Here is a 72,089-nt window from a genome sequence, read left to right as displayed (position 1 = left end):
CCCTACTTTATGCGATATTCAGTAAGGGACCGATTTGGATCCAAGAGTTTAATGCTATTGTTAGAATTTATTCTTAATACTTTTCTCGTAGTTGCGGATGCTTGTGAGGGGGTTAATCATAAGTAGGAGGTTTTTTCAAGTAATAACAACACCTAAGCACTGGTCCACCCACATATCAAATTATCAAAGTAGCGAACACAAATCGAACCAACATGATAAAAGTGACTAGATGAAATTCCCGTGTACCCTCAAGAACGCTTTGCTTATCATAAGAACCGTTTTGGTCTGTCCTTTGCCTCAAATGGATTGGACTACCTTGCTGCACTTTTGTTACTATTGTCGTTACTTGCTCGTTACAAATTATCTTGCTATCAAACTACTAGCTACTTACAATTTCAGTGCTTGCAGAGAATACCTTGCAGAAAACCACTTGTCATTTCCTTTTGCTCCTCGTTGGGTTCGACACTCTTACTTATAGAAAGGAATACGATTGATCCCATATACTTGTGGGTCATCAAGGCTCTTTTCTGGCATTTATGCCGGGGAGTGAGGCGCTCTTGGTAAGTGGAACTTGGTAAGGAAAAATTATTACTACCTGCTTAAATTTATTGTCACTTGTTACGATGGAGAACAATCCTTTGAGGGGTTTGTTCGGGGTATCTTCACCTCGACCGGAACCACAATTAGTTGCCCCTCAACCCACCGCACCTACTGAAAATATTGAATATGAAATTCCTTTAGGTCTGATAGAACAACTTCTAGCTAATGCTTATGCAGGAGATGGAACCGAACATCCTGATATGCACTTGATACATGTGGATGAAATTTATGGATTGTTTAAGCTTGCAGGTTTACCCAGAGATGAAGCTAAGAATAAGGTTTTCCCTTTATCTTTGAAGGGAAAGGCATTGGCATGGTATAGGCTATGCGATGATATTGGATCTTGGAATTGGAATCGATTGAAATTGAAGTTTCACCAAAAAAAATATCCTATGCATCTAGTTCATCGTGATCGGAATTATATATACAATTTTTGGCCTCGTGAAGGAGAAAGTATCGCTCTAGCTTGGGGGCGGCTTAAGTCAATGTTATATTCATGCCCCAATCATGAGCTCCCGAGAGAAATTATTATTCAGAATTTTTATGCTCGGCTTTCTCATAATGATCGATCCATGCTTGATACTTCTTGTGTCGGTTCCTTTATGATGAAGACTATTGAATTCTGGTGGGGTATTTTAGAAAGAATTAAATGCAACTCTTAAGATTGGGAACTTGACGAAGGTAAAGAGTCAGATATTAAGCTTAAGTTTGATTGTGTTAAATCTTTTATGAATACCGATGCTTTTCAAAAGTTTAGCACTAAATATGGACTTGACTCTGAGATAGTAGCCTCTTTCGGGGAATCTTTTGCTACTCATGTTGATCTCCCTAAGGAGAAATGGTTTAAATATCACCCACCTATTAAATAAGAAATTAAAGAACCGGTAATAGCTAAAGAAGAAACTATCATCTACAATGTTGATCCAGTTGTTCCTACTGCTTATATTGGGAAACCACCTTTCCCAGTTAAGATAAAAGAACATGCTAAAGTTTCAACTGTGGTCCATAGAAGTAATATCAAAGCACCTAAACCCCCTGAGCAAATCATAGTAGAACCTAGTGTTGCTATGGTTAAGGATCTCCTGGTCGATAATATTGATGGGCATGTTATTGACTTCAATGGTGAAGCTGCTAGAATTGTCAAACCCGATGGGAAAGATAAACATTGACCATGGTTGGCACGCCTGTTGTCTCAATTAAAATAGGAGATCATTGTTATCATGGTTTATGTGACATAGGTGCTAGTGTGAGTGCTATTCCTTTTACCTTATATCAAGAAATTATGAATGACATAACACCCGCTGAAATAGAAGATATAGATGTTACTATTAAACTTGCTAATAGAGACACCATCAAACCACTTGGGATTGTTCGAGATGTTGAAGTCTTGTGTGGGAAAACAAAATACCCCATTGATTTTTTAGTACTTGGTTCCCCACAAGATGAATTTTGCCCCTTTATCTTTGGTAGACCTTTCTTGAACACCATTAATGCTCAAATAGATTGTGAGAAACAAACTGTCGGTGTTAGCTTTGGTGATGAGTCTCATGAGTTCAATATTTCCAGGTTTAGTAGAAAACCTCATAACAAAGAATTGCCTTGTAAGGATGAAATTATTGGTCTTTCTTCTATTGTTGTACTGCCTACTGATCCTTTAGAGCAATATCTGCTAGACCATGAAAATGATTTGCATATGCATGAAAGAAATGAAATAGATAAAATCTTATTCGAACAACAACCTCTACTTAAGCACAATTTGCCTATTGAAACTCTAGGAGGTCCTCCTTCACCTAAAGGTGATCCGGTGTTCGAATTAAAAGAATTGCCAAACACTTTGAAATATGCTTATCTCGATGAGAAGAAGATATAAACTGTTATTATTAGTGCTAACCTTCCAGAACATGAAGAAGAAAGATTATTGAAAGTTCTAAGAAAGCACCGAGCTGCTATTGGATATACTCTTGATGATTTAAAGGGCATTAGTCCCACTCTATGTCAGCACAAGATTAATATGGAACCTGATGCTAAACTCGTTGTTGATCACCAACGTTGGTTAAATCCGAAGATGAAAGAAGTGGTAAGAACAGAAATTTTAAAATTTCTGGAAGCAGGTATAATCGGTTGGGGAACGTAGTAATTTCAAACAATTTCCTACGCACACGCAAGATCATGGTGATGCATAGCAATGAGAGGGGAGAGTGTCGTCCACGTACCCTCATAGACTGTTAAGCGGAAGCGTTATAACAACGCGGTTGATGTAGTCGTACGTCTTCACGATCGATCGATCCTCAGTACCGAACGTACGTCACCTCCGCGCCCAGCACACGTTCAGCTCGGTGACGTCCCGCAATCTCACGATCTAGTAGAGCTCGAGGGAGAGTTTCGGCAGCACGAGGGCGTGGTGACGATGTTGATGAAGCTACAGTCGGAGGGCTTCGCCTAAGCACAACTACGATATGACCGAGGTGGATTATGGTGAAGGGGGGCACCGCACACGGCTGGGAGAGATCAATGATCAACTTGTGTGTCCTAGGGTGCCCCCTGCCCCCGTATATAAAGGAGAAAGGGGGGAGGGAGCCGGCCAAGGAGGAGGGCGCGCCAAGGGGGGAGTCCTACTCCCACCGGGAGTAGGACTCCTCCTTTCCTAGTAGGAGTAGGAGAAGGGGGAAGGAGGAGGTGGAGAGAAGGAAGGAGAGGGGGCCGCCGCCCCCTTCCCTTGTCCAATTCGGACTGGGGCAAAGGGGCTGCACGCCACCTCCTGGCTGCCCTCTCTCTTCTCCACTAAGGCCCAATAGGCCCATTACATCCCCCGGGGGGTTCCGGTAACCCCCCGGTACTCTGGTAAAATCCCGATTTCACCCGGAACTCTTCCGATGTCCAAATGTAGGCTTCCAATATATCAATCTTTATGTCTCGACCATTTCGAGACTCCTCGTCATGTCCGTGATCATATCTGGGACTTCGAACTATCTTCGGTACATCAAAACATATAAACTCATAATACCGCTCGTCACAGAACTTTAAGCGTGCGGACCCTACGGGTTCGAGAACTATGTAGACATGACCGAGACACATCTCCGGTCAATAACCAATAGCGGAACCTGGATGCTCATATTGGTTCATACATATTCTACGGAGATCTTTATCGGTCAAACCGCATAACAACATACGTTGTTCCCTTTGTCATCGATATGTTACTTGACCGAGATTTGATCGTCGGTATCTCAATACCTAGATCAATCTCGTTACCGGCAAGTCTCTTTACTTGTTCCGTAGTGCATCATCCCGCAACTAGCTCATTAGTCACATTGCTTGCAAGTCTTATAATGATGTGCATTACCGAGAGGGCCCAAAGATACCTCTCCGACAATCGGAGTGACAAGTTCTAATATCGCTCTATGCCAACTCAACAAGTACCATCGGAGACACCTGTAGAGCACCTTTATAATCACCCAGTTAGGTTGTGATGTTTGGTAGCACACAAAGTGTTCCTCCAGTAATCGGGAGTTGCATAATCTCATAGTCATAGGAACATGTATAAGTCATGAAGAAAGTAATAGCAGTAAACTAAATGATCAAGTGCTAAGCTAATGGAATGGGTCAAGTCAATCACATCACTCTCCTAATTATGTGATCCCATTAATCAAATGACAACTGATGTCTATGGCTAGGAAACTCAACCATCTTTGATTAACGAGCTAGTCAAGTAGAGGCATACTAGTGACACTATGTTTTTCTATGTATTCACACATGTATTATGTTTCCGGTTAATACAATTCTAGCATGAATAATAAACATTTATCATGATATGAGGAAATAAATAATAACTTTATGATTGCCTCTAGGGCATATTTCCTTCAGTCTCCCACTTGCACTAGAGTCAATAATCTAGATTATACAGTAATGATTCTAACACCCATGGAGTCTTGGTGTTGATCATGTTTTGCTTGTGGAAGAGCCTTAGTCAACAGGTCTGCAACATTCAGATCCGTATGTATTTTGCAAATCTCTATGTCTCCCACCTAGACTTGATCCCGGATGGAATTGTAGCGTCTCTTGATGTGCTTAGTTCTCTTGTGAAATCTGGATTCCTTTGCCAAAACAATTGCACCAGTATTATCACAAAAAAATTCATTGGACCCGATGCACTAGGTATGACACCTAGATCGGATATGAACTCCTTCATCCAGACTCCTTCATTTGCTGCTTCTGAAGCAGCTATGTACTCCGCTTCACACGTAGATCCCGCCACAACGCTTTGTTTAGAACTGCACCAACTGACAGTTCCACCGGTCAATGTAAACACGTATCCGATTTGCCATTTAGAATTGTCTGGGTCAGTGTCAAAGCTTGCATCGACGTAATCATTTACGACGAGCTCTTTGTCACCTCCATAAACGAGAAACATATCCTTAGTCCTTTTCAGGTATTTCAGAATGTTCTTGACCGCTATCCAGTGATCCATTCCTGGATTACTTTGGTACCTCCCTGCTAAGCTAATAGCAAGGCACACATCAGGTCTGGTACACAACAGTGCATACATGATAGAGCCTATGGCTGAAGCATAGGGAACACTTTTCATTTTCTCTCTATCTTCTGCAGTGGTCGGGCATTGAGTCTGACTCAACTTCACACCTTGTGACACAGGCAAGCACCCTTTTTTTGCTTGATCCATTTTGAACTTTTTCAAAACTTTGTCATGGTATGTGCTTTGTGAAAGTCCAATTAAGCGTCTTGATCTATCTCTATAGATTTTGATGCCCAATATGTAAGCAGCTTCATCGAGGTCTTTCATTGAAAAACTCTTATTCAAGTATCCTTTTATGCTATCCAGAAATTCTATATCATTTTCAATTAGCAATATGTCATCCACATATAATATTAGAAATGCTACAGAGCTCCCACTCACTTTCTTGTAAATACATGCTTCTCCAAAGTCTGTATAAAACCATATGCTTTGATCACACTATCAAAACGTTTATACCAACTCCGAGAGGCTTGCACCAGTCCATAAATGGATCGCTAGAGCTTGCACACTTTGTTAGCTCCCTTTGGATCGACAAAACCTTCCGGTTGCATCATATACAACTCTTCTTCCAGAAATCCATTCAGGAATGCAGTTTTGACATCCATTTGCCAAATTTCATAATCATAAAATGCGGCAATTGCTAACATGATTCGGACAGACTTAAGCATCGGTACGGGTGAGAAAGTCTCATCGTAGTAAACTCCTTGAACTTGTCGAAAACCTTTCACAACAAGTCGAGCTTTGTAAACAGTAACATTACTATCAGCGCCAGTCTTCTTCTTGAAGATCCATTTATTCTCTATGGCCTGCCAATCATCGGGCAAGTCAACCAAAGTCCACACTTTGTTCTCATACATGGATCCCATCTTAGATTTCATGGCCTCAAGCCATTTTGCGGAATCTGGGCTCACCATCGCTTCTTCATAGTTCGTAGGTTCGCCTTGGTCAAGTAACATGACCTCCAGAACAGGATTACCGCACCACTCTGGTGCAGAACTTACTCTGGTTGACCGAGGTTCGGTAGTAACTTGATCTGAAGTTTCATGATCAATATCATTAGCTTCTTCACTGATTGGTGTAGGTGTCACAGAAACCGGTTTCTGTGATGAACTACTTTTCAATAAGGGAACAGGTACAATTACCTCATCAAGTTCTACTTTCCTCCCACTCACTTCTTTGGGTATACTATGAAGACACATTTCTCTGATTGGGGTTTGAACTTATCAGGTTGAAGCTTTTTCACATAAGCATCGCAGCCCCAAACTTTAAGAAACGACAACTTTGGTTTCGTGCCAAACCACAGTTCATAAGGCGTCGTCTCAACGGATTTCGATGGTGCCCTATTTAACGTGAATGCAGACATCTCTAAAGCATAACCCCAAAACGATAGCGGTAAATCAGTAAGAGACATCATAGATCGCACCATATCTAGTAAAGTACGATTACAATGTTCGGACACACCATTTCGCTATGGTGTTCCGCGTGGCGTGAGTTGCAAAACTAGTCCGCATTGTTTCAAATGTAGACCAAACTTGTAACTCAAATATTCTCCTCCACGATCAGATCGTAGAAACTTTATTTTCTTGTTACGATGATTTTCCACTTCACTCTGAAATTCTTTGAACTTTTCAAATGTTTCAGACTTATGTTTCATTAAGTAGATATACCCATATCTGCTCAAATCATCTGTGAATGTGAGAAAATAATGATACCCGCCGCGAGCCTCAATATTCATTGGACCACATACATCAGTATGTATGATTTCCAACAAATCTGTTGCTCGCTCCATTGTTCTAGAGAACGACATTTTAGTCATCTTGCCCATGAGGCATGGTTCGCAAGTACCAAGTGATTCATAATCAAGTGATTCCAAAAGTCCATCGGTATGGAGTTTCTTCATGCGCTTTACACCAATATGACCTAAACGGCAGTGCCACAAATAAGTTGCACTATCATTATCAACTCTGCGTCTTTTGCCTTCAATATTATGAATATGTGTAACACTACTATCGAGATTTAATAAAAATAGACCACTCTTCAAGGGTGCATGACCATAAAAGATATTACTCATATAAATAGAACAACCATTATTCTCTGATTTAAATGAATATCCGTCTCGCATCAAACAAGATCCAGATATAATGTTCATGCTTAACGTTGGCACCAAATAACGATTATTCAGGTCTAAACTAATCACGAAGGTAGATGTAGAGGTAGTGTAGGATCAAAAGTATGTCTAGAGGGGGGTGATTAGACTACTTGACCAAATAAAAATCTAGCCTTTTCCTAATTTTAGTTCTTGGCAGATTTTAGCAACTTAGCACAAGTCAAGCAATCAACCTACACATGCAATTCTAAGAGTATAGCAGCGGAATGTAAAACAATTGCATATGAAGGTAAAGGGGGGAGTTTGAGGGAGCAAACACAATGTTGACACGGAGATTTTTTATCCGTGGTTCCGATAGGTGGTGCTATCGTACATCCACGTTGATAGAGACTTCAGCCCACGAAGGGTAACGGTTGCGCGAGTCCACAGAGGGCTCCACCCACGAAGGGTCCACGAAGAAGCAACCTTGTCTATCCCACCATGGCCATCGCCCACGAAGGACTTGCCTCACTAGGGTAGATCTTCACGAAGTAGGCGATCTCCTTGCCCTTACAAACTCCTTGGTTCAACTCCACAATCTTGACGGAGGCTCCCAAGTAACACCTAGCCAATCTAGGAGACACCACTCTCCAAGAAGTAACAAATGGTGTGTTGATGATGAACTCCTTGCTCTTGTGCTTCAAATGATAGTCTCCCCAACACTCAACTCTCTCTCTCTCTCTCATAGGATTGGGTTTGGTGGAAAGAAGATTTGAGTGGAAAACAACTTGGGGAAGGCTAGAGATCAAGATTTATGTGGTTGGAATGAGATATCTTGACCTCAACACAAGTGTAGGTGGTTCTCTCTCAGAAAATATGTATTGGAAGTGTAGGCATGTTCTGATGGCTCTCTCCACGAATGAAGAGTGGGTGGAGGGGTATTTATAGCCTCCACACAAAATCTAACCGTTACACACAAATCACCAAACTCGGTGGGACCAATTCAGAGAACTCGGTCAGATCGACTTGGTTCATAATGTGACCATTAGGCATTTCGGTGGGACCGACATGTCAACTCGGTGGGATCGATATCATTAGGGTTAGGGCATAACGTAATCTCGGTGAGACCGATTACACAAACTCGGTGAGACCAATTTTGGTAATAGTCAAGCAGAGAGTTGGTCAGGCAAACTCGGTGGGACCGATCGCTCATCTCGATTTGACCGAAATGTTATGAAAGGGAAACAGAGAGTTTGCATTTCAATCTCGGTGGGACCTATTCTCTCATCTCGGTTGGACCGAAATGTTACGAAAGGGAAACAGAGAGTTTGCATTGCAATCTCGGTGGGACCGATCGCTCATCTCGGTTTGACCGAAATATTACGAAGAGAAACAGAGAGATTGCAATCCCATCTCGGTGAGACCGAGAGCCCTATCGGTGAGACCGAAAAGACTAGGGTTTCTGGCAGTGGCTATGTCAACTGAACTCGGTGGCTCCGGATAGAAAGAATCGGTGGGGCCGAGTTGGACTTTTAGGTTTGGGACATATGTGGATATGAGAAAGTAGTGGAGGGTTTTGGAGCATATCACTAAGCATTTTGAGCAAGAACATCATTAAGCAACACCTCATCCCTTCTTAATAGTATTGGCTTTTCCTATAGACTGAATGTGATCTTGGATCACTAAAATAGAAAATGTAGAGTCTTGTGCTTTGAGCTTAAGCCAATCTTTTTTCCTTAGCATTTTGAAGGGCCCACATTTTAATCCATGCCATGCCAACCATTGAGCTTTCCTGAAATATTCATCTTCGAATAGCATTAGCTCAATGAGCTATATGTTGTTAGGAATTACCAAAACTACAATTAGTTCAATGAGCTATATATTGTTAGGAATAGCATTAGCTCAATGTAACGAGTAATTTTTTTGATTTGCATTTCATTTTCGGCCATTGAAATGTTTTCCATTGCTTATTTATTTAATTGAAGGACATTTTGAACCACAATTAGACACTTTAATTGATACCCAACTTTCATAATTGCTCCTACTAGTTGGATTAATATTTTGTCTATATCTTCATTGTTGATTCTTTATTGGCTTCTCGAGCTTGCACACTGCTTTCTTCTTCTGTTCCAACGAATTCGATATTGCATCGCATCTAGTCTCATCTCTAGTCTCTACTCTAGCAGGGAGTGCACGAACATCTATCAACTAATATATCGATTTAATCTTCTTTCTAATATCAAAACTTGCATCCATCCTACATAATTTTGAGCAAACAATGAGCTACAAATCGCACCGAGTCCCATGAATAACCAAATCAAAACTCGCACTCACCCTATCTTTTTTGCACTTGAAGAACACACATCCGGGTGTTCCAACGTGGTCGAAACTCCACGCACCACCTTTAGCGGGTACTCGTCGCACTTTATGACTGGCAACGGGGAGCCGACGAGCTGTTGGGCCAGTGCCGAGCCAGGCCGACGGCTGAGCGTGTCTTTTTTGGTGAACCCCCAACGAGTGGGATTCAAGCGGCTAGAGGAGGAGGCCATACCTGTATGCGGCGCAGAGGCGTTGTCAGGGTTGTGCGGTTCGTTATCCGGCCAATCAATGACAAATGCGTTGTCACCGACGGACGGATGTGTCAAATGCCACAACGGCAGCGGCCGCCGTAGATCTGTCGATTCTATGCTGGTGACGACGCGAGACAGACTCAAATCCGGGTGGGCGAGGACCGAGGTGGGGCATACGGAGCGTCCACGGTGGCGGGTGGTGGCCGGCGAGGGCGGGAAGGATGGCGCCGGCGTAAATGCGGCGTGGGAGTGGGGTGGGTGAGGCAATGGGGGAGGAGATTTTTTTTCTTTCAAGCGGTAGTGGAGCGAGTAAATACAGACGCCGATAGAAGACAGAGTCAAAATTATCCTTCTGTATTCGGCCTAAGACACTTTAAGATGCTCATGTAGCAAAATGCTTTGCAAATGTACATGTCGCGCTAGGTCGGATTAGCAAAACAATTCAGACATAAAGACTTTGTGCTGGCTTTGTGCATGCCTGTGGCTCTCAGTCTCAGGCGAGATGATCTCGAGCCAGACTAATCATTTATGTCCGCTTTTATCGCATTGTGCGTACTTGAGCTTCTCTGTTTTTTCTTTTTCTTTTTGCGGAGGAGCTTCTCTGTGTTGTGAATAATAATCTAGAAGTACGTACTACTCCGGTGTTGTGAATAATAATCTAGGAGTACTATTTTCTAGTGGCCGTAGTAGTAGGAGTAGTGCTGACTGCTGAGATGATAAAATATGCATCTGGACTAGGCCGAGCTCTGTGCTCACGCCGGTCGAGGCGAGCGCCGTTGGCTGGCCTCTGCACTGCACTGCAGGCCTGGACGACGACCAGGCCCTTCACGTAGCTAGCCACGCTTGAGACGACCAGACAGACGGTGGAGAGGCGGGAAAAAGAAAATAACCTCCCGCCAAGACAGATTCAACGGGACGCACGCTTTCTGATGTACTACTAGTACTCCCATACGGCGTAAGAGCAACTTCAACGGGGCGACCTATTTCGTCTTCGTACGTTTGTTTGGGTCTATATGGACAAGTGACGGTTCAACGCGTCGATCCAAACTTAAATCTTGTTCGTCAGGCGTCCGCGTCAATTCATTTCCGGCTCAAAATTGTGCCTGGAATCAGGGCCGGCCCTGAGGGGGGCAAGGGGGCGGCCGCCCCGGCCCCCAAAATACAGGGGCCCCCGTCAGGTACTTACGTTTTTCTGAGACATGAGTAGCCCATGTACGTATCGCTATGCAAGGCAAGCACGATGGCAGGCAGGTAGCACCGGCCCAAGAGACACGAATCCACAACCCTTTTAATCCGCAATTTTCTTTCACATTGTGAGTTCGCGTTTTGGCTATTTACTACTGCTAGATCCCTCCCCATCGCGAGGCGCAGGCGCTGGAGGCTGTACCGAATCGGCGCCGCCGCCAGGTGCTAGGGCTGACTGCCGTTCTGCCGCAGTACCCGTATGCTGAGGAACTCCATTCTCTGCTATCACTAGGCGCTGAACGCATACGTGCATCGCCGAGCGGCTTCCGCCAGACGCCAGCCACATCGCATCCCGCCGAGCACCAGATCAACAATTACCGATGCCGATCCAATTGATTGAAGGTATTTAATACAATTATTTTTTATTTCCTGTACGTATATAGCTAGTCAAGCAATTTACTTTTGCATATGATGCATAGCTTTCACTACTCAATCTTTGATGCGTTTTTTATTTTTCAGCACTGTGTGTTATGAGGAAATTGATTGTTTATAATTAAGTTTGTTGCAGTTTGATTCTACCTGAGGTTGCTCTAATCTTGATAAAATGTTAGTCTGTGACTAGTTTACGGAAAAATGATTTATGATGTGAAAAGGAGGATTAGGACAGATGGGTTATCACGTGGTCCTGACAATATACGTTAGCAAAAAGAAAAGAAAATGAAGCAACATATGGCTGACTTAACAGAATCACAAATAGGAATTATTAGATCAAATTTTCAAGGTAATACATGCGTTGAACAATTCCATAAAAGCTTACAGCTTTTTCACTATTTCTTCTTGAACCAGATGCAAAATACTTTCGTCAAGTTTAATTAGGAGAAGAGAGTTTCGTGTTACAGTGACACCCCTTATTACATCAAAGGTATTACTCTCCTGGTACGAGTGTCCCTAATTTCTTAGCCCCCACGGCCACCCAAAAGCAAAGCTTTCTTAGTGTTGTAGAGGAGTACCGTTGGTGGCGCACACTTGTTAAGAAATATGTGGGCATTACTCTCATTCGAAATGGTTCATGATGTGAGCCTGGTGAGTGAGGCCATGGATTTTTTCCATTATTGATAAATTAGTTGATATGAATATTATTTTGGATGCATCTAAGTGTTTATCGGTAATGTGAATATTACATATATATAGATTATTATTGTTATTATGATTATAGTAAGGGCCCTCGAGTTTTAGCTTCGCCCCGGGCCCCCAAATTCTCAGAACCGACCCTGCCTGGAATGCGTCGGCGCGGACGCGCCACACGTCTTCTCGTCGTCCGCCGCGTCCCCACCTGGCGGCCGTGCAACTACGACGGTCAACATTATTTATGACGACCGCCGATCTTGGGCCTACGAGTCAGCGACGGCGATTGTCCTTCTTTAAGCTGGGCGTGCGGCGGGGCCGTCCTCATCTACTACCACTCGCCCCCGTCCCCATCTGGCCACCCCTGCCCCACGCCGGAGCAGCGCACCGAACCGCACTACACTGTCGACTCGCCCAACTGAGCTTGATGGTTTGCCTTCGAGCACGAGGAGGCAAGGCGACGCGGCGTCGACCGCAACATGCCGCCGCCCCCGCTCGTCGTCCGCGACGATGACCAGGAGGCCGAGGCCGCCTAACAGGCGGCCATTAAGGAGAGCGGGGAGGAGAAGCGGTGGAGGGAGGCGGATGAGGCGGCTTTCCAGACTGCCATGGCGGAGGCCATGGCCCTCTCCGCGGTGGGCGACTGCGTCGTGCCGCCGGTGAACCCGTAGTCCCCGCCCAAAGCCGAGCCGGAGGAGTCAGCCTACCTCGAGCGCTACTCCTGGACCGGAGGGGTGCGCGAGTGGGTCAGCGCTCCGCCGATCTGGCTCGGAGTGACGAAGAAGCAGGAGGCGCCCTACCTCGACCACTAGCGTCGCGTTCGGCTGGCCGAGGAGCGCCGGGAGGGCGAGCGCCTGCAGATGCTCGAGCGCGAGACCGAAGAGGAGGTGCGCCAGGCCCAGGCAACGGCGGCGCAGCCCGACATCGCCGCCCTCTGGAACACGGCATTCCCCTTGGCCGGCCCTGCGCTGACGCTGATCGACCTCACCGGCCCCGATGCAGACGCCGCCGCCGCCGAGGACGCCTAGGGCAGCGCGTCGTCTAGTTTTTAGTGTTTTTATATTAATTAATATAATGTGGACTTTTGCCGGCCTTCGTGACCGGCTTTTATGTTTAATTAAATGCATGTATTTATTTTTAAAATATTTTTTGGCGCGCCGATTAAATGGATCGGACCAGCGTTACGCGCTCTCGCCGACCCAAACACAGCGCCAGACGTTTGTGTCCGCCGGGCCAACCCAAACGGACAAACAAAGGACAAAAGCGCCGTCCGTTTGGATCGACCCGTTGGAGTTGCTCTAATGTGTTGTCCATTTTACACAAAAAACCGAAATTTTAAACAAAAGGGCACACTCCGTCCTTGTGGAGGCCAAAGAGAGCGAGCTGTGAATGATGTGCCAGCTCCACTTTTCGTCCTCTCCTTCTCCGGAGGTGCAGACTGCAGAGCAGACCACGGTGCCGTGCAATTAAGGTAGTAGTAGACATCACATGCCCGTATAGGCGTATAGGCTAGTACTCCTTCCGTTCTAAAACTTATACGTACTAACTTTACGGCAAGTGAAAGAGAGACGAGAGAGGCCACGACGAACCAACGGACACTTGCTTTGGCGCCTCGAGCCCCGTGTGTGCAACGGTCAGAACGCGCCGCGCTCGCGTTGATTTGGGCGATTTTTCCATCGACGAGATAGTTGCCCAGCCATACCACCCGTCTCGAATGGTCTTTTTCTTTAAAGTGCTTATATTCAAATCATAAATAATACTACAAAGTCTTTAACTCGTATAAACACACCTAACACACACACGTACTGAACCAGAAAAACATAGACCACCATAACACAACTAGTAAAACTCGAATATCTTCATAGCTCTCTGTCAGCATTCCTAAACCTTGCGAGAAGACTCCCACAACGCTGAAATATGCAACTGTACACAAACAGGTTATCATTTTCAACCATGGCATAATCGTTGTCACGCTGCTCCCTTTTTTCTATGCTCTCGTGTCGAAAAGGCAAGGATACACTTATGCATCCAACACACCCGCACCAGTCTTCGCCATTTGTGGCTCTAAGTACCGTTATATGTGTCCATTCCAGATGGAATAGAATTAGGACCCGGTTCCGACGCCACGGCCAAGCAAACCATATGGGCAAAGCAAGACATCATCCAGCAACAACACAAAGAAGTAGGAAGAACAACAACAACAAAAATCATACCGGCGAGGAGGAAGAAGAATCTTTGTCTCTACACAACCACCACCCATTTGAGGACCAACCCCCCCACATGCCGGTCGACCTCCAGACACCATAGCCCGCGACCTCGATAAGATCCGGGGATCCCCACCCCGCTGACTCCTAGACGAAGGCAAGAGCCCCGCCTGACCGCGAACGGAGCCCGAGCAAATTTGTTCAGACGCGTCGTCGCGACGACCTCGACAGTGACTCTCTCAACCCTAACCCTACTGAGAGCATCTGACGCGCAAATCCGAGGTTCCCCGTTCCTCTTGCTGCCGGAGCAGCCAGTGAAGGAAGAGGAAACCAGCAGCAGCGACACGCAAAGGTACCCGTCGTCTCGTGTTCACGTGGCTAACCCTAACCCCGCGTGTTTTAACCTCCCGGGGCACTAGGTCTTTTCATGTATGGTTCGGTGTGTGACGCATAGTTTTTGATGCAGTACTAGATTACTAGGAGTGGCGGAGCCAGGTTTATTACAAATGGGTATGCATATCTCAAAATTAGTATAATCCCGATTAATTAGAATGAACTAGCATGTTAAAAGAGAGAGACAAAATTAAAGATGTACATCCATTTTTCACAAAGAAAGAAGTTGCACACCCATTTTGTACTCCGTCCATGACCGATTGACTACTACTAGTCTCTAAATATATTAAGTTATTAAGCTTCCAAGTTGAAGCCCCGGGAGAGTTCGGGTATTTTTTTTCTTCAAATGAACCCGTCTGTGAGAGGGAAAATTATTCACTAATATATTAATAACTCTCAAGAATATATTAATAACACCGGATGCAACCGGTTAGAGGCCCAAAGGGGGAGACGTCAACCGGCCCCGCAAAGGCCGGAAAGACGCCACGAGCAGAATGACAACCCAGTTGCGTCGATCCCAACCTTAGTCTTTTATTTCATTTGAAACATTTTCAATTTTGCGTTCGTGATCACCCATTAGCTCGATCATGCAAAGTTATGAATAAAGGTGATTCTCGCACATCCTTTTCGCAACTTTCTTTTTCATATGAACATATTGACTCTCCCGCGGTAGGTTTTGAGGCGGAGTCTAAAGAGATCCTCCTATTTACCTGACTCGTGGGCTGCATCATAATGTTTGGGCCGGTTTAGGTGTTGCATCCGAAGATCCTTCAAACAACCTTGGGGGCTGCATCAAGGTACACCGACCTCCGTTGCAAAACAGCCAAATGCTTGAGCTCAGACAAAGCCGGCTTCCCTCTCTAGTACATGGCTTCCATCAACTCGCTCATGGGATGCAAAACAAAAGGTAGGTCATGTCTGCCTTCTCCATGGGCTATCCTTTATGTTGGGCTATGGGATTCTATCGTTCCTGGATTTGCCTGAGAATCCTATGCTCACCTTCTGCTACGAAGGACACCGTGAGGCTGGACAGGGAGACGAGGGGAGTGAGAAGTTGCATACTACAAATAGGTTTGGAGCTCATCCTCGATGGTGCTCGCGGTAGGGTAATGATGCCTGTGACAGAGGTTGGCGACCAACATTCACCACCACATCATCGATTTCTCTAGCCAAAGAGCGGCCTTTTTCATCCCTCCCGCGTTGGACGCCAAACGGAAGGCACATCGGGTTTTGGTTGGAATCTATGGCTTCCTTTACGGGTGAGCTTGGATGTTGGAGGCGAAGTGCGGGAGATCACGACAAACTTGAGTGGTTTCGTCCTCGATGTTGTCGTGGTTGAATTCGATCATGATGTGTGCTAAACCCAACTGTTTTTTTATGTATAGGGTCATCTTTGTAGAAGTTGGTAATATTATGTAATTTCTTTTGTTGGGGTCTTGATGTGAAATGTATTTCAAGGTCTATATAATATGTTCTGAGTGCTCCAAAACCCTTCTTTGCTCAAAAGGGAAGGGGATGAAATGAGAGATGATCGTTTCATTTTGTGCTAGCTAGTTGAGCAATCCATTCTCGGATATAAGAAACATGCAAGGGAACTTTTCTTTATTTTCGAGTCAAAGTGCTTATACAAATTTTAGATGATTTAATAAAGAATAAGTTTAGAATTAGGTGTCGAATTATAGAATTATATATTTATTAAATGCTCTATCAATTTAACTTTCAAAAAATACTTTTCATAATTAATTTTATATGGAAAATTATTTTGCCAAATCCCAATTTATATTTAAAAATAGTTTTTAGTAAGAATATTGAATTCATTTTATGTGGAAGATTACTAAGAATCTCAAAGGGTTTTTGCCTGGTCCAATAATACCCATACGGTAACATGGTATGACCCTTGAGTGAAAAATAGGGAATATGTTAATGCATGATCGGGCAAGCCAAACTATATATCATTAACATATTGAAATGTGTCAAGTAAAATCACTACACTTACAATAGTACAAAAACTCCACACGGGCCAAAAAGTCCTTAAGTGACGTGTTTGGATGCTAACTGCAGGGTAGTACGACCAGTGATGTACATAGAACTAAGAAGCAGCAATTTTTTTAAATAATGCATTTTTATTAATTTATACACAAATAATACGCCAAACTTTTATTTTCTAAAAATAATATGGCCTCGTCTCGCCGGAGGACGAGTGGACCCCGTCGGCCTACTGTTGGACGACTAGACCATGTCGGCCTATCGGAGGACGACAGGTGGCCGGTCTTCCATGTGGCACCCGACGATTGGCCCGACCACGTCGCACCGTCCCCCCTCGTCCCGGCATGGGATGTCGGTGCCCGGGGCCCAGCCGACACGGGCCTATCGTCCTCCCTCTGGACGATCGCCCACCTGTTGGACGACAGGGTGCCAGCCCCGCGCGCCGCCCCGCTTCTCTTCCTCCTCGTTCACTTATCATCCTCTTCCTCTGTTCTTTGTTGTTCTTCCTTTCTTCTCTTTCCCACCCAAAAACTAACCCATTTGTACATCAAATTGAGCCGTTTTTTCTTCTGATTTGCCGCCGTAGATACGTTGTAGATAGCCGGGGGAGGCAAGGGAGACCTCGATCTAGTGATGGGGTAGCTCGTGGTGGTCGTGGTGAGCATTTTGGTGGAGGTGGTGGTGAGCATATTGGTGGAGGTGGTGGATGTTCTGTTGGTGCTGGAGGTGGAGGTGAAGCTGCGGCACTGTGGTGGAGGTGAAGCTCCGGCTCCGGTGATTGAAGGCCGCCGTTCGTCGTCGTTGCTTCGCACACTTCAAGGGTATAATTTTACAGACATTTTCTCTTGTAGATGTTATTTGCTCCAGTAATATTTTGTATGCGAGGGACATATTCTACCTATCTATGCGACAGACATATATCTATCTATGTGTGCGAGAGATATATTCTACCTATGTATGCGAGAGACATATTTCTATTCATTCGCATTGTTAATCAAGTTACATTTCAGGAGAGACTACTAGAGATAATTAAGATACAAGTACATCAAAATTAAACAGTACGACTTAGCTTAGATAATACAACATACAAACTACATCATCATCCGTCGATGCAACACTCTTGCCCTTCGACGATGAGGCACTCTTGCCCTTCAACGATGCGGGTGTCTTGGCCTTGCTGCTCGGCATGAAGATATTGTCTTCATCTTCGCTTTCGTCATTCCATAAATAAGCATGCTCTGCTGCTGTCCTTGGAAAAGTTGCACTCTTATGATGTTGCTTCTTCCACCTTACATGCAACCTGAGAAGTTCTTTTTGTATCTCCTGAAAGGTCCTTGCAGGCCACCCGCACCTACTTAATGCATGGGCCAACTCATTCAGTATGGTGTCACTACTGATAAGTCCGTCCCATTGAACTATCATATTGTCTATCTTGAAATTGCTGGCTAACCTCAGAAGACATTTCGACATACCCGGGTGGAAACTATGATCGAAAGGATAATGGGACATCTTGACGAGACTACAATGCACTACTTACTAACCTTTTGTTGGAAATATGCCCTAGAGGCAATAATAAATTAGTTATTATTATATTTCCTTGTTCATGATAATAGTTTATTATCCATGCTAGAATTGTATTGAAAGGAAACTCAGATACATGTGTGGATACATAGACAACACCATGTCCCTAGTAAGCCTCTAGTTGACTAGCTCGTTGATCAATAGATGGTTACGGTTTCCTGACCATGGACATTGGATGTCGTTTGATAACGGGATCACATCATTAGAAGAATGATGTGATGGACAAGACCCAATCCTAAGCCTAGCACAAGATCGTGTAGTTCGTATGCTAAAGCTTTTCTAATGTCAAGTATCATTTCCTTAGACCATAAGATTGTGCCACTCCCGGATACCGTAGGAATGCTTTGGGTGTGCCAAACGTCACCACGTAATTGGGTGGCTATAAAGGTGCACTGCGGGTATCTCCGAAAGTGTCTGTTGGGTTGGCACGAATCGAGACTGGGATTTGTCACTCCATGTAACGGAGAGGTATCTCTGGGCCCACTCGGTAGGACATCATCATAATGTGCACAATGTGACCAAGGAGTTGATCATGGGATGATGTGTTACGGAATGAGTAAAGAGACTTGCCGGTAACGAGATTGAACGAGGTATCAGGATACCCACGATCGAATCTTGGGCAAGTATCGTACCGATAGACAAAGGAAATTGAATACGGGATTGATTGAATCCTCGACATCGTGGTTCATCCGATGAGATCATCGTGGAACATGTGGGAGCCAACATGGGTATCCAGATCCCGCTGTTGGTTATTGGCCGGAGAGTTGTCTCGGTCATGTCTGCATGGTTTCCGAACCCGTAGGGTCTACACACTTAAGCTTCGGTGACGCTAGAGTTGTAGAGATATTAGTGTGCGGTTAACCGAAAGTTGTTTAGAGTCCCGGATGAGATCCCGGACGTCACGAGGAGTTCCGGAATGGTCCGGAGGTAAAGATTTATATATAGGAAATCCAGTTTCGGCCACCGGGAGAGTTTCGGGAGTCATCGGTATTGTACCGGGACCACCGGAAGGGTCCCGGGGGTCCACCGGGTGGGGCCACCTATCCCGAAGGGCCCCATGGGCTGAAGGGGCATGGGAACCAGCCCCTGGTGGGCTGGTGCGCCCCCCCTTGTGCCTCCCATGCGCCTAGGGTGGAAACCCTAAGGGGTGGGGGCGCCTCCACTTGACTTGGAGGCCAAGCCACCCCTAGGGCTGCCGCCCCCTCCCTAGATGGGATCTACAAGGGGCTGGCGCCCCCCTAGGCCCCTATATATAGTGGAGGGGAGGGAGGGCAGCCGCACCTGAAGCCCTGGCGCCTCCCTCCCTCCCCTGACACCTCTTCCTCCCTGCTTGCGCTTGGCGAAGCCCTGCCGGGATCCCGCTACTTCCACCACCACGCCGTCGTGCTACTGGATCTCCATCAACTTCTCCTTCCCTTGCTGGATCAAGAAGGAGGAGACGTCTCTCCCAACCGTACGTGTGTTGAACGCGGAGGTGCCGTCCGTCTGGCGCTAGGATCATCGGTGATTTGGATCACGACGAGTACGACTCCATCAACCCCCGTTCTCTTGAACGCTTCCGCTCGCGATCTACAAGGGTATGTAGATGCACTCCCCTCTCCCTCGTTGCTAGATGACTCCATAGATTGATCTTGGTGATGCATAGAAAAATTTAAATTTCTGCTACGTTCCCCAACAGTGGTATCATGAGCTAGGTCTATGCGTAGTTTCTATGCACGAGTAGAACACAAGTTGTTGTGGGCGTCGATTTTGTCAATTTACTTGCCATTACTAGTCTTATCTTGATTCGGCGGCATCGTGGGATAAAGCGGCCCGGACCGACCTTACACGTACTCTTACGTGAGACAGGTTCCACCGACTGACATGCACTAGTTGTATAAGGTGGCTAGCGGGTGTCTGTCTCTCCCATTTTAGTCGGATCGGATTCGATGAAAAGGGTCCTTATGAAGGGTAAATAGAAATTAGCATATCACGTTGTGGTTTTGGCGTAGGTAAGAAACGTTCTTGCTAAGAAACCTATAGCAACCACGTAAAAAAATTGCAACAACAATTAGAGGACGTCTAACTTGTTTTTGCAGCATATGCCGTGTGATGTGATATGGCCAAAAGGATGTGATGAATGATATATGTGATGTATGAGATTGATCATGTTCTTGTAATAGGAATCACGACTTGCATGTCGATGAGTATGACAACCGGCAGGAGCCATAGGAGTTGTCTTAATTTATTTATGACCTGCGTGTCAACATAAGCGTCATGTAATTACTTTACTTTATTGCTAAACTGTTAGCCATAGTAGTAGAAGTAATAGATGACGAGACAACTTCATGAAGACACGATGATGAAGATCATGATGATGGAGATCATGGTGTCATGCCGGTGACGATGATGATCATGGCGCCCCGAAGATGGAGATCAAAAGGAGCAAAAATGATATTGGCCATATCATGTCACTATTTGATTGCATGTGATGTTTATCATGTTTTACATCTTATTTGCTTAGAACGGCGGTAGCTTAAATAAGATGATCCCTCGCAATAATTTCAAGAAAGTGTTCCCCCTAACTGTGCACCGTTGCGAAGGTTCGTTGTTTCGAAGCACCACGTGATGATCGGGTGTGATAGATTCTAACGTTCGAATACAACGTGTGTAAGCCAGATTTACACACGCAATACACTTAGGTTGACTTGACGAGCCTAGCATGTACAGACATGGCCTCGGAATACGGAAGACCGAAAGGTCGAACATGAGTCGTATAGAAGATACGATCAACATGAAGATGTTCACTGATGATGACTAGTCCGTCTCACGTGATAATCGGACACGGCCTAGTTGACTCGGATCATGTATCACTTAGATGACTAGAGAGATGTCTATCTGAGTGGGAGTTCATTAAATTATCAGATGAACTTAATTATCATGAACATAGTCAAAAGGACTTTTCAAATTATGTCGTAGCTTACGCTTTAGTTCTACTGTTTTAGATATGTTCCTAGAAAAAATTTAGTTGAAAGTTGATAGTAGCAATTATGCGGACTGGGTCCATAAACTGAGGATTGTCCTCATTGTTGCGCAGAAGGATTATGTCCTTAATGCACCACTCAGTGAGTTGAACCTCGAGCATCGGTTGTGGATGTTGCGAACATCTGACATACACGTTTTGATGACTACATGATAGTTCAGTGCGTAATGCTAAATGGTTTAGAATTGAGGCACCAAAAACGTTTTTGAAACATCGCAGAACATATGAGATGTTCCAAGGACTGAAATTGGGATTTCAGGCTAGTGCCCACGTCAAGAGGTATGAGACCTCTGACAAGTTTCCTAAGCCTGCAAACTAAGGAGAAAAGCTCAATCGTTGAGCATGCGCTCAGGTTGTATGAGTACTACAATCGCTTGAATCGAGTGGGAGTTGATCTTCCAGATGAGATAGTGATGGTTCTCCAAAGTCACTGCCGCCAAGCTACTAGAGCTTCGTGATGAACTATAACATATCAGGGATAGATATGATGATCCTTGAGCTATTCGCGACACCGCGAAAGTAGAAATCAAATAGGAGCATCAATTGTTGATGGTTAGTAAAACCACTAGTTTCAAGAAGGGCAAGGGCAAGAAAGGGATACTTCATGAAACAACAAATCAGTTGCTGCTCTAGTGAAGAAACCCAAAGTTGAACCCAAGTCCGAGACTAAGTGCTTCTATAATAAGGGGAACGGTCACTGAAGCAGAACCACCCTAGATACTTGGTAGATGAGAAGGCTGGCAAGGTTGACAGAAGTATGTATTGGACATACATTATATTAAATGTGTACTTTACTAGTACTCCTAGTAGCAGCAGGGTATTAGATACCGGTTCGGTTGCTAAGTGTTGGTAACTCGAAAGAAAAGGCTACAGAATAAATTGAGACTAGCCAAAGGTGAGACGATGATATGTGTTGGAAGTGTTTCCAAGGTTGATGTGATCAAGCATCGCACGCTCCGTCTACCATCGGGATTGGTGTTAAACCTAAATAATTGTTATTTGGTGTTTGCGTTGAGCATAGACATGATTGGATTATGTTTATCGCAATACGGTTATTCATTTAAGGAGAATAATGGTTACTCTGTTTATTTGAATAATACCTTCAATGGTCTTGCACCTAAAATGAATGGTTTATTGAATCCCGATCGTAGTGATACACATGTTCATGCCAAAAGATATAAGATAGTAATGATAGTACCACATACTTGTGGCACTGCAATTTGAGTCATAATGGTATAAAACGCATGAAGAAGCTCCATGTTGATGGATTTTTGGACTCACTTGATTTTGAATCACTTGAGACATGCGAACCATGCCTATTGGTATATATGCATGAAGAAACTCCATACAGATGGATCGTTTGGGCTCACTTGATTTTGAATCACTTGAGACATGCAAATCATACCGCATGGGCAAGATGACTGAAAGGCCTCATTTTCAGTAAGATGGAACAAGAAAGCAACTTGTTGGAAGTAATGCATCTTGATGTGTGCAGTCCAATGAGTGCTGAGGCATGTAGTGGATATCGTTGTGTTCTTACTTCACAGATGATTTGAGTAGATGCTAAGTATATTTACTTGATGAATCATGAGTCCGAATTATTGAAAGGTTCAAGTAATTTCAGGGTGAAGTTGAAAGATCGTCGTGACAAGAGGATAAAAATATCTATGATGTGATCATAGAGATGAATATCTGAATTACGAGTTTGGCACATAGTTAAGACATTGTGGAAATTGTTTCACAACTAATACCGCCTGGAACACCATAGTGTGATGGTGTGTCCGAACATCATAACTGCACCCTATTGGATATGGTGCATACCATGATGTCTCTTATCGGATTACCACTATAGTTTATGGGTTAGGCATTAGAGACAACCACATTCACTTTAAATAGGGCACCACGCAATTCCGTTTGAGTCAACACCGTATGAACTATGGTTCAGAGAAACCTAAGCTGTCGTTTCTTAAAAGGTTTGGGGCTGCGACACTTATGTGAAAAAGTTTCAGGCTGATAAGCTCGAACCCAAAGCGGATAAATGCATCTTCATAGGACACCCAAAACAGTTGGGTATACCTCCTGTCTCAGATCCGAAAGCAATAGGGATTGTTTCTAGAATCGGGTCCTTTCTCGAGGAAAAGTTTCTCTCGAAAGAATTGAGTGGGAGGATGGTGGAGACTTGATGAGGTTATTGAACCGTCACTTCAACTAGTGTGTAGCAGGGCATAGGGAGTTGTTCCTATGGCACCTACACCAATTTAAGTGGAAGCTTATGATAGTAATCATGAAACTTCGGATCAAGTCACTACCAAACCTCGTAGGACGACAAGGATACGTACTACTTTAGAGTGGTACGTAATCCTGTCTTGGAAGTCATGTTGCTAGACAACAATGAATCTACGAGCTATGGAGAAGCGGTGGTGGGCCCGGATTCCGAAAATTGGCTCGAGGCCATAAAATCCGAGAGAGGATCCATGTATGAAAACAAAGTGTAGACTTTGGAAGAACTACTTGATGGTCGCAAGGCTGTTGGGTACATATGGATTTTAAAAGGAAGACAAACAATGATGGTAAGTATCATCATTAAGAAAGCTCGACTTGTCGTTAAGATGTTTTCCGACAAGTTCAAGAAGTTGACTACGATGAGACTTTCTCACTCGTAGCGATGCTAAGAGTCTGTTGGAATTATATTAGCAATTACTGCATTATTTATGAAATCTTGCAGATAGGATGTCAAAACATCGTTTCCTCGATGACTTTCTTGAGGAAAGGTTGTATGTGATAAAACCAGAAGTTTTTTTGACAATCCTAAAAGATGCTAACAAGTATGCAAAGCTCCAGCAACCCTTCTAAGTATTGGAGTAAGCACCTCGGAGTTGGAATGTACGCTTTGATGAGATGATCAAAGATTTTGGGTTCATACAAAGTTTATGAGAAACTTGTATTTCCAAAGAAGTGAGTGGGAGCACTATAGAATTTCTGATGAGTATATGTTGTTGACTATTGTTGATCAGAAATGATGTAGAGTTTCTGGAAAGCATATAGGGTTATTTGAAAAGTGTTTTTCAATGGAAAACATGGATTAAGCTACTTGAACATTGAGCATCGAGATGTATAAGGATAGATCAAAATCGCTTAATAGTACTTTCAAACGAACACATACCATGACAAGATTTTGAAGGAGCTCAAAAATAGATCGACAAAGGAGTTCTTGGCTGTGTTATAAGGTATGAGTATTGAGTAAGACTCAAGACCTGACCACGGCAGAATAGAGAGAAAGGACGAAGGTCGTCCCCTATGCTTTAGACGTAGGCTCTAAAGTATGCTATGTTGTGTACCGCACCTGAAGTGTGCCAAGCCATGAGTCAGTCAAGGGGTACAAGTGTGATCTAGGAATGGATCACAGGACAACGGTCAAGGTTATCCTTAGTAACTAGTGGACTAAGGAATTTTCTCGATTATGGAGGTGGTAAAAGAGTTCGTCATAAAGGGTTACGCCGATGCAATCTTTGACACTAATCTGGATGATTCTGAGTAGTAAACCGGATTCATATAGTAGAACAGTTATTTGGAATAGCTCCAAATAAAGCGTGGTAGCTGCATCTACAAGATGACATAGAGATTTGTAAAGCACACACGGATCTGAAAGGTTTAGACCCGTTGACTATAACATCTCTCACAAGCATAACATGATCAAACCCATAACTCATTGAGTGTTAATCACATGGTAATGTGAACTAGATTATTGACTCTAGTAAACTCTTTGGGTGTTAGTCACATGGGGATGTGACCTTGAGTGTTGATCACATAGCGATGTGAACTGGATTATTGACTCTAGTGCAAGTGGGAGACTGTTGGAAATATGCCCTAGAGGCAATAATAAATTAGTTATTATTATATTTCCTTGTTCATGATAATAGTTTATTATCCATGCTAGAATTGTATTGAAAGGAAACTCAGATACATGTGTGGATACATAGACAACACCATGTCCCTAGTAAGCCTCTAGTTGACTAGCTCGTTGATCAATAGATGGTTACGGTTTCCTGACCATGGACATTGGATGTCATTTGATAACGGGATCACATCATTAGGAGAATGATGTGATGGACAAGACCCAATCCTAAGCCTAGCACAAGATCGTGTAGTTCGTATGCTAAAGCTTTTCTAATGTCAAGTATCATTTCCTTAGACCATGAGATTGTGCAACTCCCGGATACCGTAGGAATGCTTTGAGTGTGCCAAACATCACCACGTAATTGGGTGGCTATAAAGGTGCACTGCGGGTATCTCCGAAAGTGTCTGTTGGGTTGGCACGAATCGAGACTGGGATTTGTCACTCCATGTAACGGAGAGGTATCTCTGGGCCCACTCGGTAGGACATCATCATAATGTGCACAATGTGACCAAGGAGTTGATCATGGGATGATGTGTTACGGAATGAGTAAAGAGACTTGCCGATAACGAGATTGAACGAGGTATCGGGATACCCACGATCGAATCTTGGGCAAGTATCGTACCGATAGACAAAGGGAATTGAATACGGAATTGATTGAATCCTCGACATCGTGGTTCATCCGATGAGATCATCGTGGAACATGTGGGAGCCAACATGGGTATCCAGATCCCGCTGTTGGTTATTGGCCGGAGAGTTGTCTCGGTCATGTCTGCATGGTTTCCGAACCCGTAGGGTCTACACACTTAAGGTTCGGTGACGCTAGAGTTGTAGAGATATTAGTGTGCGGTTAACCGAAAGTTGTTCGGAGTCCCGAATGAGATACCGGACGTCACGAGGAGTTCCGGAATGGTCCGGAGGTAAAGATTTATATATAGGAAATCCAGTTTCGGCCACCGGGAGAGTTTCGGGAGTCATCAGTATTGTATCGGGACCACCGAAAGGGTCCCGGGGGTCCACCGGGTGGGGCCACCTATCCCGAAGGGCCCCATGGGCTGAAGGGGCGTGGGAACCAGCCCCTGGTGGGCTGGTGCGCCCCCTTGGCCCTCCCATGCGTCTAGGGTGGAAACCCTAAGGGGTGGGGGCGCCTCCACTTGGCTTGGAGGCCAAGCCACCCCTAGGGCTGCCGCCCCTCCCTAGATGGGATCTACAAGGGGTCGGCGCCCCCTAGGCCCCTATATATAGTGGAGGGGAGGGAGGGCAGCCGCACCTGAAGCCCTGGCGCCTCCCTCCCTACCCTGACACCTCTTCCTCCCCGCTTGCGCTTGGCGAAGCCCTGCCGGGATCGCGCTACTTCCACCACCACGTCGTCGTGCTGCTGAATCTCCATCAACCTCTCCTTCCCTTGCTGGATCAAGAAGGAGGAGACGTCTCTCCCAACCGTAAGTGTGTTGAACGCGGAGGTGCCGTCCGTTCGGAGCTACGATCATCGGTGATTTAGATCACGACGAGTACGACTCCATCAACCCCGTTCTCTTGAACGCTTCCGCTCGCGATCTACAAGGGTATGTAGATGCACTCCCCTCTCCCTCGTTGCTAGATGACTCCATAGATTGATCTTGGTGATGCGTAGAAAATTTTAAATTTCTGCTACGTTTCCCAACACCTTTCTGTATGTGTGGGGGGGTATAAGTCGAGAAGAGAAATATGGCAGGAAAGAAAATGGCGGGAAGAGAAGTGATGGCGGGAAAGAAGTTGACGGGAACATAAGGGTTGGCGGGAAAGATGATGGCGGGAACAGAAGGGTTGGCGGGAAAGAAGATTGCGGGAAAGGCAGGTTTGGCGGGAAAGAAGATGGCGAGAAAGGCAGGTTTTGGCGGGAAAGGGTTCCTGGGAACCCGGTTATGAAAAAAGTGTTGTGGACAATTAGGCCAGGCTCAAGCGAGGGTGCTGAGACAATTATGGGACGAAATACAGTTCCATTAGCTCACAATTTTGCTTGCATGCAACTGTCGTGTTAGGGTAAGCCAACCGGAACTAATTAGCCACAGGTAAGATGATTAATTCCAATCATCTTCAGGGAAGACGACTGAAACTAATCCTCTTCAGGGAAGACGACTAGAACTAATCATCTTCAGAGAGGACGACTTGTTGTGAGACGACTGGACACTAATCATCTACAGGTAAGACGATTAGGTCCAGTCGTTTTGCCGCAAGCAAACGCCGTATTATTTGTGAAAAATATCTAAACCATGTATTATTTCTATAAATTAATAAAAAAATGTATTGTTAAAAAAATAGCTAAGAAGCAAACGTGCATCTTGCCGTGCCGTTTTCTTTGTAGCGTCTTCCTTTGTTCCTTGTTATTTTGTTGAGTTTTCATGGACCGAATGATGCCGTATTACCACACAGGAGGTTAGCGTACTTTGTTGATGTTACAGTGACATGTTTGTCTCACATGCTAATGGCCCTGTCTGGAAGATTGAACAAGGCGGTCTGCAAAAGGCCAAACACCCGTTGACACATCGTACTCAAGCTCGATTCAACCAGGGGGCTCCCTTTTCTAGAGTAGTTGTAGAGATGCTAGGATGTGATAGATAATCACATTTTTTTCCATAAGTAAAAGAGCATCTACAGCCGAACACCTCAAACCATCCCGCATATGCCCGCAGATGCGCCCGATCAGTGACCGGACAGGAGAGAGAAGAAAAAACGTGACCCAACCGGACTCCTCGTATCATCCCTGTATGCCCAGGCTGTCCGCGAACCCTCATATCCATTTCAAAAATATGGGAAGGATATGAGGACTTGCGGACGCGCCCGGACATTCCGCCACATAGGACGCGACCCCACCTGGACCACCTTTTCTCTTTCTTTATTCATTCTTTTATTTCTCCCTCTTCATCTCCGCCAATCACGTGCAAGTGACCGGACATATGAGAAGAAAAATAAGGAGTGTGGCTGCACGGACAGATAAATAGGGGTTCAAAACGGACACGCCCGGTCACTAACCAGGCGCGTCCGCGAGCGTTGGATGGATGAAATTTGCTCGTCGTGGCTGAAGATGCTGTAAGCCCTAGCTTGGCCAAGTATGGTCCCGGTCTAATCCGAGAGAAGTCGTCGACACAAATTCAGGAAAGTATAGTGGTCGCAACTGTAGAAGTGGTTGACAATGTCATCATGTCGACCCTTGTGCCAGTGGCCGGTGAGAGAGGAAGGAGATACACTCAGGTTCGAAGATGGCTGCACTACGCATGGAGGTGGAAGGGGCAACAAGGTAAGGAGGCGGAAGCGATGGCAGTGTTCCGGTAAAAATGAGGATACAAGGTGAATGTCGCCACCCAGGGGGGAGGGGTGGTGGTGTTCCCAATTGGTTATTGCCAAATATGATACCAAACTCGAATAAGTTTATCATTGGTCAAAGACTACCTTCGAAAACATATTAAGCCCTGTATATGTGGATGGAGGAAGTAGGCCACTAGAGATGGATACAGGGACTTTCACATGGGTTTTGTCATTATAGAGGGCCAATTATAAGTTTGATTGTTTCCATTAGAGCTAGTGCAGGTTAGCCATCTAATTTTGTCAACCTCTTTTTATATTTTTTTCTTAAGAAGGTCCAACTTATCCCAACAAGTTTGTCTTGGGTTTGAATAATTTGAAGTTGCCACTAGGAAGGAAGAGAGTGCCTAGGAAGGTGTGGAGTTATTTGTGCAGAATTTTCACCCTTGATGCATGGATATACTAAAATAAAGTGCTCAGGAAAAAAAATGAAGTGCTCACGCAAAAATAATATCAGAGCAGATTGGCAATTTAAAAGTCCAAGAAAAGGGCTTGAACTAATGTGGAGTTACTTTTGCTTTAGATCCTTTTCCAAAAAAACCTTTTGCTTTAGATCAGGAGATACTCAATTTACATCTATTGCCAATTTGTAAATTCCAAGACTTTTGGTTCTGTTATGATCAATGGCAGAGATAATGCCTTCACCTTACGACAATAATAGATAACAAACGACCGAGGATCCTAAAGTCCTATGAAATTCTTACTTAACACCTCAATTCAAGGAATTAATATAAAATATAACATCACAATCCATCCTAGTGGAAGCTTCTAATTGAATATGTTTATTTTTTCGTTTGCAAAATGGTTCATAATTTTTTTGGACGGCAGTCACTTTTTCTGCGAAAACATGAGGGCAAAAGGGGCCACAGCATGGCTGAGCTGTGCATGAGCGGAAGCAAGTCCGAAATTTGACGGGTGTGGGTCGAGCAGGGGGTTTGCGGGGGTCCTTGGGGCTTTTCATATGGGAAGAGTGGGTACAGGTATGGGTGTGGGCGATGACCAAGACAATGATATGACCAATGTAATACCCGGTGTATCTTCAAATGTCGTCGCCACTCAAGTCAAACCAACTAAAGAGATGACAAGCAAAGCGGAACTTGGGCGAACAAATTTGGTGCATGCTACTGAAAAACAACGAGGCATTGATGGGCGAATGCGTTTTTTATGTGGCCCTGGAATTAGTATTGTGTCGAGTTCAAGGTCAACCTATATTGTTCCAGCCAAACGACCGAAACAAAAGTCGCAAATACCGTATGTATGGCAAGCGGAGGGAAGTGTGGGGCAGCCTTGATGTTTTTGATGTATCATGCAAAGAACAGAGACGAAGAAGTCACAGACCCATGCATGGATTGACCCTCGAACAAGAAAACCAAGGGCACGAGCCGAAACTACAGAAGATCATTCCCATGTTCAGAACTCCCCCTCAATGGATAAAGGCATGTTCGTTCCAATCCCATGGAATAAGGAACGCACGTTACGTGCTAGATAAATACATGCATGCTAATTAGCAAGAATATTATATTAGGAAGTTTCTTAAATAGTAGTTTCGGTTGTGATCGGTTAGGATTTTTGTTTCTTATTCTAGTCCAAGTCTTGCACGACTTGTTTAGGTGTTAATTCTTTTTTCCCCTTTAGGGGAGCAGTCACGTGGAGATGGCTATTTATCACGGGCCACGGCCATTGTAACATGGGAGATCAGTTTTGAGTTTTATTCGTGAGTTATGAACAAGGTTCAGAAAACGTCCAGTTTTTGGGCGATCCAATCTTGAGTATTTTCTGTGATTTTCCCATCGAGGAAATTACTAGCGACGAAGGGTTGATCATTACATCGACGCCTACGTGTTGATCCGAGGGGGTCATTATCTTTGTTCACGTACTGTTCGTGCACGGGTAGAGATTGTTATTAAAGGTTGCGAGGAGGAACACGGGGAAAGGACTACTGATCTTGCATCGCCGTGAAAGGTCGGGTTGTCTACGCGCGTGAATTAGCGTCTCGCTAGTCTGTGCCTCATCAAACAATGATGGGAGTAGGGCAACCAGTGAGACGGCGTGTGGCAATACTAGTCAGATGCGGGGGGAGTAGGTTGTAGGAAAGAAATGGGAAGAAGTTGAACAATATAAACAGTCGGAGGAAGGAGATATGGCAACTCATTCAGGATCCAACGACCCAATTAAAAAAATACAGATGCCAATTTTTTTAGAGGTACTTGATGGATAGATAGTCCAACCGGACGACCCGACCCGAGGCTGGTAAAAAATCTGGGCCGGGCCAAGTTGGGCTTGACATTTGGGTTGAGACCAGGCCTCAATTTCAAGCAGATAATATAGTTTGGGCTGGGTGTGCACGCGGATGCATGGAAAGTGTCATTCAGGTCGGGTTTTCAGGCTTCGGGAGTATGCTTGGGCTGGGCTTGGACTTGGACTTGAAAAGTATCCGGCTTTGGGCCAAGCCCGACCTTCGGGAGGGGCATGCCCAAGATGCAGGGAAAGTCTCATTCAGGCCAGGTTTTTGGGCCGGGCTCGGACTTGAAAAGTATCAGGCTTCGGACTGGGCTCAGACTTAGAGTTTGAAGGTTTTTTTTTGCAAGCCCGACGCGGCTTTAGGCAGCCTGCTCCAAAATCCTATCAACTCCCACCAATCCACTCAGTCCTAATGCTAGCGTAACAGAGGCCTTGCCTCCATCTCCAGCCGACATTGCTTTTTCGCAAGGAACTTACTCCCTTTGAGAATAATTGCTGGAAATCATTGTGCACTAAGGGTGCCAACATTATCCTATTTGTAGGGTCAGTCAAGGTGACGTGGCACCTTTCCTCCTCGGGCCAATTCTTGGTTAAAACCATGCACTCTAAATTAAGAGTCAATTTACACCACCGTCGCTAAAACTTGGAGCGAAAAGTTAGTTTGCTGCTAAAACTTGCGACATACATTAAACTAATGCCACAACTTGATTTTGGTGTGCATATACGATGCAAATCACGTTTGTATACGAACACGGTCTTGAGTAGGCGTGCCAACATGGTGTGGGGCCCACCGTCAGCCACCAAGCGAGGGAGGCAGGGACGCGTGGTCCTTGGGGCTCTTCATATGAGAAGAGGGGGTACAGGGATGGGTGGGCATGTCGACCAAGACGGTGATGGGAGGATGGCAGCCAATGAGGCTTTAGAGGAAGGAGATATGTCAGCTCATTTAGGATGCAACGATTTAAAAAATTACAGATGTCAACTTTTTCTCCAGGTGCTTGATAGACAGACAATCTAGCTCGACAACCCGGCCCGAGCCCGGTAAAAAACCTGGGCTGGGCTGAGTTGGGCTTGACATTTGGGACGAGATCAGGCCTCATTTTCAAGCACGTAATATAGTTTAGGCCGGGGGTGCACGCGAAGGCATGGAAAGTGTCAGTCAGGTTGGGTTTTTCGGGCTTCGGGAGTATGTTTGGGCTAGGCTTGAAAAAGTATCCAACTTTGGGCCGGGCTTGGCCTTCGGGAGGGGCATGCCCGGGAGGCATGAAAAGTGTCATTCAGGCCGGGGGTTGGGTTTCGTGCCTGTGTTTGGGCTGGGCTCGGACTTGGAAAGTATCAGGCTTCGGGCTGGGCTCGGCTTAGAGTTTGAAGGTGGGTTTTTTGCGAGCCCGGCCCGGCCCGGCCTTAGGCAGCCCGCTCCAAAATCTTACCAACTCCCACCAATCCACCGCCGACACACTCTCCGGCAGCGGCCATGGCGCCGCCCCTCGCCTCCGGTAAGCGACCTCCTCCCCCAAACCCATGCCCGGCCCCTGATAAACTGCGGATGAACCCCAGCGCTAACACCCGACCCCTCTTCTCCCCCTGCAGGTCCCGGTGCACTGCAGCGGCGGCGTCTCCAGGCGGCGGCCGAAGGCAACCTCCAGCTCTTCAAGAGTATGTGCTCGCATCCCGCTCCGCCCGCGGATTTTGGTTTCTGGGTGCTCGATCGAGCGCCGATTTTGGGAGATTTTTTCCAGTTTTGATGGGTCCGTGTCACCACGCAGGGGCCGCGAGCGCGCTGGACGGCGGGAAGGGGCGCCTCAGGGATGCGGCGGAGGCCGTGAAGCTCCGCGGCGCCGGGGCGCTGCACTTGGCCACGCGCCGCGGGAGAATGCCGGTGCGCGTGTACCTGGTCGAGGAGCTCCACCGACGAGACAGGTGGGCACTTGGTCTCCCTCCCTCCTCTTACGAAAGCAAGACCCTTGTTTTCTTCCCCCCTAGACTAGAGTAGATGACTCGTTTATCTCCTCTTGATAGACGTGATGGATTGGCTGTTTGGTTGTCTGCCTTCTTGACGCCAAGCAATGGGAGGGACTGATCACTTACCATGAGGATGGCTATCAGTTTGGGTTGAATTTCATGCGGTCTGCACGATGCGTAATCAATCATGTGTAACCATGCTTCCGTTTCTGTCGTTTCCGTGTTTCATATTTCTAGTTTTGGCAGTCTACAAACTACTATCATAGAAAATGGTTTGTAGATTACCTTAACTGGAGGGAAATTTTAGGTAAAGTCAGCTTGTATATGCCCCTTTTACCTGGCATTTGCCTTGAAGTGGGACGGGAATTGAACTAATTTATGCCAAAAATGGGACTGGATTTAGCTTGTTTTGTTGAGAAATCTAAGGCTTATAACTCGTCAATTGGCCCTGTTTTTGAAACATACATCTAACTCCTTTGTTTGCATTAATCTCATGAAGTTCATTTATTCCAGACGCAGCTTATACTGTTTTGACAGAGTTGTTTCAGTAGAAAGAGTATCGATGCTAGCTTCCATCCCCTTTTACAGTTTTACCCCTGAAAATTCTATCAACTTGTTTTTTTCTCCATGCACCAGTTTGCTTTCTAGGAAAAATGATTCTAGCTTCACTTTTTTTTTCTGCACTTGTACCCCCACAAAATAGCTGGCTTTAGTTTGGACAGGAACTTTTTTATTTTGATGAATCAACAATGAACTCCAAACTCCTCCATTATTTTTTGTTTAATGCTGTTTATGAATACACTCTGGCTTTTAAACGACCTGTAGTATCTGATCTTTGTATTGTGTAACAAAGTATCTTGGCATCACGGCACTTGCATAATATGTACATATTGAACTGGAGTCATATGACACTTGTTTGATTATGTACACATGACTTGGGCGCTTATAGCCTAACCTTTTTTAATCTTTTGGTGATTCATTCTATTGTGGATCATTAAAAATGAAAAGTGTCAGTGCCTTGCGCCAAGATATTTTCATGTATGATTACTTTTAAAGGGAACCTAAAATTTCTGTCCTCCTAGTTCTGACTTCTGAATGTGCTGTTGTATGTAAAAAGTTTGTATGTGTATTCTGGAAACAGATGCATGTTCATATCGCAAAACCTTTACATGTTCATATTCTGTCCTCCTAGTTCTTATTCCGTTTCTTCTCTTTGATGTTCCTGATAGGCTATACACCTCTGGCTCATGCCATTATTGCTGGCACTGTGGACACTTTCCAGTATCTTCTTGATCACGGTGCTAATCCAGATAAGCCCGATGAAAAAGGGTCTACGCCTCTCCATTTGTCTGCTTCAGGAGGTCTCTCCCTATGTGTCCTTATCTTGTTCCTCCGTGTCTTCAAATTCTTTGTTTGTGTGTTCTGGGGTGATGTAATGAAACTTGAAATGGATCATGTTATATGCATTATAAGTAAGAAGGTAGAAAATGTCCATGTCGTAATTGGTTGTGCATGTGCATAGATATGACAGTGTCATCTGAGCATTTAGAGATATTTCTGTGGCAAATGAGTTGTTTATTAATTGCTATCTTTTAAGTCTAAAAAACACCATTTATCAATGTGCGTGTGTGTATGTATCATGAATCATGTATTCCTTGTCTCAAGATGAGCTGCATTGACATAAATTCAGTATAGATAAATTCAGAAGTGATATAATTTATTGCGTGTCAGAAAAAAATAGTAAAATATGAATTTCTCTCAAGCCACTATTCATACTTGTTGTGGGTATTTCACTGACATCTATTCAATTATGTAAATCCAGAAGTTACCTTGTTTATGTCTCTATCAGCTGTAAGATAGCAAATATGAACTTGTTTATAGCCACTATTTACAGTTACTGTTGCTGGTTATACATTTATAAGTGAGTGATGTCACATTCGTATAGTACCTTCTTTGATTATTTGGTTCTCATTGCAATAATTTTCCTGATGTTTGCAACCTAGTTATTTCACAGTTACTTCCTAAGGTAAATGAATACATATCCAGATCTTATGTTGCATGAAAAACATAATAAAATGAACCTCTTAACATTGGAGCTGTAGTTCGCACTAGATTGTCTTCCGCAGATTTCAATCTTTACATATAGCAAAGATATCTAGCAAAGAACTGTGAGGCTATACACTCCTATTTTCTGGACAATTTGGTACCATGTGGGTTCCTATATTGTTTAAACACATTTTAGAATTTATACTCATTAATTATTGTCTCTGTTCATTTTACTTGCCATTTAGAGGACATTGACATGGTCTCCGTCAAACATGTTTGGCCATTAGGTTTCATAATAATAATTTGTTAGTAAAAGTTTTGTTACATGAAAGTATTTTTCATGACAAATCCATGGTCATTTTCATGTGCAAAATCCTAATAAATCTGCAGGTGGAGTAACTATATTCATCCATACCATTACTTATGGTGCAACTTTCATCTACAAAACCAGGTTGTGTCAATGACAGGTAGGGTCTGGTTCTACATGTCATTGATGTAGGCTGGTGGTATAAATTAAGTGTTTTTTTTTAAAGTTCACTGCACACATTCTAGCATGTCATTTCTTTGAGAACGGAGGTAGTATTCCAACACAACTAGCTAAGTGTACATATTGCTTTGGAAACTTTGATCCCTAAGGTAACTGTCTCCCGCATATGCCCATGATAAAATGATATTAACAGGCTTTCACTAACAAAAAGTACTGTCACAATAACAGCAGCAGCAGCAGCAATGCCAAATAACCTGTTGGATATTATGTATTATGCAAATAACCTGCTGGATCTCCACATTGTTATGAAATAACCTGCTTTGTATTTCTCATTCAGGAAATTGTGAAATAGTAAAGGCCTTGATCTCAGAAGGGGCCAATGTTTGTTTCATTGTGTGATACTGGGCCACCACTGCATATGGCTGCTTTCTGTAAGCAGGTTGGTGGCTTGGTGCTATGAAGATTTTGTTGGACCACCATGCAGATGTACGTCACTCGTTTATGTACCCTTCCTTCTTAGGTTAACAGGATCCACATTAGTAAATTCATGATTGTTTTGTCTGGTACTACTTTCTCTTCGTCAACTGCCCATATTAACAAAGATATCTCTATTTCAATGATAAAAAGATGATCAAACATGTTCCCGAACTTTCATCATGTAATGGTATTGATTTTCTTAATATTTCTTCTCAGTGTAACAAGGTATTCAACACTGCCTATTCACCTCTTATTGTGGCTCTCAATGTTGGCTCGCTGAAATGTGTGAAGCTTCTGATTAAGGTATGGTGCATTCATCTCATTTCATTGACATCTTTTGAACTCTTGATAAGTATCATATGAAAAAGGAAGGAGTATAAATGATGTCATGCTTATTTAGAAGTGTCTTTGCAACATTTTTTGTGTTAGGCTGGCGCTGAGGTGAAGGGTGTTGGCACTGTAACCCCCTTAACAATTGCTGCCAACAATGGCTTAACTGACTTCTACAAGTGCTTACTGGAGGCTGGTGCAGATCCTGATGTTCGTAATGATGTACTCCCTCTGTTCCAAAATAGTTGTCGTCGGGGATTATCAGTTCATTTTTTGTCACGTTACGATATTTCTCCCGTTTCCCCTTTTGCCCTCGCACTCGCTCTCTCCCCGACCACACGCTCTCTCCCGGCCAACACTCTCTCCCCGACGACCACAAGGCGCCCGACGACCACTCGCTCCTCCCTGCCCAGATCCCTTGTGCCGCCGGCCAGTCGCCGCCCTCTCCCTCTCGTCGGTGTCTTCCTCACCGCAGCCTTGCTCCTCACCACCCCTAAAACTAGCAACCCGTCTCCCCCTCGTCGGTCAAAGGTGAAATTTTTACCAGCCGGGGTGCTCGATCTGTGGGCGGCGGTGCTCGATCCGTGTTGGAGCAGCGGGAGGAGGAGGGCAGTGCTGGATTGGAGCAGCGGTGCTGGACCGGAGCAGCGGGAATAGGGGGTGGTGCCGGCCGCTCTTACTTTGTGTAGTCCTCTTCACTCTCGTCATGTCGTTGCCGCCGCCGAGGAAGACGGAGAGCCTGTCGGAGGGATGAGCGCCATGGCCAGTTCTGACCTCCTCCGTCCAGATCCAGCTCCAGGTCAGTTCACTACTCTCCCTCTCTCCATGAATTTTTTTGGGGCAGAGCCGATTCGGCCAGCCTCCAGCTGCGAATTTCTACTGAATCGCCTGCCGTTTGTGGGTAATTCCAGCAATCATCCCCTCTTGCTGCTTGCTATCTCAATTTCAGGACTGAAGAAGAGAACATGGGGAGCAGCAGCTGCCCTCTGCTCTGCTCTTATGCGAATGCTCTACTGCAGGACCGTGGCAGCGATGCTCGCCAAAGCGGACGACAACCACTCCCGTGCAAACAAAGGTACAGACTGGTCCTGGTGGGTGATGAGGGCGCTCTGGCCTCTGTAGTTACATGAGACAACAGTTCTTTGTGCAAATGTTGACTGAATTTGCCTCTGACACGTCTCTGCACTTGACTGAATTCGCCTCTTTGTGTAATGTTGCTGCTACAGGTGAGCATTCAGGAAAAGAACACTTGGCTGAACTTCAGGAAAAAGATGCACCGAATCTTAGTAAGCGGATACACATAGCCGAATTCTTTTGGATGCACATATAGTTTGTATCGCAACTTAAATAATGACAGTAAATAAACTCAAGCATCCGAACAAGCCTCATCTCAAGCATCTGAACAAGCCTCATGTCAAGCATCGGAACAAGTCTCATCTCAAGCATCCGAACAAGCCTCATCTCAAGCATCCGAACAAGCCTCATCACTGAACCCTCCCCATTACCTCTAAGTTGTATAGGGCATTCGTGTAAACCTCTTTCGGGCATGTTAGTCTTGGAGGTAGCTACCCAAGACCCTCAAGCCTTTCCTTGTTAACATGTGGTATTTTATACCCATTTCCCCCCGCATGGTTCATGATCTCAATCATGCACATTTGTAGAGTTAGGAAAATTCTGTTGAGCTTGTAAACATCATAGCCTTCAAATTCCTCCTCTTCGCATGCAAATACATGGCAAGACTTTCTCTATCAGGAACTCCCTCATCACTTTTCTGTCGACCTTTATTGACTTTGTCTCTATTGTACCTCTGGGCCTGTTGTCGCTTCTCCTCTGAGCAGGAACTTCTTTCACGAATGGCCAGATACCGATTTTCCCAGAGAAGGTCACGTTTCCTTCGCTGTCCCACCTTGGCCTAGCAACGGCCGTTAAAAACATCACCTTGCCAATACAGTTGCCGTGTATAGGCCTCGTAGGCTCTTCCTCCCCATCCAGCAGATAATATGTTCTATTCTTCTTTGTCATGTTAAACCACTTCTCATCAATATGGACAACGTTATGCATAGTCTTGAACTTAGGCCTCGCAGTTGTTGTTGTTGCCTCATCAAAAATCGACAAACAAAAATTCATCCTATCCATCTTATTCTTTTCCTTTAAAGCCGGCTTCAAACAGTTTGTATGCCTCCTAATCAAATTTAGCATGAACTTTCTATGAAGTGTAGTAGTCTACATCCCAGTTGACAGGCTAGTGATCTAATAGTAGACCTCCTGTTTAATGGGATTGTTAGGATTTTTTCTAGGTTAATGTCCTTAGGCTTTCTTCCAGAATTTCCTTTTCTCTGATCGGCAACATCTACCTCTTGACCTTGTTGAATTTGCAACATTGCTTTCCTCCAAATTCTTTGTATATTCCAAACACCCACTCCAAAAAAATTTGCAATATCTTGCGTATCAGTTTTCTTAAAAGTGCCTCCTCTACTAATACACAGTGTATGCAATGCTACATAAGCAGCAAATTTTTGCTGGTCATTGAGGGTTTTATTTTTTCTACCAACTTGCCCAGCACCTGCACCAAGACATACAACAAAGAAATGATTAAATGAAATGATCAAGTGATGAAGTGATGGAATGATCAAGTGATGAAATGATGGAATGATCAAGTGTAACTGTACCTGGATTTTGAACAATTTCATCTCCTTCCATTCCCTCTCCATCATCTCCTTCCATATCATCTCCTACATGTCCTTCCATTTCATTTTCTGCATTTTCATCCATTTCATCCACATCTTCTGCAGGTGGAGTGAAGTTGAGGTCTGGGAGATCCATTTTCTCCTGAAGATATGAATATGTAAGATGAAGTAGAAGTAGAAGTATAAGTATAAGTATAAGTACAAGAAGAAGAAGAAGAAGTACATATAAATTCAGTCTGTGTACTGTCAATTGTTGTATGTTTACTGTCAAAGCAAGAATTAGTCAATTGCTGTCTGTTTACTGTCAAAGCAAGAATGACAATATTGTTATGGTCAATTGTTGTCCGTTTACTGTCAAAGCAAGAATTAGTTTCCTAGGTTAATGAAACATTACCAGCCATAATTAGTTTTCTGTATCTTAATTATCTCTGAACATTTTTGCCTGAAAACTGAATGTACAATGTTTCTGTAGATAATTTGGTCGAAAAGGGACGACATGCTGAGGTGTACAACATTCAGTTTCTCTTTCGACATGCTGAGCTCTATAAGTGCTCACATTCTTTGTATGGATCTTATTGAATGAGTACTTGTTAACATTGGTACCATTTTCTTCAGATTTTCGTTGGTGGTCTTCTGATTGATTTGGAAGGAAGAATTGTTGGTATGAATTTCATAGACGAGAATAAAACTCCCTTTTTGCCCGTCCAGATTGTTGGGAGATGCCTGAAACACTTCAGAAATTTGGGTATGTTTTTCTTTTCCTTTGCTCCTGAAGCTATTCTGTACTTAGGCCTGAAGCTATAAAATTTTGTTTCCTTGGCAAAAAAATCAGTTTACAAAAATACTGTAAATGACATCAGTAGAGATTAGTTGAAGAGATTACTGCTTTAAATGACATCAGTAGAGATTAGTTGGTGTAGTACTACTTGAAGTGACATTACTTAGTGTAGTACTGCTTGGAGTAGTCTGCTTGCAGTACTTCTTTTCATGGAGCTGCTTGCAGTAGTTTATGATTTGCAGTCAGATTAGCTTGGAGCGGTAGCATTGCTTGCTCTGCTATTCTCTTCTCTTCTTTTATTTTAATTAAAATTAACTCAACCTTTTCCTTTAATAAAATTAGCCGGAACTTTCCCAGTTAATTAAAATAACTGAAACTGTTCCTTTAATGCTTGCATAAACTTTTTTATACTCTAATGAAGGTTTTGTGTACTCTATGCTTGCATCAGTACTTTTAAAAATAAATGAATCTTTTCTCTCTTCTCTTCTCTTTGTCAAGAATGTACTTACTCAAGAATTACCACCACTTGGTATTAGTTTCAGAGATAGATGTAATTTCAGTTAAATTCAGTTATGCACACAAAATTCAGTTAATAGCTTAATGTTTTGGACTGATGATGTTGTTGGAATTTGTACTACTGAAAATTAAAAAAATGTACTCCTTTAATTAACATTGATTCATTGAGATGGTGGTATGATCAAATTAAGAAAATTCAGTACCTTTTCTGTTACTGTAGAGTACTTAAAAATTAGGAGTAGCTAGGAGCAAAATTAAAATTAGGATTAGGATGGTGGTATGATTGCTGCTATTCCTAACATCATCGGCTGGCTTGCCATCTCCTTCGCAAAAGTATGACAGTAGTGCATTTTCCAAAGGTTTAGTTTCACCACTTGCTGTTGCTGCTTCTGAACCTGTCGCGCTTGTCGGCGTTTGTTTTACAGGACACTTCTTTCCTGTATATGGGACGATTGCTTGAAGGATTTGGTGTTGGTGTCATATCCTACACGGTTAGTATAAGAAATCTTTCTGCCTGCTTTTTTTTGCATTAAGTATGTCTATCTAGTTAAGTTATTAAGCAACCAAGAACATCCTAGCCGAAGTTGCATGACCCAATACTAACACCAGAAGTGATCTCATAGATGTAGAGCCACACTTAGTGCCAGAACTAACATTGTTTTCTTGAGTTCTTAATCATGATCTGGAGTACTAGCATGGAGTAATTTGTTTGCAAGAGTACAATTGCAAGCATGAGTACACTGAATTTCTTGTAGCAGATGGAGCACATAAAAATGGAGTAGCTCACCTACTGTTGATCTGCTAATTTGCCAATTTTCTGCTCCTTGCTGCTCCTTGCTGATCCTTGCTGCTCCTTGCTGATCCTTGCTTCTACTGTTGATCTGCTAGTTTTGACAGGTGAACAGATGGACAGTGGCTGCTCCTTGCTGATCAATTCAAAATTGCTCTGGCTATCAATTCAAGCTTGCTATGACTGGTGAGAAGACGTCCTGGTCAATCACCACATCTGATCAATTTCTGTCTGTGGCAAGAAGAAGTGGTACAACTCCGGCGATCAATTTCTTTGGCGATTAACAATTTTGATCAATTCAAACAGCAACACAGGCAGCGCTAGTGCTGCTGTTGGTCAGTGCGGGGAGTAGCACGGGCGGAGGTCAATTGGCCGGATCCGGAGCTCCAGTGCCTGAATCGAGGAGCTGGAAGGCTGAGGCAGGAGGAGGAGCACAGGCTGCACTGCTGCTGCTGTTGGTCAGTGCGGGGAGGAGCACGGACGGAGGTCAATTGGCCGGATCCGGAGCTCCAGTGCCTGAATCAAGGAGCTGGAAGGCTCAGGCAGGAGGAGGAGGAGCACGGGCGGCGCTGCTGCTGGTCGGTGCGGGGAGGAGCATGGGCGGCGCGAAGGCCAGTAGTCGCGGGGGGCGCGACGGCCAGGAGTCGCGGGCGGCTGGAGGCTGTGGCGGACGGCGAGGGAGCTGCGTACGAGTTTGGGCTCTTGATTGGAGCGGAGGAAGGCGGCCGACGAGGGAGCTGCGACCGGCGCGGACGGACGCCGGAGCTGCAGCAGTGGGATGGAGCCTGGCGGAGGGGAGGAGCGATGGAGTAAGACGAAGATCCCCGGCGACAAGAATTTCAAATTGAGGGTAGTTTGGTACTTTATCCTGTTTTCACCTGGTCGGAAAAGTTCCCCAACGACAACTATTTCGGAACAGAGGGAGTAAGTTTTAACTTTCACTCCAGCAATATTATGTTAAGAAACTAATGCAAAACCATGCTGTTTGTTAAGGCTAAGCAAAACTTAGTTATCTATTATTTTCACCCTCAAAGCCTAAGAAGTCCATTAATGATTCCGGTTGGTCCTTGAGACATCACTGCCAATATAAGTTGCTTTCTATAGGTTCTTCAGCATGCCCTTAACTTAATAATAGGTACTCAATCCTTGTGTGAGGATGTGATGTGAAGTTTACTGTGGTATGTGAAATAAGTAGTTTATTGTGCAGTCATATAAATGAGTGAACTGGATCAATAAAATGTTCAGATCATAAATATTTTGTCTTCTTAATTTTTTCTCATGCCCTTCTGATGTAGCTCATGTAAGTATGTAAGTCTTATCTCCTTACCACACGTCCTCATTACTTGTGCCAAATGATTTGTGTGCTGTTTCAGGATGACTCCATGAACACCATGAATCCAGCTGATCTCAAGTTAGAAGAAAGCAAGGCAAATAAGAGAAACGATTATGCTACTGCAGTCAAACTTTACTCTATGGTATATTATTGCACTTGCACCATATCTTAGCCAGTTAGCCTACACTTAATTTGCTGTTGTGTGATAACCAAAGCTTTAAATTGAGATTTGACGTGCTTTCTATTATTTTGAATCTCTAGTAAGAATTTAGTAACATCAAAGTGTATGTGCGTCCTTTATTTTTTCTTTTGCTGTTTTAATTTTCTTTCTATAGGGATTGCATTTATGTTTAGAAAGTCTATTGATGCAAATCCCCTGCATGGCTGTTACAGAAAGCAATTTCTGCTGTGACTAAGTACCAACGCTACTAAGGTTTTCTGCATTAGTAACAGAAAACCCAGTAGGACATCACTGTAGATTTGCTTCAAAATTTCAATTGTAACTCTGGCATAAAGCCGTCAAATAGTATATCTGTTATAGAAAATTGTCAATAGTTTATCTTATTATACTAATTGTTGGATAGAGAGGACAGAGGAGCAAATTAAGCTCTTGTTTGGATGAATGGGTCTTAATTTCAGCATCCTAACGTGTATCAATTATTTGATTTCTCAGGTAATCAGTGCCCAGTTTACCACCTTAACTCTAGTCTAGTGGTAAGCTGCCCTGGCAATTTTCTTGTGTACGTACCTGAGAACAGCGCAGTAGTATATGTGGGTCATAGCAGTTAATAAGCCAATGTGGTGACTTTTTGTTTGTTTGTTAATGTAGGCAGCAGACCGCTGCCTAGATGATGCAACACTGTACTCAACTAGGAGCCTTTGCTGGCTTAAGATGGGTGAAGGAGACCAAGCTTTGATGGATGCTGGAATTTGCAAGATGAAGCGCCTAGGTTGGGTAAAGGCCTGCTACCTGCAAGGATCTGTTCAAATTTTACTGCTGACAGCTTGCAGTCCAGGATTGGGTTGGATTCAGCCTCGTCGGGGCAGCCATCACAGCCAAGAGTAATGTTGGCGGCGGCCCTGGATCTCGGTGATCGAGCAGACAATGAGGAACTGGGAGTACTGTGACTAGGATTCAAGAGGGCAACCGACGAGCAGGGCGCAGTAATTCAAGACCATGAAGATAGTGATGCTTGCAGTTTCGGTTCAGACAACAGGCAAGGTCGACCCTCAAGCTCCAGGCTGGACTAAAAGGTAAAAGCACATGCCTCCCAGTGGTGCAAATGGGCGTAAACCAGCTGGACATATCATTTTTGCTGAAATTTGTTTAGACCATCATAACTAGTATAATTGGAGATCATGCTATTGGCTTGCTCACGGTTTCTTCATAATCCTGTGATTATAAATAGGATGCCGGTCTGTTGTATGGTCCTGGCTCAATACCATGAATGGTTCTTATTAGTAGTTCACTGTCATAGATTAACTAAATAAGTTTGACATGCTGAAATTAGATGATGCCATGCAGATGACTGAATTGGTTAGGACCTGGGGTACTGTACTGCAGCACACCATGAGGCATAATTTACCTCTGGTTGGGAGTTCTGTACTGCTAAATAATTGTGACATACAGAATTTTAATAATGCCATGTGGATGCCTGAATTAATTAGGTCCTGTGGTACTGAGCTGAAGCATGTGTGGTCCTTACTAGTATTTTGGTTAAGATGGTGAAAATCTTTTTGTTGTTGGCATGTTACCTGTGTTACTCGTATTCTAGTTAAAGTGGTGAAAATCATTTTGTTGTTGGCATGTTACCTGTGTGCCTGCCAATGCCAACAAATGAAATGTCATTTCCTGTCTTGCAGGGTACGGATAGGTAAGCAACCGCTTGATAGAACACCATGCCCTAATAGAATTGGAGCTCTTGAGAAAACAATCAGGTGTTATCCAGAAAAGCGAGGAGATCATGTTGTTGAACCTGCATAGGATTTGACATTTGACTCACCTGGCGAGGCCTACGACTTCTATAATCTATATTCTTGGGAGCATGGATTTGGTATCAGACAGAGCTGCCGGCGTCGAGCGTGCTTGCGATACTGCTCCTGCCGCTGGTAGAAGCTGGATTTCCCCACCTGCTTGACCATATCACAGATTCATGCATCACAATTAAGTATTATTTCGCAAATCGTGGTGAGGAATGGAAAGAACTGAAAACTTACATCACGAAGCATGTAATCAGTTTGGTTTGCTTTTTTAAAACTTACATCGTGGTGACATCATGCTATTGGCTTGCTTTTAAAAACCTCTGTCACAGTATCATGGATGGTTCATATAATCAGTTTGGTGTTATAGTTCTATTGATTTGTTCTTATTTTAATGACATGTAGCACACCCTGATGAGACCCTGATGGCTGCTGGCTGCAAGTTGTTGACCCCTACCGAGGTAGTCGCCAAGCTCCCGTCCACGGCGAATCTGGAAGCGGCGGACATGGTGGACTGCATGCTCCGGCTGCTGGCCTCGTACGGCATGGTGTCGTGCACGGTGGAGGAGGGCAAGGACGGCCGCCTCTCCCGGCGGTACGATGCTGCGCCCATGTACAAGTTCCTCACCCCCAACGAGGACGGCTTCTCCATGTCAGCGCTGGCGCTCATGAGTCATGAACCAGGACCAAGTCCTCATGGAGAGCTGGTGAGCTAGATCATCATCCCCTCTTTCTTCTTACTTTGTCGCTGTTGCAAAAGATGTGAAAGGCAGAGAACCTCCAAGAGTTCAGCTGGAAATGTCTTTGGACAATTCGATGTGTGTGCGTGGTCGGTAAACACTGAGAGATTATGCATAAAAAAACAGCAACTAGCTTTCAGAAGCAGAACCGGACAGAATGGGGCATGGTGACTTTCCTCTCGCGTGAGATTCAGCGTCTCAACCACCAGAGTACGAATTTTGGGTTCGCAGTCGATTAACCAGAGGACTTTTAAATCAGGAACTCTTTTAGGCAAAGTTCAGTAGCCTCTGTTCAGACAGTAGCATCATCTCCCTGCTGAAAAAGATGTGACAAGCAGAGTGGATTAACTGAATTTATACAACACTTAACTGAATTTATGCTACTAACTGAATTTGTAACACTTAACTGAATTTATACAACACTTAACTGAATTGACACCTGAATTTATAACACAACTGTACTGAAGTACTCCTAGGCTTGATATGAACCTCTTGGGCAAAAAATGTTTGATGTTCTGTTTGAATTGTTGCCTGGGGGTTTCAACTATTGTCCACTTCATGAGTTTTTTTTAACTACAAAATGACAATTGTACTGAAACACTGAACCTTTATTTGTTTGTTGAACACTGAACCTACTTCAATCTACTGAACCTTTAGGCCATGAACACTGAACCTTTATTCTTCTGAAACCGCAATGAGAATGTCAATACACTGGAAAAAAAACTGAGGCCTCCTTTGGTTTAGAGGAATCTTGTAGGAATTTCATAGGATAGGATTTCTATAGGAAAAATTCCTTTAGAGCCCTTTGGTTTGTAGGAATGGAATCCTATTCCTATGGAGGAATTCTTCCTATCCTCCACATTTCATAGGAAAATAAACATTAGCCTAGACTCAATGGAAAAAATCCTATGATGTGAATCAAAGGGCATCTCCTTTCCTATTCCTACTCATAGGATTTGAGATACATGTCATCTCATTTCCTATGACTTTCCTATTCCTACGATTTTCCTATCCTATGAACCAAAGAAGGCCGAACCTTTAGGCATGTTTGCATGTTTTACTGTCACAATTCCCGCCATAATCGTTTGACATGATTTTTCCGGTATGGTGCTGAAAATTTGCAGTGTATTGTGAAATAACAGTACTCACAAATTACTCCTTTGTTATTTATCTAGAGATGGGAGTAGAGCTGAATTGAGGATATGGATACACACAGAAATAGAGCAGAATTGCTTTTTAAACATATGGATGCTACTTCCTGCTGTACTTTTTGCTGTGCATTCAGGCTCATAATTCAGAGGGGTTAGAATTTAGTTGTAAATCAATCAGATAGATCTATAGTTGCCACTGCAAGGGATCATGACATCCTGATCTCAAATTCTAGATTGGGTTTACTTTATTTCACTCATTTAGGAAGGCCAAATAAGTTAAACAAAGAGCTGTTTTGAGCCACTTCTCTGCCACTCCATGTGAAGTCTGCTCTGAACCTATTTTAACTGCTGGTATATATAGCATCTGTAGTAGGAGTAATAATTAAATTAAGTTGTGCACTGGTCCTTTAACCATATGCATGGTACTACAAAGTTCAGTATTTTTTTTCAATTACTCCTGTCATTTAAATTAAGTACTCCTAGTGAATGTCAAGATCACTGAATTTTGACGGTGCTCCTATTGGCATATAACAACATGCCATTTCAGAATTCAGATCATATTGGCATATCATGATAGTCATTCAGATCTCTGAATCTGAAGAGAGCTAGGATATTCTGAAAAATGAATGATCTCACTGATCCACACTATTGCTTTCTCTGTTTTGCCTTCCACTGCTGACCCGCACTATTTTTTCTGCCTCTCTCACTGATCCACACCACTGTTTCTGTCTTTCTCGCTGATCCACACTACTGTTTCTTGCTCAATTGAAAGTAATTTCACGGGAGTACCAGCAGAGGCAGCAGCGGAGGTGGTCGCCTGCAACCAAAATTCCACTCCGGAATTAGTCACAGAGAACAGCTCAAGCAAAGAGCATTGGCAGCGTTGGGGAATCAATAGAGGAGATGGAGGGATCATGGCCAATGCGGCCAGAGGAAGCGCACCGGTGGTGGTCTGGTAATGCGGCGGAGAGCTCGGGGCGCACCTCCTATACGCCGTCTCTTCAAATTGTGCCACCATCTGTGCCACATGGAGGAGAGATGGGGGCTGGCGCCGGCAAAGGAGATGGAGGCTAGCGGTGGGGCTCCGGCGAGGTGGCGGCGCGTGATGCAAGGATGCGGCGGGGGCGCTGGTCCTGTGAGCTGGGCCTGGTAGCGCTTGTGACCGGATGAGCGCGACTGACGCCTGTTCCCTCGGTGCGTGTGCAACCGAGCGTTGAGTTTGAACTTCACTTGCTCTTGTAAACTTGGGTTCTTTTTGCAAAGCTTGATTAGGTCATGAAGAATTACCATGTTTCTTCTTTGTGGGCAGTATGTTTTGCCTAGAAATGCTGGACATGTGGGTCATATAACATCCACTACATAATTGGGTGCATGCCCATTGGTGTGCTTTAACTCGTTTCATGGATGCGAGGCTGCTCTAGTTTGCGACCTTGGATTACTTTTGAGTAGTGTAGCCCTTGCCAGTTGTCATGTTAGTGTAGCCCTCTAGCGGATACAAGAGCAAATACATGTATTATTGGACTCATTTCTGTTGATGAAGCACGTGAAGAAGCGCATGCAGCGCCACTCCCTCGCGGTCGGCACCTCTCGTGGCGCTCCACCGCCGCCCGCCTTGGTCCAGAACTGCAGCGCCATACAATCACAATAATAGAGATATATATTTTTTCGGCGGCCACCTCCGTTCATGTTGGTGATGGCTGCAAAGTAGAATTCCGGGATTTTTCATGGCTTAAGGACCTTAGACCCCGAGATGTTGCCCCCAAGATCTTCGATCTCTCAAGGAAAAAGTCTTGCACGGTCCAGAGAGCCCTATAGAACAACTTTTGGTTTTGTTAGATCGCCAAGACATCATCATTGAGCACATTTGTGAGTGTGCATTCCTATGGGAAAATCTCTCTAGTGCCGTCCATCAGCCTGGTGTGCATGACACCATCTCCTGGAAGTTCACTTCCAATGGTGAGTACTCAGCGTCCTCTGACTATGTTATGCAATCTGTGGGCCACACGACGAGTACCATGCCCATTCCGTCTGGAAGGTTTGGGCACCTCCGAAATACAAGTTATTCGTTTGGTTGATCATCCAAAACCCCGTGTGGATAGCCTAACTGTGGCATGTACCCTCTCTATCAACATGAACATTTAAATCCGTGGTGCACCTTCTCTTCGAGTGCCACTTCTCCTAGCGTATTTGGACTTAGTTGGGTTCATGGGTTGGCCTACGCGATGGCGTCACGGCGAGTGCGTGATTTTCGGTGGAGGAGTGGTGCGCAAAGCGGTCATGGATCGCTGGTTTTCCTGAAGCCACGTCTTATTTCGTGCAAAAAGTTGTGGATTCACTGCCGGCGTCACCGTGGCCGAGGGAGGCAGCGACACTGCGAAGAAGTGAGCCCTACAGTAGGTTAAAATTAGAAATGATTATCTTTTCTATGAAGCTTTACTAAGCAGACTGACTGAACTGATTTGGGTATTCAAGTTCCAAAGTCTTCCACTAGCGGTGGCATATATATCCATAATCATCTGCATCAAAGCACACTAGGACCAAAACCAACAGTTTCCATATCAAGGTTTTGTGGCAAACGACTAGCCTTGAAACATCTGCCCAGAGACTGATGAATCCAGCAGTTATGATTAACCTACTGTTTTGAATCAACAACTTTTACTTGTACCTGTTACCATACAGCAGTTTCGCACAATTCCCAACACAACGGATGTAGGTAAACTTCCCAAGAAACTGTTTTTCAGACTAGACCAGTTTCAGTAAACCGTTTTTCAGAAACATCAGCTTCAGGCATTGCCAATATGAGTTTCAGAAACAAACGGAGCCTCGACGACGTGTCTAGCTCCGTGATCCACACGGGGAGCTGGAGCTCCGTCGCCGCCAGCTTGTCCAGCGCGTCGGCGTAGGCGTAGCTCACCTGCCCCTGCACCGGCTCCGTGTAGTACAACTTGAGCCGGTTTCGCTGCAAAATGGGAATGACAATATGAAGGTCCTTTGCAGAGGGGTAACAACAAGACTGCAAAAGGCAAATCGCCAAAATTATCGATGAAGACCAGTCTGGCTTCCTTGCCAGGCCAAGCATCTCCGAGAACTTCGTTTATGCGGCGGAGCTGCTCCGGTGTTGTCATAAGAGAGTCGTGGCCACTCATGTCCTCAAGCTGGATTTTTGCAAAGGCGTTCGACACCATCGGTTGGGACAGCCCGCGCAAGATCATGGAGGTGTGGGGGTTCCCGCCTCTCTGTCTCTGGTGCGACTGGATGGACCTCATTTTCCGGTTGTCGCGCTCAGCAGTCCTCCTCAACGGCGTTCCGGGGAGGTGGTTCGAGGTAAAATTATCGTTTGGCCCTTCAAGGTTTCACTGATGATCATGTAAAATTATGGAATATGATTATTTCTACATAGAGATAAAACCCTGATTTATGCAAATAATTTTTTTAACATTGTGTACACATCTTTTAAGAATGCCGCAAACATATTTTTGGAATGTGTGAACATTTTTTTAAATCTCACGTATATTTTTTGAATGCTAGACAAAATAACTAAACTACGCGAACATTTTTTATAAACATTTATTTAAATATCATGAACATATTTCTGGAACTTGTGAACTTTTTTAAATGCCATGTACTATTTTTTGAATGACGCGAGGCATTTGTTATAACTACGCTAAGATACATTTACATAGTACTATAAACATTTTAAAAGAACTGAACATACTTTTGGAAGGCGTGAACATTTTTTAAATGCCATGTTCATTTTTTCGATGGCATGAAACATTTTAGCTCAAGTACTCGCCCTTTTTATTACATTGTATAACATTTTTGTAATAATCATACATACATTTTTTTAAAATTTAATGAGCATTTTTCAGAATTCTACCAACTATTATTTTTAAAATATGCTAATAAAAATTCCGTACTTCCTCCGATCCAAATTAATGTTGTACAAAGGCAGCGTCAATTAGTTTGGACCGGAGTGAGTACTATATTTACATTTTGCAAATTCGCGGTGAACTTTAGAAAAAGAATAGATGAAGAAGCAGAGAAGAAGTTATTTGGGCCAACCCTATAAAAGGCAATAATAGAGACGGAGAGGACAAAAAAAAAACCAAAAAAGGAAAAACAGTGAAACCATATAAAGAAACGAAAGCCGGTGAAAAAACAAAGATAAACAAAAAAACCTAGAAAAACTAGTTAAAACCCGACTGTTCTCCCCTTAAGGGCTTGTTCGGTTGACAGGGAAAATGGAGGGGTTTGGCAGGGATTGCACCCTCTACAAGTCAAAATCCCCTCCACCCCAATCCCCTTGTGAGGGGGTGTAACCAAACGAAGCCTAAGTAGGTCGCCCCCTAGTATTCATCATGAACTCGACTCTTACTCAATGGCTAGCAGTGCTGCCCGTTATCGAGGAGACCTGGGATCTCCCTCCTTTTCTTCTCTATTTGTTTTAAAGGTGCGGCTGACCCATTACTGTAGACTCTTAAGATGAGAGCTCCTTCTATGTTGCTATAAGCGAGATATAGTGGCTGCGTTGAAGAACTCGCGTCGCCCTAAAACACGAGGCGCTAGCATAACGCGCTAGAAATTCACATGCGCAGTGCATCTGCACTACTTTAAAATTCTACAACTATTATTTTTTAAATACGCTAACAAAAGTTTCATACTCCCTCCAATCCAAATTAATGTCGTACTAAGGCAGCATCAATTAATTTAGACGGGAGTAGGTATTATATTTACATTTTGCAAATTCGCGGTGAACTTTTAAAAAAAAGAATGAATGAAGAAGCGGAGAAGAAGTTACTTGGGCCAACCCAATAATAGAGACGGAGAGGACACCTTGAGGCGATACTAGGTTTGATCGCTGCGGGTGAGAAAAGGATGATAACTACTTGACGCATTCTGCCTCAGATAGTCGCCAGATCGCATACACGACGCTACGGATTTGAGCCAGCTCATTTAGTTGCTCCTGGTTATTCCTGTATTAAGAATAGTCTAGCTGCTTTTCTCTGTCGGTTGCCTTTATTTTTTCTCTTTCCATTTTCCCTGTTTCAAATTTTCTATAAAATGTTTCAAAAATAAGAAGAACATTTGTTTCAGAAAACAATTCATATATAAAAAAATACTCATGCTTTTAAAAAGCTCACGTTCCAAAAATGTTGGGAAATTTGAAAAATTTCAGGTTTTTAAATATTGTTAATAAATTCCAAAAAGTTCGTATTTTGTTAAGATGTTCAGATATTTCGAATATAGTTCACATTAAAAAAAACAAGTTTTTTGTGTTTTCCAAAAAAATGTCAGTCCGAAAATATTAAAATAAAAAAAGTATTTCCATTTTTTAAATGTTCAGAACTATTGAAAATGTTCAAGTTTTTGAAAAATTGCTCGAGTTTAGAAGTTCTCAATAGTTCATAAAATTCCAGAACTCTTTGAAAACCGGCTGCTAGAGTCACCCGATTGCTGCAGTGTCTTTTTAGGGCAGTCGACACTTGTCGCAAGGGAAGAAAATGTTGATATGCACTACTGTAATTGGCCGGCTCAGGTGGGGACGCTCTTTGGGTCGGGCCAACATTTTGATCCACAGAGCGTCTAATAGGAGCTCCCGCCTGTGGAGAAGTTCGACAAGACGACAACCTCTACGTTGTTTTCATGTATCATGCATATAACAGAGAAACAAACAAATAAACTGTGGAGAGCAAGCATGGCAACAACACAAGGTCGATGATCAACAACTTTTGTTAAGTAGCTACAGTAGTTTCCTAGCCAAAATGATCTGAACCAAGCAACTCTGATTTCATTGTCAAAAGCAAAAGGACCAACCATGTTTTTTTTTTTCAAAATAAATTTGAACAACATGATGCTCGTTTCCAAAGTTTACCGGCAGTAGCCATACAAATTTGCGGCTTACCATACTATTTGGCATTTTACAAACTTAAATGTGACCATTTAAATGTAGCAAATCTTGGTCTGGATCTTGCCCAAAGATTGAAGAAAGGGTGAAAGATTTCTTCTACAGATGAAAAACTAATCCTCTGTCTAGTGGAATGAAAAGAAGGAAAATAAAAGTAGCATAGGATGACGAAGATCTTGCAAGCTACTGTATCAGCCAACCAAAGCAGAACTCTGACGAAACTGAAAAGTAAAAGGAGCAGCAGGTAAGGTTCAGAACAAGTGCACGCAGGAACACCATAAACAGGACACTAATCATTTTGAATTGATCAACTGCTACAACCGAATGAACAAATCGGCCAAACAACTAGGACCCGGATTCACTCAGTACATGGAAGTAAAATCAAGGCACAGTTAAACAAGACAACACCGATTTCTACCAAAATTATGAGCGGCACTCGACAGTACGAAGAGCTGAAACAAAATAAGAGAAGCAAAAGGTTGAGGAATTCATATAGAATAGCAGGGATTACAGAGCTAGAACTCAATCACTTAGCTAGTAAACAAGCAAATGGAGGTCAGAATCGATCATGTTGCTTCCTTGGATCATGAACTGGTCGCCTCACCCCTCTCCTATTTCCCCTAGAGCTACAAGCATCCTCTCCTCTTTGCTTTCTCTCTCCCGGTCCAACCATTTAGTTCCAACATTTTCAAATATAAACCATAAGTACCAATTCCAATAATTAATAAAATGACTGCATGCATCGCCCAGATGCAGAGGCCGGGGTAATCCTTCCTTTTTAAATGAAAAGTATCAACTTCAATAGATGAAAAGATAACAAGCATGTTTCTGCAACGCCGTGATTTCCGTGCTCAGAGGGACGCAATATGCTTCAGCAGTGACAACATCATCAGAAACAAGGAAAGTAAGTTAATAAATAGAGTAGCTTTCTACTAGTGATTCTCCAGCTGCCTCGTCAATTCCTTCCTTTGCCAACATCCCAACCGCGTGCATCTACTACGACACCTGCACGGATGCTCCGTCATCTACTACGACACCTGCATGGATGCATGCTCCGCTACTCCGACGTCCAGTTCCGCAACACGGCGAACGCCACGTCGGAGCCGGGGCACGAGTGCACCGTGGCAACGCCACCGCTTGCCCGACTACGCCGCGTACAACTCCACGCGATGCATGGTACGCGTCCAAGGCTGCCGACCTCGACCGGGAGTTCCTCAAGGTGCACAGCTGGGCGCAGTGCAGTGCACCCCGTACCTGACGCCGGGCCGGTGCCGGTGCAGTTCACAGACTGTATCGGAGGCAGGCCTCTTGGCCCCAGACGCAGCTTCCGGTACGAGACCAAGTCGTGCAGCTGGCAGCAACGTCGGCGAGCTCTGGAGCACAGGCGCCGACCGTGGTGTCCACAGCTCCGGCAGCGGCGACAGCTACTCCTTCGTGGTTCCTCTGCATCTCCCCTGCTTCCCTCGGCTCTGCTTTCCTATGGTCCCGGTACGTGGCTGCTCGTTCGTGGTTCGCTTGGGGCTTGCTGCTGCGGTGCAAATAATCGAACCACCACACCACAGGATTATTATGTTTCTTCTCATTTTGAGATTGGGTTCCCCGCGCCCATGGTCGGATTAAGCCTACTGCTCCACCTCAAGCCCGACCACCCTCCTTCAACACAATCTCTGATCTATCTGCGTTTGAGGTGGACCAGCCCTTCGCAGGCCACGAGTCAGGGCCGACAAGGGTCTCAACGTCGTGCAAAAGACAAGGGGGTACAACCATGGATGATGATGTTGTCGAGGATCATGGCAAGGCAGTGGAGCCATGTGGCCAACTCTAGCCGATCAGGGCCGGTCCTGAGATTTTGGGGGCCCGGGGCGAAATTTGAACTCGGGACCCTTAATACTGACTATCATGTATAATATTTTTATTAACCTTCACGGCAAAATCACATGGAAAACGATAAAAAACAGCCGGATGATTTAATCGCATCTTAAGCCGCCTCCAATGCTTGACACGCGTCCCTGTGAGGACCACCACCGAGCGTTCCCTTAACTGGTCATCTATTCACGCGAGAGAAAGCTCGTCCAGTAGTTTTCTCTCTTCTTCCCCGAGTGTTCCCTTATCCTTATCTCCAACAAGAACTCCAGCGACCTTCTCGTCCCCTTCCTATCGATTCACTTTTCTCCAGCAACCAGCCGCAAGGCCGCGAAGGACGGCGTCCCCTCCGACCACCGCGTGCATCAATGCGGATGCTGCTTCAAGATCCGCCGTCACCACCCGCCTGCTGCGTTGCAGCATCTCCGTCGCCGCCACGCTGCGTCGCAGCCTCCGCGGTCGCCGTCGTGCTTCATCACGGCACCTCGTGGCCGTCGCGCTGCGCTGCACCGAAGCTTCGCCGGCGGCCATCAGGTGCTGCGGTGGAGTTTCGACGGAGCAGCCGGTGATACGATGGAGCACCGGCGCGTGGCGGTGGTGCTGCAGTGAAGCTTCGCCGGCGGCGTCAGGATGGTGCCGTGGAGCACCGCGGCGCCGATGTCGGCGCTGCAACGAAACATCGTCGGGGTTGCAATGTAGCACTGCTGGAGTTGCAATGAAGCGTCACAGGGGTCGTTGAAGCGCCACCGGAGTTGCAATGAAGCACCGCCGGAGCTGCAGTGAAGCGATGGGGTGTCGTCGGAGCTCCGGCAGAGGTTGCATTGAAGCACCGTCGGGCGCGGTCGGTGCTGGCATGGGAGCTACTGCCATGAGAGCTGCTGCTTTGGTGCTGCCACGGGAGAGCTTCCTGATCCTACGGATGTGAAACGTCAAATCGGACGGATTAGGAGGCGGCTTAATTTTGGACAAAATCATCCGGATGATTTGTAGCACTCCCCAAATCACATAGGGGATATGACATAAGGTTTTTCTAGATAGAGTTAGAGACATGCATACCTTCTCTGGATCACACGGACTCTTCTCAGTACGCATGGCGGTGGGGTAGCGATGAGGTGTCTTCGGCTAGGGTGCACATGAGTTCAAGCAGCCATGGCATCATTGCAGGTAGGTTACGCTGGAGATCAATCGCAAGCATGCACCATCGTAGGAAAGGCAATGCCTCTGCACAGTGGTGATGCGAGACAAGTAATCAAAACATAGCCAATTGCTTAAAACTATGAATATAAGTATGGCTCACTGTAAATTTGTTCACGAAATAGCAAGTTAAAGCAACCATTCAGATTTAGTACTCAATGAGAGCATAAGATTTAGCACTCAAGGTTTAGACTATGAAAGACCTTCAATAGGGACATCGTTTCTTTTTCTTTTTGTAGTATGACTGAACCTGTATCTTGAACCATTGTGACCTAGATCTTTACAAGAAAATGTTGACCGGCTTAAAGAACAGATCAAGAAAGCATCTCAGTTTATGTTCCATCGTCTAATGCAATACATTGAAACAAAGTTGTTCGTTTCAAACAATTAGTGGCAACGAAGTAGTCACAAGAAGTACGTACATGATAGGGAAACAAAGAACAGCGGCTGCTATTTAACAAACCTAGATCGATTTCGCTTTGGATCTACCCAACAGAACTTGGGGAATATGACTACCGGCGTGTGACTTCTGATACATCGGCTGTTGCCGTTTTCCTCATCTAGGGTGTATATTGGAGAAGAACTGGAAGATGCCGAGATACAAATTTTGGGGAACCGAAGAAGAATGGGAAAAGCGCTTGCAATCTGCAGGAGGAACATCCGCTGCGAAGGCTATACGCTGGTGCCCAGTCCACCAGATCGCAAACTTATTTTTTTTCCAAGTGAATCCAGATCGCTAACATGCGCTGTGTGGAATTAATTGGGGCTATGGGGGCCCCTTGGTTTCGGGGGCCCGGGGCGGCCGCCCCCCTGCCCCCCCATCAGGGCCGGGCCTGTAGCCGATGCTCTATTTCAGAGGAGAATCTGGCCAAGTAAAGCTCCCCGACCTAGTAGCTTCTGATACATATTAGCCCTCATAGCTTGGCCCGGCCTAACCGATCTCCTAAATATAACGGAGTATAATTTTGTTTTCTTCTAACTTATTATGCAATTCTAAGTTTGCATATAGAAACTAAACTTAAAATATGAATGTTCAAGCAAATCATGAAAATAGTTTAAAATTTGAATTATTCAAATTTAAACACACCGAATGGTTTAAATGTAATGCATAACATGTAAAAGCACAACTACGAAGTGCTATGAATTTCCAATGATGCTTAATAAGATGTTCTTGGAGCTGAGTATGAACTTGCCGGTTCTCGATCCTGCGATGCCCTTCAAGGAATGCCTGCATCCTATTTGGAACATAGTCTGACTCAACAAGAGCCCCGTTGGTGATGTATGCATATATCTCTCATCTTCAGTGATCATGTTATGCAATATAATGCAACACGTTGATACGTCTCCAACGTATCTATAATTTTTGATTGTTTCATGCTATTATATTATCAACCTTGGATGTTTTATATGCATTTATATGCTATTTTATATGATTTTTGGGACTAACCTATTAACCTAGAGCCCAGTGTCAGTTTTTGTTTTTTTCCTTGTTTTAGAGTATCGCAGAAAAGGAAAATCAAACGGAGTCCAATTGAGCTGAAACTTCACGGAACTTATTTTTGGACCAGAAGAAGCCCACGGAGTATCAGAGTTGGACCAGGAGAGTCCCGGGCTGTCCACGAGGGTGGAGGGCGCACCCCCTGCCTCGTGGACAGCCCGGAGGTCCACTGACATAGTTCTTCCTCCCATATATACCCATATACCCTAAAAACTTTGGGGAGGACAATAGATCAGGAGTTCCGCCGCCAGAAGCCTCCGTAGCCGCCGAAAGCCAATCTAGACCCGTTCCGGCACACTGCCGGAGGGGAATCCCTCTCCGGTGGCTATCTTCATCATCCCGGTGCTCTCCATGACGAGGAGGAAGTAGTTCTCCCTCGGGGCTGAGGGTATGTACCAGTAGCTATGTGTTTGATCTCTCTCTCTCTCTCTCTCTCTCTCTCTCTCTCTCTCTCTCTTTCTCTCTCTCTCTCTCTCTCTCTCTCTCGTGTTCTTGAGGTGGTACGATCTTGATGTATCGCGAGCTTTGCTATTATAGTTGGATCTTATTATGTTTCTCCCCCTCTACTCTCTTGTAATGGATTGAGTTTTCCCTTTGAAGTTATCTTATCGGATTGAGTCTTTAAGGATTTGAGAACACTTGATGTATGTCTTGCGTGGGATACCCGTGGTGACAATGGGGTATTCTATTGATCCACTTGATGTATGTTTTGGTGATCAACTTGCGGGTTCCGCCCATGAACCTATGCATAGGGGTTGGCACATGTTTTCGTCTTGACTTTCCGGTAGAAACTTTGGGGCACTCTTTGAGGTACTTTGTGTTGGGTTGAATAGATGAATCTGAGATTGTGTGATGCATATCGTATAATCATACCCACGGATACTTGAGGTGACATTGGAGTATCTAGGTGACATTAGGGTTCTGGTTGATTTGTGTCTTAAGGTGTTATTCTAGTATGAACTCTAGGGCTGTTTGTGACACTTATAGGAATAGCCCAACGGATTGATTGGAAAGAATAACTTTGAGGTGGTTTCATACCCTACCATAATCTCTTCGTTTGTTCTCCGCTATTAGTGACTTTGGAGTGACTCTTTGTTGCATGTTGAGGGATAGTTATGTGATCCAATTATGTTATTATTGTTTAGGGAACTTGCACTAGTGAAAGTATGAACCCTAGGCCTTGTTTCAATGCATTGCAATACCGTTTGTGCTCACTTTTATCATTAGTTACCTTACTTTTTTTATATTTTCAGATTACAAAAACCTTTATCTACCATCCATATACCACTTGTATCACCATCTCTTCGCCGAACTAGTGCACCTATACAATTTACCATTGTATTGGGTGTGTTGGGGACACAAGAGACTCTTTGTTATTTGGTTTCAGGGTTGCTTGAGAGAGACCATCTTCATCCTACGCCTCCTACGGATTGATAAACCTTAGGTCATCCACTTGAGGGAAATTTGCTACTGCCCTACAAACCTCTGCACTTGGAGGCCCAACAACATCTACAAGAAGAAGGTTGTGTAGTAGACATCAAGCTCTTTTCTGGCGCCGTTGCCGGGGAGGTTAGCGCTTGAAGGTATATCTTTAGATCTTGCAATCGAATCTTTTTGTTTCTTGTTTTAGCACTAGTTTAGTTTATAAAATAAAACTACAAATATATATATATATATATTGAGTTTGCCTCATACGCTTCATCTTTTTAATATCTTTCGTGAGTATGATGGAAAGGAAAATTGTGCCAAAGTGTTAGAAGAAGAATGCATTAGAATGTTTGGCACTAAATATTTGAATGATGAGCATGATTGCAATTTTTTAGTATGAATTCCTTGAATATCCATGATGCTAATGATATGCAAAGCCACAAGCTTGGGGAAGCTATGTTTGATGAAGATGATATTTTTTGTCCCCTAAGTTTTGATGAGCAAATTTATTATGATGAAAGCATGTCTCCTATTTATGATGATTATGTTGATGAAAGTGGATTTGGAGAGGTCATGACTTTATTTTGTGATGAATCCACTATTCCAGAAGAGGTTCCAATTGATTATGAGAACAAAGTTGCTATCTATGATGATTATTGTGAAGACTTGTATGCTATAAAGAATAATGATATCCATGAAACTTGTCATCATGATTTTAGTTTTCAATTGGATTATGCCTCACATGATAATTATTTTGTTGAGTTTGCTCCCACTATTATTCATGAGAAGAATTTTGCTTGTGTGGAGAGTGATAAAATTTCTATGCTTGTAGATCATGAAAAGAATGCTTTATGTGATAGTTATATTGTTGAATTCATACATGATGCTACTGAAAATTATTATGAGGGGGGAATATATGCTTGTAGGAATTGCAATAATACCAAGTTTCCTCTCTATGTGCTTAAAGTTTTGAAGTTATGCTTGTTTTGCCTTCCTATGCTAGTTGATTATTGTTCCCATAAGTTGTTTGCTCACAAAATCCCTATGCATAAGAAGAGGGTTAGACTTAAATGTGCTAGTTATATTCTTCATGATGCTCTCTTTATGTTTCAATTCTTATTTTTTATGTGAGCATCAGTGAAATCATCATGCCTAGCTAGGGGCTTTAAACGATAGCGCTTGTTGGGAAGCAACCCAATTTTATTTTTGTTCTTTGCTTTTTGCTCCTGTTTAGTAATAAATAATTTATCTAGCCTCTGTTATGATTGAGTTTTTATGTTTTAATTAGTGTTTGCGCCAAGTAGAACCGTTGGGAAGACTTGGGGAAAGTCTTGTTGATCTTGCTGTAAAAAACAGAAACTTTTGCGCTCACGAGAATTGCTGCCATTTTTATTTGGATAGTGTTATTTAGTTAATTCTTGTTGCAGATGATTAATAGGTAAATTTCTCACGTCCAGAAATTTATTTTAGAATTTTTGGGGTTCCATAAGTTTGCGTAAGTTACATATTACTACAGACTGTTTTGTTTTTGACAGATTCTGTTTTTTGTGTGTTGTTTGTTTATTTAAATAAATCTATGAGTAGTATCGGAGGGCATTGTGACGCCCCGAGACCGATGTGCCAGGTGTCGTTCAGTTATTCGCTGTCGTTACCATGTCATTTGCTTGCGTGTCGCATCTTGTCATGTCATCATGTGCATTGCATCATTATGTTTTAAAACTTGCATTCGTCCGAGTTCTCCGAGTTCTCTCCGTTGTCTGTTCTGAGCCCAACCACCCTTGCACGCGCCCGCGGCATGTCTGAAATAGTATTTTAGAAGTGGCCGGAAAATGTTCTCGGAATGGGATGAAAGTTGGCGTGCGGTGTTGTTTTGTTGTTAGTAGGCCGCCTGCCAAGTTTCATCGCATTCGGAGTCCGTTTAACGCCCCAACGAATCAATATAGCGGCAATAGTAGCCGGTCAAAACGTCGGACGTTTTCGGTCTTCGGAAACAGTCGCCGGGCCTCCATCTCTTCTCTTCTCTCAGCTCGAGACCGTCTACACGGCTCACTACATACCGCCAGATCCAACCTAAGCTCTCTCGTCAGCCCGCGGCCCCCCTCGCGCGCGCGTCCGAAAGTTGTCCCGGACCCGACCCGGGCAGCCGTCACCGCTGTGTCCGGGTCATCTCCAAACGTCTACAAAACGTCACCGTTTTCTTATTTGGACTCCCTAGCTATTTTATTCGCAACCATCCGATTATGATCGGAGGGATCCGATAGCCCCTAACTATTTCCAACTGCCATATATATACTAGGTCCAACCCTAATAATCAGGAGCCTTGTCCCATCCTCCCAGCAGCCGCCACCGCTCCTAGATCCACCTCGGGATCCCCTTCGCTCGAACCCATTCCATTCCCTCCTCGTGTTCACCGCCACACCAACCAAAAGCCTCCACCTCGTCCTTTCGATTCATCGTCGTGCCCGTCTACAGATCGAGCAGGAGGCTCAATCCCCAGCCACCTCTGCGTCCGAGCCTCTCCTCTGCTCCTTCCTGCCCGTGCATCGCTGTCCGCTTGGCTGGAGGCCACCATGAGCAGCAACCAGGCGCATGAGTTCCACCCTACGCCACCTAGGGCATCGTCGTCATCAACCAGGCTAGTTGCGCCGCGCCTCTTCTCTTTTCCTTGCTCCCTTTTCCCCGCGCTCATCCCGCTGCTCTCTCCGTCCTTTCTCTGTGTGTAGAGATTCTGGGCGACGGAGCCGAGCTCCCCGACGCCAGGAGACCGCCGTGGCCGCCGTTTGTCCTCGTCGCCGCCTTTCGGATCCCCGCCGGATCAGCCTCCTCCGCAAGTCCCTTCTGCCGGAGCCCCGCAGTCCCGCGCCGTCGCCTCCTCTGCATCGAGCGTGAGGACGAAGAGAAGTGCCTCCCTGCCCGACGCCATGGACCAGCGCCGCCATTCAAGTTCGCGTCCGTCCCTGTTCTTGACCGGATTCTCCCTCTCCGCCGTCAGGAACGAGCTTCCCTTCCGCCGGCCTCCACCACCTCGCTGGAGCTCCTACCGCGTCGCATCGCCGTCGTTGACCCTTGTCTGCATCGCCTCGGCCCCTGGCGCTGCATCCTCTGTTTCCTTCGAGAGAGCGAAGACCTCGCCCGCGTTGACTTCGCCTGGACCCGGCCTCGCCTCGATCTGGAGTCGCCTCGATCTGGAGTGGCCCATCGACCTCCAGATCCACCGAGCTAGGCCACACCGCTGCAGGCCCAACGACCGGCCTCCTTCCTCTTCAGCTGGGCCAAAGCCATGGTGAAGCCACCCCGCCAAGCCCCTCTATTTTTTTTCTGTTGTTGGGCCAACAGATTCGGCCCGAGGTGCCTTTTTTTCCCGCTGAGAATTTTGTCTAATTTTCAGAGAAAGATAGCTTTGCAGGTAAGCCCCTGTTCTTCATGCATTTAATAACTTCACAACCGTGCATCGGATCTAAATAAATTATATATGAAACTTGCTTAGAATTTTGTCTAGTTCCATAATTTGCCATTTTCATCTATTTTTAAAATGTTTAAAATGATGTTTGATTAAATTTGCTCCTATGCCATGTTAAAATGATTTAATTCATAACTAAATAACCGTAACTCGGATTTTAATAAACTTTATATGTAAATGGGGTAGAAAAATGCCTAGTTTAACATGGTGTACTCACTTTGCATGTTTAATAACCCTAAAATTGTGTTTAGGGCAGAACAGTAACAAACCTAATATATGCACATGAGGAGTTTCCGGATTTGTTGTTCGTTGCTTTCGGCCTCATTTAACCTTGCCTAGATTAGATAGTTTCATCATGTGACACCTCTTGCCATGCTAACAACATTTAATCTTATTGGGTACATAAATGAGAGAGAACTAAATAAGTCATGTGGTGTTTTCTTCTCCACTTAATTTGTAGGATTGTTTGTGCTTTTTGCCATGCCTCATTAAACTGGTCATGCATCTTACTTGTTTGCGCATCGTGCCATGCTTATGTGGTGGTTGTTTACTATGTTGTTTGCTTTCTTTCCGGTGTACTTCGTCTCGGTAATCCGGTAACGTCGCGTTTGTGAGGATCCATTCGTCTACGTTCGTTTGTCTTCTTCATGGACTCGTTCTTCTTCCTTGCGGGATCTCAGGCAAGATAACCATACCCTCGAAATCACTTCTAGCTTTGCTTGCTAGTTGCTCGCTCTTTTGCTATGCCTATGCTGCGATACCTACCACTTGCTTATCATGCCCCCTATATTGTTGAACCAAGCCTCTAACCCACCTTGTCCTAGCAAACCGTTGATTGGCTATGTTACCGCTTTGCTCAGCCCCTCTTATAGCGTTGTTAGTTCCAGGTGAAGATTGAAGTTTGTTCCTTGTTGGAACATGGAGATGTTGCTCCTTGTTGGAACATGTTTACTTGTTGGAATATCACAATATATCTTATTTAATTAATGCATCTATATACTTGGTAAAGGGTGGAAGGCTCGGCCTTATGCCTGGTGTTTTGTTCCACTCTTGCCGCCCTAGTTTCCGTCATATCGATGTTATGTTCCCGGATTTTGCGTTCCTTACGCGGTTGGGTATAATGGGAACCCCTTGACAGTTCGCCTTGAATAAAACTCCTCCAGCAAGGCCCAACATTGGTTTTACCATTCGCCACCTAGCCTTTTCTTTCCTTGAGTCGGCCAGCTCAAGGGTCATATTTATTTAAACCCCCGTGCCAGTGCTCCTCTGAGTGTTGGTCCAACTTGTCAGCCGCCGGTGGCCACCAGGGGCAACTCTGGGCTGGCCTACCGGAAGTTTGGACAATCCGGTGTGCCCTGAGAACGAGATATGTGCAGCTCCTATCGGGATTTGTCGGCACATTCGGGTGGCTTTGCTGGTCTTGTTTTACCATTTCGAAATGTCTTGTAACCGGGATTCCGACTCTGATCGGGTCTTCCCGCTAGAAGGAATATTCTTCGTTGACCGTGAGAGCTTGTGATGGGCTAAGTTAGGACACCCCTGCAGGGATTTGAACTTTCGAAAGCCGTGCCCGTGGTTATGGGCAGATGGGAATTTGTTAATGTCCGGTTGTAGAAAACCTGAAGTTGACCTTAATTAAAATGAACCAACTATGTGTGTTACCGTGATGGTCTCTTTCCGGCGAAGTCCGGAAAGTGAACACGGTGTTGGAGTTATGCTTGACGTAGGTTGTTTTAGGATCACTTCTTGATCATACTTCTATCGACCGTGCTTTGCCTTCTCTTCTCACTCTCATTTGCGTATGTTAGCCACCATATATGCTAGTCGCTTGCTGCAGCTCCACATCATACCTTTACCTTACCCATAAGCTTAAATAGTCTTGATCGCGAGGGTGCGAGATTGCTGAGTCCCCGTGACTCACAGATACTTCCAAAACCAGCTTGCAGGTGTTGTTGAACCGTGCAGATGACGCAACCAAGCTCAGGAGGAGCTCGATGAAGATCTTGTCCTTTGTGTTGTTTCGTTCCAATTGATCAGTAGTGGAGCCCAGTTGGGGTCGATCGGGGGACCTTGTCGCATTTGGGGTTCTTCTTTTATTTTGGCTCCGTAGTCGGGCCTTGATTGTATTTGGGTGATGTAATGCTTTATTCATGTAATTATGTGAAGTGGCGATTTAAGCCAACTATGTATCTCTTTTCCCTTATTGTATTACATGGGTTGTGTGAAGATTACCTCACTTGCGACATTGCTTTTAATGCGGTTATGCCTCTAAGTCGTGCTTCGAGACGTGGGAGATATAGCCGCATCGAGGGTGTTACAAGTAGGTAATCAGAGCCTTTCCCGACCTTAGGAGCCCCCATTGCTTGATTGTTTTTAGCAGCCGAGATGTGTCTAGAAAAATGTTTTGAGTCATTTAGGAATTATATATCAAAGAGTTTAGAATTCTTTTTACTTCCTATTCCCTTCGTCGCTCTGGTGAGGCATCCTGACGTAGAGTTTTGACTCTTCTCTTCTCAAATTTCACTTAATTTTTTTTAGGATCACGCGGGTATCTTGGAATCGTTCTGATGGTTTTGTGACGAGAACATTGTTCTTGGTGCCTCCTGACATTTAGGGGTTGTGGCAGTGTCCCGGGGAGTTGAGCTCCGAGGTGTTGTCGTCACAATTTTATCTTTGCAGTTCTGGAATACCTGAGTTTAGTTCGCCGACATCGAAAATCTCTTTTATGCAGTTGTTGGTGAGATAACCTCAACGCCACCCAGTACCGGGGCGGGAGTTCGGGAGTATTGCCATAACTTGTATAACGGATGCTTTTCGAAGGTTGAGGTAGACGATTTCCGAAGGTTTCTTGGTTATGTGTTGAAGGATGGATAGAGCTGGATGTAGGATTTGCTAGTTTTGGGTGAGATAATATGCTTCCCCTGTATCCCCAACACCCGATTGCATAACCGGAAAATTTCGGGAGTTTATAAGAGGGAATTCAAGTAGCTCTTAGGATATCTTTCCGACGGATATATGATATGAAATTGGGGTTCGACGTCTAGTGGTCCGCCTATTCACGGTTGGTTTTACAGTGGTCTCGTTGTGTCTTAAAGAGTCCTTGGCTATGCCGACTCGGGGACGCTTCGTATGTCATGTGCACTGCCTTGTACATGATGGTGCTGTACGATCGAGCCCGTGTAGGCCCCACCACGAAAATTTCGGACGAAATCTCTATCATATGTTTGTTCCGGCTTATTCTGCAAGCCAATCCTTTGTTTTGTTTTGAGTTGTGGTATTCGAGTTGCTTCAGTGTCAAGTGTTGATTCCATACCTTCCCCAAATGGTGTTCTCATATTTCTATGTGAATACTAGTCTTCTCGATCATCGAGTTTGTCATTTCAATTTCTTTTCACCGGTGTACTTCTCTTCAAGTGGATCCGATCATTGCAACATCCGCAAGATCAAGTATCAGTTCTTCTCAACGGTGTTTGTTTCATCCGTCCCCAAGTTGTATTTGTTTTCCCGCCCACCCACCCTTTTTCCTTCAAGGATTCAGATTTCTTAATCAAGTATCCATCTTATTGATGTGAAGTCTTTCCATTCTTTTCCGTCAATGTTCTTATCTGGTGATTCTCACGAAGATGCTAAGGGAGCTTCAAGTTCATCGTTCTTTGTTCTTTTTCTTCTTCGGTGGATTCAAGTCAAGTTTTGTTGATCATACCTTCTTATGCCGGTGCACCTCATAAGCTTCCATTTCTCGCTATTCAATTGTTTCAGAGTGCTCAAGATATCTCGAAGATTCATGTTTTCCACTCTGCTTTCGTTCAAGATCTTTCGAGGTTGTTATCTCATTCAAGCCTTTTAATTCAACCGGTGCAACCTCTCTTTTTAATCTTTTCAACGGTGTTTTCTTTTCAGTGGGCCCTAACCCACAAGTCTTTTCCCAGGATCTTACCTGACTCTTCTTATTTCCCGGAGATATCCTCAAATTTCTTGTCAAAGTTTGACGTAAGAATGATTTACCATCAGTCAAATGCCTTTCTCCAAGATCGGTTAAATTCTTTTCACTGTTGGCTCTACCTTTCCATTCTTCATTCCGGAGTGTCTCATCAATTATCATGGTGGTGTTTCTCATCGTCAGTCTCTGATTTTGGAAGACCGAAGAAGATTCTTCTTTCAATCTTGCTCTTTTCTCTTCAAGATTCGTGATTCTAGCTTTATGCCATTCTCTCATAATTATTTTCGGTTGTGAGAATTCTTTTCACCCTTCCGGAGCAATTCAGGAGTCTTTTCAGTTTGATTATCCGGAGCCCATCATCTCAAAGTTATTCATTCTAGCTTTCAGCTCTCATACTCTAAATCATACCGCTGCTTAAATCAAGGATTCTCTAATCAGCTCATAATCTCTTCATTTTCATGGATTTAAATTCTCTCAAGTATCTTCGGTTAATTGCTAATTCTTCTCGGTGTGTGTTCATGTTTTAATCGTTCTTTCAATTCTTACGGTGGTTCGTTCAAGAGTTTTCTTCCTTCATGTATCATATCTATGCGTTCGTGCTTTTCAAATTCTACCGGTGGATCGTTGAAGACTTTCTCAAGTTTGCGCTATATCTACCTTAATCTTTCTACGAGAATAAGTAGTATGCCAAATCCGTTGTTTTGTCATCAATTTAAATTGGTGAAGGATACGCATAACGTAATCCTTATTCTTGTTCATCTAAGTGATAAATTCCTTCCTTCGGAGTTTGTTCATGATGAATAAATTCTTGATTTTCTTTTGTTCATCTTTTCTCTTCCCGGAGTTTCAAGATCTCTCATTTATCTTGTCGCAAAGCTCCATTTTATCATTTCAAGGCTTCACCTTATATTCTCAACTTCTCTTTCTTTTGTCATCCTTCTGATTACCGGAGTTCTTCATGGAGGCTCTACATGATGTTTCATAAAGGATTTAATTCCATCTCGAAGTTTTCATCGAGATTCTTTTCTAAGGAGCTCAAGCATTCTTCATCTTCCAATCCGGAGTGCAATTGTTTCCCCTTATCTTTTGAGATGGTGTTATGTCTTTCTTGACAATGTCCCTTCATGTTTCATGATTCACAAGTTGTCAAGTATGAGATAGTTTAAACCCATCAATTTCTTCGAGCATGCGCTCTTCTCAATCCATCAACCTCTTCATTGAAGTTATCTTGGATTATATTTCACCTAAAGCTTTCCCTAAGGATTGTTGCTAATTATGGTGCTTATAAATGACCCAAGTTCTTCTTTTATCCTCCCGGTGGAATAAGTTTCTCGTCTCCTTGTCATATCAATCCAATCAAATCTTTTCCGTGAGTGGCAGAATTTCACCTCATAATTTTGAGTTGTCTTCCATAAGCCCACAATAAGCTTACTCTTTTCATCATTGGTTTTCCAACAATTCCGTTCGACCCTTCTTCTAAAGATGCCTTTTCAAGCTCTTCTGTGTCATAAGATGGCATTTTCTTCTCCATTCTTTCATTTCAATTATCTATCTTCTATTCTTGTGTACCGGAGGCATTGTGATGTGGCTCTTTTTAACCCATCTTCTCGGATTGTCAGGACCATGTTCTGTTCGTGCTTATCCTTTAAACCAGAGTGTTGTGCCCCCTTTTCTCAAGCTCTTTCATTTTATCAAGGCTTCATCCTTTTCAACCGAAGTGCTACCCGTATCGGTTCTTTCTTGTTCCTCTTTCTTAACGGAGTGCTTTCAACTTCGTTCATCTTCGTGTATTATTTTCTCGAAATGGCTTAACCTTTTCAAGGTTCTTTGGTTTCACTCGTTTGTCAAAGAAGCAACTTAGCCTTACCTCTCCGCTTTCTCTTCCGTTGTCCCTCCGGTGCCATTCTAGATCTCGGGACGAGATCCTCTCGTAGTGGTGGAGTGTTGTGACGCCCCGAGACCGATGTGCCAGGTGTCGTCCAGTTATTCACTGTCGTTGCCATGTCATTTGCTTGCGTGTCGCATCTTGTCATGTCATCATGTGCATTGCATCATCATGTTTTAAAACTTGCATTCGTCCGGGTTCTCCGAGTTCTCTCCGTTATCCGTTCTGAGCCCAACCACCCTTGCACGCGCCCGCGGCATGTCCGAAATAGTATTTTAGAAGTGGCTGGAAAATGTTCTCGGAATGGGATGAAAGTTGGCGTGCGCTGTTGTTTTGTTGTTAGTAGGCCGCCTGCCAAGTTTCATCGCATTCGGAGTCCGTTTGACGCCGCAATGAATCAATATAGCGGCAATAGTAGCCGGTCAAAATGTCGGACGTTTTCGGTCTTCGGAAATAGTCGCCGGGCCTCCATCTCTTCTCTTCTCTCAGCTCGAGACCGTCTACACGGCTCACTACATACCGCCAGATCCAACCTAAGCTCTCTCGTCAGCCCGCGGCCCCCCTCGCGCGCGCGTCCGAAAGTTGTCCCGGACCCGACCCGGGCAACCGTCACCGTTGTGTCTGGGTCATCTCCAAACGTCTACAAACGTCACCGTTTTCTTATTTGGACTCCCTAGCTATTTTATTCGCGACCGTCCGATTACGATCGGAGGGATCCGATAGCCCCTAACTATTTCCACCTGCCATATATATACTAGGTCCAACCCTAATAATCAGGAGCCTTGTCCCATCCTCCCAGCAGCCGCCACCGCTCCTAGATCCACCTCGGGATCCCCTTCGCTCGAACCCATTCCATCCCCTCCTCGTGTTCACCGCCACACCAACCAAAATCCTCCACCTCCTCCTTTCGATTTGTCGTCGTGCCCGTCTACAGATCGAGCAGGAGGCTTGATCCCCAGCCACCTCTGCATCCGAGCCTCTCCTCTGCTCCTTCCTGCCCGTGCATCGGCGTCCGCTTGGCTGGAGCCACCATGAGCAGCAACCAGGCGCATGAGTTCCACCCTGCGCCACCTAGGGCATCGTCATCATCAACCAGGCTAGTCGCGCCACGCCTCTTCTCTTTTCCTTGCTCCCTTTTCCCCGCGCTCATCCCGCTGCTCTCTCCGTCCTTTCTCTGTGTGTAGAGATTCTGGGCGACGGAGCCGAGCTCCCCGACGCCAGGAGACCACCGTGGCCGCCGTTTGTCCTCGTCGCCGCCTTTCGGATCCCCGCCGGATCAGCCTCCTCCGCAAGTCCCTTCCGCCGGAGTCCCACAGTCCCGCGCCGTCGCCTCCTCTACATCGAGCGGGAGGACAAAGAGAAGTGCCTCCCTGCCCGACGCCATGGACCAGCGCCACCATTCAAGTTCGCGTCCGGCCCTGTTTTGGACCGGATTCTCCCTCTCCGCCGTCAGGAACGAGCTTCCCTTCCGTCGGCCTCCACCACCTCGCCGGAGCTCCTACCGCGTCGCATCACCGTCGTTGACCCTTGTCTGCATCGCCTCGGCCCCTGGCGCTGCATCCTCTGTTTCCTTCGAGAGAGCGAAGACCTCGCCCATGTTGACTTCGCCTGGACCCGGCCTCGCCTCGATCTGGAGTGGCCCATCGACCTCCAGATCCACCGGGCTAGGCCACACCGCTGCAGGCCCGGCGACCGGCCTCCTTCCTCTCCAGCTGGGACAAAGCCATGGTGAAGCCACCCCGCCGAAGCCCCTCTATTTTTTTTTGTTGTTGGGCCAACAGATTCGGCCCGAGGTGCCTTTTTTTCCTGCTGAGAATTTTGTCTAATTTCCAGAGAAAGACAGCTTTGCAGATAAGCCCCTGTTCTTCATGCATTTAATAACTTCACAACCATGCATCGGATCTAAATAAATTATATATGAAACTTGCTTAGAATTTTGTCTAGTTACATAATTTGCCATTTTCATCTATTTTTAAAATGTTTAAAATGATGTTTGATTAAATTTGCTCCTATGCCATGTTAAAATGATTTAATTCATAACTAAATAACCGTAACTCGGATTTTAATAAACTTTATATGTAAATGGGGTAGAAAAATGCCTAGTTTAACATGGTGTACTCACTTTGCATGTTTAATAACCCTAAAATTGTGTTTAGGGCAGAACAGTAACAAACCTAATATATGCACATGAGGAGTTTCCGGATTTGTTGTTCGTTGCTTCCGGCCTCATTTAACCTTGCCTAGATTAGATAGTTTCATCATGTGACACCTCTTGCCATGCTAACAACATTTAATCTTATTGGGTACATAAACGAGAGAGAACTAAATAAGTCATGTGGTGTTTTCTTCAATATGCAACTCCGTTGCATAATGAGCTCCACTTAATTTGTAGGATTGTTTGTGCTTTTTGCCATGCCTCATTAAACTGGTCATGCATCTTACTTGTTTGCGCATCGTGCCATGCTTATGTGGTGGTTGTTTACTATGTTGTTTGCTTTCTTTCCGGTGTACTTCGTCTCGGTAATCCGGTAACGTCGCGTTTGTGAGGATCCGTTCATCTACGTTCGTTTGTCTTCTTCATGGACTCGTTCTTCTTCCTTGTGGGATCTCAGGCAAGATGACCATACCCTCGAAATCACTTCTATCTTTGCTTGCTAGTTGCTCGCTCTTTTGCTATGCCTATGCTGCGATACCTACCACTTGCTTATCATGCCCCCTATATTGTTGAACCAAGCCTCTAACCCACCTTGTCCTAGCAAACCGTTGATTGGCTATGTTACCGCTTTGCTCAGCCCCTCTTATAGCGTTGTTAGTTGCAGGTGAAGATTGAAGTTTGTTCCTTGTTGGAACATGGAGATGTTGTTCCTTGTTGGAACATGTTTACTTGTTGGGATATCACAATATATCTTATTTAATTAATGCATCTATATACTTGGTAAAGGGTGGAAGGCTCGGCCTTATGCCTGGTGTTTTGTTCCACTCTTGCCGCCCTAGTTTCCGTCATATCGATGTTATGTTCCCGGATTTTGCGTTCCTTACGCGGTTGGGTATAATGGGAACCCCTTGACAGTTCGCCTTGAATAAAACTCCTCCAGCAAGGCCCAACATTGGTTTTACCATTCGCCACCTAGCCTTTTCTTTCCTTGAGTCGGCCCGCTCAAGGGTCATATTTATTTAAACCCCCGTGCCAGTGCTCCTCTGAGTGTTGGTCCAACTTGTCAGCCGCCGGTGGCCACCAGGGGCAACTCTGGGCTGGCCTACCGGAAGTTTGGACAATCCGGTGTGCCCTGAGAACGAGATATGTGCAGCTCCTATCGGGATTTGTCGGCACATTCGGGTGGCTTTGCTGGTTTTTACCATTGTCGAAATGTCTTGTAACCGGGATTCCGAGTCTGATCGGGTCTTCCCGCTAGAAGGAATATCCTTCGTTGACCGTGAGAGCTTGTGATGGGCTAAGTTGGGACACCCCTGCAGGGATTTGAACTTTCGAAAGCCGTGCCCGCGGTTATGGGCAGATAAGAATTTGTTAATGCCTGGTTGTAGAAAACCTGAAGTTGACCTTAATTAAAATGAACCAACTATGTGTGTTACCGTGATGGTCTCTTTCCGGCGGAGTACGGAAAGTGAACACGGTGTTGGAGTTATGCTTGATGTAGGTTGTTTTAGGATCACTTCTTGATCATACTTCTATCGACCGTGCTTTGCCTTCTCTTCTCGCTCTCATTTGCGTATGTTAGCCACCATATATGCTAGTCGCTTGCTGCAGCTCCACATCATACCTTTACCTTACCCATAAGCTTAAATAGTCTTGATCGCGAGGGTGCGAGATTGCTGAGTCCCCGTGACTCACAGATACTTCCAAAACCAGCTTGCAGGTGTCGTTGAACCGTGCAGATGACGCAACCAAGCTCAGGAGGAGCTCGATGAAGATCTTGTCCTTTGTGTTGTTTCGTTCCAGTTGATCAGTGGTGGAGCCCAGTTGGGGTCGATCGGGGGACCTTGTCGCATTTGGGGTTCTTCTTTTATTTTGGCTCCGTAGTCGGGCCTTGATTGTATTTGGGTGATGTAATGCTTTATTCATGTAATCGTGTGAAGTGGCGATTGTAAGCCAACTATGTATCTCTTTTCCCTTATTGTATTACATGGGTTGTGTGAAGATTACCTCACTTGCGACATTGCTTTCAATGCGGTTATGCTTCTAAGTTGTGCTTCGACACGTGGGAGATATAGCCGCATCGAGGGTGTTACAGGTATGAACCATAGATGAGTTGGAATACAGTAGATATTACACCAATATAAATAAAGAATGAGTTCATTACAGTACCTTGAAGTGGTGTTTTGTTTTCTTTCGCTAACGGAGCTCACAAGTTTTCTACTTTAAGTTTTGTGTTGTGAAGTTTTCAAGTTTTGAGTGAAGATTCGATGGACTATGGAATAAGGAGTGGCAAGATCCTAAGTTTGGGGATGCCCAAGGCACCCCAAGGTAATACTCAAGGACAAACAAAAGCCTAAGCTTGGGGATGCCCCGGAAGGCATCCCCTCTTTCGTCTTCGTTCATCGGTAACTTTACTTAGAGCTATATTTTTATTCGCCACATGATATGTGTTTTGCTTGGTGTGTCATTTTATTTACTTTTGTTTTTCTTGCTGTTTGAATAAAATACCAAGATCTGAAATTCTTAAATGTTAGAGAGTCTTCACATAGTTGCATAATTATTTGACTACTCATTGATCTTCACTTATATCTTTCGGAGTAGTTTGTCATTTACTCTAGTGCTTCACTTATAACTTTTTATAGCACAATGGTGGTTTTATTTTATAGAAATAATTGATCTCTCATGCTTCACTTATATTATTTTGAGAGTCTTTTAGAACAGCATGG

At 44.5% G+C, this 72,089-nt stretch overlaps 1 protein-coding gene, 1 long non-coding RNA gene and 1 pseudogene across 8 annotated transcripts; all 3 read left to right on the top strand.

Moving 5' to 3' along the window:
- Positions 1–32,183: 32,183 nt before the first annotated feature.
- LOC119288768 lies at positions 32,184–44,860 on the top strand (annotated as a pseudogene).
- Positions 36,719–39,493, top strand: LOC119288718. 7 transcript variants are annotated; one of them, XM_037568297.1, is made up of 6 exons: positions 36,719–36,859; positions 37,010–37,135; positions 37,287–37,346; positions 38,853–38,905; positions 39,220–39,251; positions 39,363–39,471. In XM_037568297.1, exons 1-4 carry the CDS (start codon positions 36,811–36,813, stop codon positions 38,891–38,893), a joined length of 276 nt encoding a protein of 91 aa, XP_037424194.1. In that variant the 5' UTR covers positions 36,719–36,810; the 3' UTR covers positions 38,894–38,905; positions 39,220–39,251; positions 39,363–39,471. The 7 variants fall into 7 exon arrangements, 6 of the variants coding, with proteins under 6 accessions (XP_037424194.1, XP_037424200.1, XP_037424190.1 ...); XR_005141271.1 differs by having other exon boundaries at positions 38,621–38,905; positions 39,220–39,487; XM_037568303.1 differs by lacking the exon at positions 39,220–39,251 and having other exon boundaries at positions 39,363–39,493.
- On the top strand, positions 40,068–40,953 carry LOC119288781. Its single transcript, XR_005141280.1, has 3 exons — positions 40,068–40,374; positions 40,467–40,532; positions 40,939–40,953. It is a non-coding gene; the product is annotated as an uncharacterized LOC119288781 (long non-coding RNA).
- Positions 44,861–72,089: the final 27,229 nt, after the last annotated feature.

The sequence above is a fragment of the Triticum dicoccoides genome, chromosome 1A, assembly GCF_002162155.2.
Source record: "Triticum dicoccoides isolate Atlit2015 ecotype Zavitan chromosome 1A, WEW_v2.0, whole genome shotgun sequence".
NCBI lineage: Eukaryota > Viridiplantae > Streptophyta > Magnoliopsida > Poales > Poaceae > Triticum > Triticum dicoccoides.
This window is presented reverse-complemented; position numbering and strand designations above follow the sequence as displayed.

Excerpts from the sequence above, each read along its gene's own strand:
- LOC119288718 (XM_037568279.1), top strand. The coding sequence starts at position 36,811 with ATGAGCGCCATGGCCAGTTCTGACCTCCTCCGTCCAGATCCAGCTCCA. Across the intron at positions 36,860-37,009 it reads CCGTCCAGATCCAGCTCCAG|GACTGAAGAAGAGAACATGG; the intron begins GTCAGTTCACTA and ends TCTCAATTTCAG. Across the intron at positions 37,136-37,286 it reads CCACTCCCGTGCAAACAAAG|GTGAGCATTCAGGAAAAGAA; the intron begins GTACAGACTGGT and ends TTGCTGCTACAG.